This window comes from Neofelis nebulosa, chromosome 3, assembly GCF_028018385.1.
Source record: "Neofelis nebulosa isolate mNeoNeb1 chromosome 3, mNeoNeb1.pri, whole genome shotgun sequence".
NCBI classification, from domain to species: domain Eukaryota; kingdom Metazoa; phylum Chordata; class Mammalia; order Carnivora; family Felidae; genus Neofelis; species Neofelis nebulosa.
The window spans coordinates 26,750,399-26,821,940 of NC_080784.1; the positions used below are offsets into that span (position 1 = coordinate 26,750,399).

Here is a 71,542-nt window from a genome sequence, read left to right on the forward strand (position 1 = left end):
GGAGTCGAGTCTGGATTCTAAGACACTGTTGCGTGGGGAGGTTAAGTGATGCCCACAGGCCCCGGGGCCTAGTGGCCCGCTGCTCTAGCTCACCAGCAGGTCAAGGACACCTCAAGTGGTCTTGGAGCTACTGCTCAGAGGCTTATATTCAATTTAACCACCAAACATATTAACACATGTGAACACTTGGGGATAAAAGAGCTCAACCCCCATTTTTTTTTTTTAAATGAAGGTCTGGGGGCGCCTGGGTGGCTCAGTCGGTTAAGCGGCCGACTTCAGCTCAGGTCACAATCTCGCGGTCCAGGAGTTCGAGCCCCGCGTCGGGCTCTGGGCTGATGGCTCAGAGCCTGGAGCCTGCTTCCGATTCTGTGTCTCCCTCTCTCTCTGCCCCTCCCCCGTTCATGCTCTGTCTCTGTCTCAAAAATAAATAAAATGTTAAAAAATAAAAATAAATAAATAAATAAATAAATGAAGGTCTGTTGGGGGCACCTGGGTGGCTAGGTCAGCAAAGCCTCGACTCTTGGTTTCCCCTCAGGTCATGGTCTCACAGTTCCTGAGTTCAAGCCCCACATCTGCTCTGTGTTCACAGAGTGGAGCCTGCTTGAGATTCTCTCTCTCTCTCTCTCTCTCTCTCTCTCTCTCTCTCTCTCTGTCTCTCTCTCTCTCTCTTCCTCTCTGCCCCTCCCCCGCTCATACTCTCTCTTTCAAAATAAATAAACTTTAAAACCAAAAAATAGTGAGTGAAGGTCTGCTGGATTTTTTTTTTTTTTTTAACAGCCATTTGACAAAGGGGTAAAGTGATCCCATGGTGACGTAGTGAAGTTGGAGTCCAGACTTCACTGCATCCGCAGAACTGTCCCCAGGCGGGGGCGCGGGGCAAGGAGTGTACTGACTGCAGGAAGAAACCTGGAGCACTTGAGGAGGACGGAGAGCGGGGGGGACGGAGTGGGCAATGACAGCCACAGTCTTTCTTATTTAGATATTTTATGTATATATTACATCCAAGTATGACAGTCGTTTGTACCATTTCCCAGGGGAGACAGATGTTCCCAAGGCCAGGCAGGGTGCAAGGGGTGGGGGGGATGGGTGGGAGGCGCGGGCAGGGGAGCGGGCGGCTGAAGGGCGGGGCTGGGGGGCCGCGCTCACAGAAGCTGCAGGAGCTTCAGGGACTGGAGGAGCGCCCCCGGCTCGGCCGCCGCCAGATACTGGCAGCACAGCCAGTCCTCCAGCTCCACCCCGCGCCTGCGGTCCGCCGCCCGCTCGGCAAACTTCATCATCATCAGGGCGCGCTTCATGTCGATCCAGTTGTGCAGCGTGCCGCACAGCACCTCCTCCGACGTGCCCGGCTGCTCCACCAGCTCCCGCCGCGGCCCCCACAGCAGGCACTGCAGCACCCGCTTGGCCTCGCCGATGCGGATGCGCTTGATGGGGTCGGCCTCCAGCAGCAGGTGGGCGAGCTGCTGCAGGCCGGGCGAGTAGAGGGACAGCGCGGGCAGCGGGGGCAGGTCCTCCTGCCGGTAGTCCTGTTCCCGCAGCCGCGCCCGCACCTCGAACGGGTTGGGCTGGTGGAGCAGCTCATAAATGAGGATGCCCGTCTGGAACTCATCGAACTTGCGGTACTGCGAGGCAGACACGATCTCGGGGGCCAGCCGGGCCTGGCTCTTCTTCTGCTGCAGGTTGGTGGTGCCGCCTGGCTTCTGCTTGGCCTTCAGGAAGTTGCTGATGATGAGCCGCGGCAGGTACTTCTCACTGGGCACCCCCTGGCAGGCGGGGGAGGGGGCGGGGGCGGGGGCGGCGGCCGCGAGAGAGGCAGAGGGGCACGCTGCGGGAGCCCCAGGCGGGGAAGGGGATGGGGCGGCGGGGGAGGCGCCGGGGGAGGCCTGGGGGGAGCAGTGCACCAGCAGCAGGTTCTCCAGGCACAGGTCCCGGTGGATGATGCCGTGCTCCTTCAGATGCTCCAGCCCGTTGCAAAGCTGCAGGAGCAGGAAGCACACGCGCCGCTCGTAAACCTCAGGCTCGGACTGATGGCTGGAGGCGGAGTCCCGCACAAAGTCAGAGGCCGTCTGGTGGGGCACCTCGGGGGTGATGACCACCACGCAGTCCTGCTCCTGGGCAGGCGGGTGTGACGCGGGTGCAGGCAGAGGGTCCTTGGGTGCGTCAGGAGAGGTGAGCATGCTGGAGGGCACCGAGGCAACAAAGTGGCCGCAGTCCTGCTGGATGTTGAAGTGCACGGGCACAGAAGGGCTGCAGTAAGGGGCTGCTTTGGGCTCAGGGGTCTTGCAGATCTGCGGGCGAAAGGCAAAGTCAGGTCAACGGTGGAATCCATCATCCTCAACAAACGGTGTTGGGACATTTCGGATAGCCGCTTGCAAAAAGAAGTAAACCCTTACACCAGACACACAAATTGCCTCAACGTGGATCACACTTAGGTGTAAGAGCCCCAAATATACGTTTTAGAAGAAAACCCAGGACAGACTGTTTGAGACTTTGGGCTGGGCAAAGATTTCCCAGATGCCACACCAAAAGCATGGTCCATAAGGGGGAAAAAAAAGTCGGTAATTATCAAAATTCCTAAGATACCATTAAGAAAAGGAAAAGACAAGTCATAGGCTGGAGAAAATATTTACAAAACACCTATCTGATGAGTAATTTTTAAGTAAAATTTAACAAAAAAACTCTTAATGCAATAAGAGAATGATAAACTACCCAATCAAAAGTGGACAAACTATATTAATAGGAATTTTACCAAAGAAATACGTAAATGGCCACCAGCACAATAGTCACTGGGGAGGGGCGCCTGGGTGGCTCATTCGGTTGAGTGTCCGACTTCGGCTCTGGTCATGATCCATCAGTTTGTGAGTTCGAGCCCCGAGTCGGGTTCGCTGCTGTCAGCACAGAGCCCGCCTCAGATCCTCTGTACCCCCCCCACTCTCTGCCCCTCCCCTGCTTGTGTTTTCTCTCTCTCAAAACTAAATTTTTTTTTTTTTTTAAAAAGTAGTCACTGGGGAGATGCAAATCAAAGCCACAGTGAGGTATCGCTTGATGCCCACTCGAATGTCTATAACAAGAATGACAGTAACAAGTGTCCATGAGGATGCAGAGAAATGGGAGCCCTCCTACATTGCTGGTGGCGTATAAAATGGTGCCATCACTTTGGAACACAGTTTGGCAATTTCTTTAAGAGTTAAACATAACATGACGACATGATCCAGCAGGAGTGGGGTTCCCACAGGACAACGTGGCACCCTATCAGTAGGAACACATCTGTCTGCCCCTAGTGTGTGCTAGAGAAATTCTCAGGAAACCAGACAAGCGTTTACACAGGCAGTCAACCTTAATCCGCATTCCTTGAGCCCTACAGCGGCCACCTGACCGCGGACGTGTTTGGCCACTGGGGCGCTTTGCTCCCTTCTTGGGGAATCTCAGGGACAGAAGCGGGTCCTTCTAGGCTGTGGCCAAACTCCCTGAGACTGCCCTAGTTTCCAGATCCAGGTAAAGGTGCAATGTTGGTTGCTGGCACGGCTTGGCGAGCCAGACGTTTTATTGGAGCTGCTACATGGAAGCCACGCACCTCCTTCCGAGGATGAGTCAGAGAGAAAACAGAGGGCTCTCCAGGGTGAGGGATGCCAACCCACGGCACCCTCTGAACACCCTATTATTGTAGGAATAAACAAGCAGGTGAGTTGGAGCTCCTCTGGGGAATCCCCACGACCATCGCTCTCCGGCCTCTTCAACATCTTGTATTAAGACAGCACCAGCCACCGAGGATCTTTAGCCGTGGTAATGCTCTTCTGGCTGCCACGCAGCTGCTCAAGCCAGACTTGTAATGGCCCTCTGTCAGGCCTCATTTTCCCCGTAATTACAAGGAAAGGGACAGAAGATGGTCTGTGGTCTCCCCTCTCAAAAGGATACAGTGCATCCTCAGCCATGCGTTATAGGAAGGTGAGGATCGTTGTGTAATCCTGCAAAGAAAGGCACCTCGCATCTGCCTAGAACATATCATCCCGCGAGCAATCCAAAATAACCCTTCAGGCTGCCGCGGTGCCACACGCGAGTGATTGATTACAGCAGCGTTTACAAAGCGCCACATTGCTAACAGGTGACGTTTTCAGGAGTTCTGCTGCAAGCATCTTTTCACAGGCATTTATTTAGATTGCAGCTATACAAACCTTCTTCTCAGCCTGAAACCTGAAATAAGAGAGTCCACCCTCTGAGGAAACTTTTAAAATGATAATTAGGAGGTGAAGGGAGGCAACACATTAGTAATCTCTCTATTACAGAGGTAAAACAGAAGTAAAACGCAAGTGCATTTTCCCCCAGACATTGCTTCCTAATACACTAACAAAAATGATTCTGGAACACGCATCTAAAGGGCATTGTTGTGGACTCCCCACTGTAGCCCACCCAACTGTATTTGGTTTTTACATGGCAGTCTTCTGAAACACTATTAAACGAAAGGGAATGTGTAGCCTTCAAAATGTAGTCTCGTGTATAGATGCCAGCCACTGTTTATGGCACTGTCTGCTGTGCCCTCTGTGGCTATGTGGGCCACGCATTGCTGAGGTCGGGGTCACTCCCTTCCCCGTGAGAGCTTCTCCACCACAACACACACCTACCAAACTCTTGTACGTGAGACACTGCCTACTAAGCATTTTTCACACAGTGTCTCATTAAATCTCAGACAACCCGATGAGACAGGATGAGGTAGACGCTTCTACAGAAGAGTTGAAACAGAGGCTTCGAGGGGTTAAATTATTTGCCCAAGATTGTACAAGGGAGAAGTCTCCAGGAGTCAAAAGTATGGGCTTGGAAGTGAAAAAGACCCTGGCTTAGATACGAACTCGAACTCGGCAAACCCTGGCAAGTTACAATTGATTCTTGTTATTTTGCAGTAGTTCTGTTAAGTAGCCACAAACACGGAATGAGCGAATACTGAACCACTGCTCCTAGGGGAAATACAGGGCGAAGTTCTTGCAAGCATCTGTTCGTAACATTTTTTACCAACCTGGCAACACCTAACCTTGCTTTGTGTGTGTTTCTGTTTAAAGACGCCTTATTAGTAGATACTGTGGATTCATGAACACAGAACTCCCGCAGACGGCACTGGAACTCACGCCTAAACGAAGCTCACCTAACACTCCCCCAAAGGCACATGACAGCCTTCTTGTGCTCACGACCACTAGGCAGGACTTCAGCGCTCAGCTTGGTCATTTCCAACCGTGAAATCATCAACACAAGGCACAAAAATGTGAAGAACGAGACAACGAAGAGACCACAAAAAGGACACCTGTTGACAGGGGAGAACCGAAACAAGAAGCCAGAGCCTTGCCTTGTTCTACCTTGGCTGGGAATTCGTATGTCTGGTGACCCAAGTTTCCCCCTACTCTGTGCATTTCCAGGGACCACAAAAGGGCCACAAATTATGATTTGGGGTTACAAACGAATTTTAACAAGTGAATTCAAAAATACGGAATCCACAAATAGCGAGGATCCACCTTATTTATCTCAGTCTATTTTCTCCTCTGCAGTCCGGGCAGCGATAGGTCCTTTCTCCCAGGGCCACTGTGAGCAGCCAGGGACACAACACAGGTGTGGCTCTCAACACAGTGACTGGCCCACAGTGAGCCGGAGAAGGTTGCTATGGTGACCGCTCTGCTGGTCTGGCTGTAGCCATGTGGTGAGGCAATCCAGAGCTGGCTTGCCAGTTACTGTACAAACCTGGGGGCTGCAGCTGTCCAGGGCCTGGGAAGGGTTTCCAAGGATTCCTTTTCTCAAGGGTGTCAAAGGCCTAGGCCCAGCAAATACCACCGACAGTTTGCACAGAGATGTAAATGAAGGAGCAGAATAAATGGGGACAGGGCTGGATGCATTTTAAATTCAGCGAGCTAGTCCTCTGTCAGGACCCCCCTGCCCCCGATCTGAGAGTCAGTACAGCGCAAAGGTGGGGGTGCCCCCTGCGGTCGTTTCACAGTGCGGGATGGTGGGTGCGGGTAGAGGAAGGGGGGAGGACAGGGAGGCTTCTCCACCCTCACCCCCTCCATTTCATTTTCAGGGAGTCTGAGCTTGGGATCTGGTGCAAGACCACACAAACCTTTGGTTCAGCTCAAATTTCAAACGTTTTGCTGGGCCAAGTCTCACTTTCAACTTTGGAGCCACAGCCTCGTTCGTGGTTAAAAATCTGGGCTAAGTCACGTTCTTTAAATAAAGAAGGCCCAGCTGGCTTAACACAAGTCCCTAATTACCGAACTGGAGTCCTAGTTGACCGAGGAATAAAGCAGCTTCTAAAACTCACACACAGCTGATGATTTTTCCCCCCCACCACATAGTCACGGAGCAGGGCTACAAGAGCTGGCTTTAATCTCCTGGCTGCTGCAGGGCGCTGAGCCCATAAACGGAGGGCCTGGCATTTAGTGCGAGCAGGTGCGAGCCTGCTTTTGTTAATGGGGACTCGCGAGCAAGGCTCGCGCTTACCAGGCACAGATGACATGAGCTCAGCGCCGGAGCGGTGGCGTGGGCGGGGAGACCGCTCCGTCCCTCAGATTCCAGATGACTGTATTCCGTCTAGACTGCAGCGCTAATGAAGTACAACAGCTGCACGTGGGAAACGATGTTCCGAGAGCCCCCGCCCCACAATTACCGGGGCCAGGCACACTTGCGAATCGGTATTGTTGTTCCCCAGATTCTGAACACTGGATGCTCTTCTCCAGATTTCCTTTTCATATGTTACAGAGATGGTCCTTGGGCTGCCATGTCTCCGGCAGAGTCAAATAGGACACCCGGGACTCTCTTCCTTAGAGGGCTGGGGCCTTGTGTCCCCACTTCCTTATAGCTTACATTTCTAATGAAATGAGGAACAATGCTTGTTTTTAACCTCCTCCAGGAAAGCCAGATTTTCTGCATTGTTCTTCAGAGAATGTGGCTAATTCTTCATTGTTCCAGGAGGTCCTAGATCCAAGCGGCACATGACAAGCACTTAAAAATATAAAAACCACGGGCGCCTGGGTGGCTCAGTCAGTTAGGTATCCACTCTTGGTTTGGGCTCAGGTCATGGTCTCACGGTTTGAGAGTTCGAGCCCCGCAGTGGGCTCTGCGCTGACAGCAGAGAACTCTCTCTCCCTCTGCCCCTCCCCTGCTCTCTCTCATGTGTGCTCTGTTTCTCTCTCTCAAAATAAATAAATAAACTAAAAAATATATGTGAAAACCAGAACCCTTTATCCCGAGGTTCTGATCAGTGGCCACCTAGCTCCTTAGTTCCCAGAGCAGGATAACATCACTTTCCACCCCAAGGCAGGAGGGAGCAAGCTGCTTCCAACAGGTCCTTCCTTCCTCAAAATGGAGAGGCACTGAATGAACCCAGTTCCAGCCCCAGGAGCCAGGTGACAGTGGCTGATGCCCTTGACCTCAGGGAGGGCAAGGGAAGGCTGGCTCACTGATTACCTCCTCAGGTTCCCTGGGGCTAGCAAAAGCAAAGAACCTCTTGTAAGATACCTCCAGCCCTCAGGCTTCAAGGAGCTCACATTTCCATTCCTTTCATTGGTTGGGTCCACACCCTGGATCTGGGCCAACAAAGACGACCAGAAGCCTGGCTTCTCAAGTTCAGCTCACTGGAGAGTGCACTCACTTTCCCTCTACTGGATGGATACAGCACCATCCGAACAGGAAGGGGAACACTGGGATTGTTTCTTTTTTGTTTTTCACTGTGCTTGGGGAGTGGCAGAGCAGGATCACTTACTAAGATGGGTTTTGATAGAAAGAGACAGTGAAGTTCAAGAAATCGAGAGACTCAGTTCAGCATGTTTGTGTTTTCTTCCATCTGGTGCTTGCCATCTTAGCCCCCCCCCCCCCCCCCCCCCCGTCTTTTGGGACCTTGATTCTGGATAATTGATTGTATTCTTATAGCCGTATTGGCCTCTTCACCCCGGTTTTTTCATCGTAAGGCAGCAAATAATTATGTATGGCCCCCTGAACCTATAAATCAGGGGTTACTAATCTATTTTTTATGGTGCTATCACCAAGTTCTTAAAAGAAAAATCTCAAAGTACAAAATTCATTGCAATTTTCCTTGGTTAATAGTCATAATATTAAAAACTTTTTTAAAAATTTGTATTTATTTTTGAGAGACAGAGTGTGAGTGGGGGAGGGGCAGAGAGAGAGAGAGGGAGACACAGAACCTGAAGCAGGCTCCAGGCTCTGAGCCATCAGCGCAGAGCCCGATGCCGGGCCCGAACTCACAAACCATGAGATCATGACCTGAGCTGAAGTTCGATGCTTAACCGACTGAGTCACCCAGGCATCCCTAATTATCATAATATTTTTAAAAACTCCACTGGTAAGCAGGAAACCACCCTGCCTCCCCAGGCCATTTCATGTTAGATCAGTATTTGCATTTTTTTCTGACTGGAAATAAAAGATCTTGGGACAGGTGATGGCACCAAAAAAAAAAAAAAAAAAAAAAAGAGCTCATTGTTCCCCTCCTCACTACCCGCAAAAGCTTGCATTTATAGAAGAGCTACAGGACCGCCAGGTATTCAGGGGACACCAAAAGATGAGAAAAAAGGCCACGTGGAAGGAACAGAATGTGGGTGCAGACGGCTCGGCCAGCTTGCAGGGAGCTGCACCTTGAGAGAGCAGTGGGGGATGGTAGCAACGGCCCTGAGCTGGTGGCAAAAATTAAAGAGCCGTGTTACTTGAACTAGTCACTTCACTTCTCTGAACTCCATTTCCCTTAAGGGACAGGATGGTAGTAGAGGTGTAGCAGGCAAGCCAAAGCAGCGTTCTGATCCATCGCAGCCACCCGCCACCGCCAGCTGTGGGCAGCTAAATCGTTTTGCGCCTCAGATTCCCCATCTGTAAAACCTATCTGCCCTGTGAGGATGTGAGGTCGTGTAGTCAATGCACCCGAGAGTCTTGTTGCATACTGAATGCTTCATCGATGCGGTTACTCTGTGTTCAAGATCACACCTAGGTCCACCTCCCTCTCCAGCTATCTAGCATTTGAAGAACAGTATCTGCATTGTCCGTCCCTCTGACTGGATCATAAGCTCCATGAGGAACCTTATGTCCCGGGCCAGGCTGAGGGTGAAATCGGTGAGCACGGGTGCTCACAGTAAACGCAGGCATCAAGCCTGCGCCTGAAGCCGGGACAGGTGAAAGGACTTGCTCCAAAGGCTGTGCTGCCACAACCAGGACCAGCTGGTTGCACTGCAGAATAGGAGCAGGGGGTGGGGCGACACCTGCGTTCACAGCAGGAGACGGGGCAATACCTACCTTCACAGCAGGGGGCGGGGCGGTTCCTACTTTCACAGCAGGGGGCGGGGCAATACCTACGTTCACAGTAGGAGGCGGGGCAATACCTACGTTCACAGTAGGAGGCGGGGCGATACCTACTTTCACAGCAGGGGGCGGGGCGGTACCTACTTTCACAGCAAGGGGGCGGGGCGGTACCTACTTTCACCGCGTAGGTGCTGCCAGGGTCCTCGGAGCAGGTGGCGCAATAATAGATGGCGTCCCCCGAGTCACAACAGGGCCTGTTACAGGTCAGTTTGAAGAGTGACCAGTTATTCTCGTTGAAGTGCAGCTCCTTTTTCTGGCCGCCCATGAAGAGGTCCTCACACTTGGCTGCGAGGCGCACCAGGGACTGGGCATAGAGGCCCCCCAACTTGGCATAGGTGCCCTCCTTGCTGCTGATGCTGCCCAGGAGGCTGTGGAGCTGCAGCTGGGTGCTGCCGGTGGAGGCCTGGCTGGAAACGCTCAGCTGGGAGGCCGAGGGGACCCCTTTGCACTGGAGGCTGGGGCTCCCAAAGCCGCTCTGGCCGCCCGCCAGCCCTGGTGCCGGCACCCAGTGGCCGTTGCCTTTGAAAGTTTTCTCCAGGGGCTCAGAAGAGGAGAAGATATGATGGTGGCGGCTCCCGGGGCTCGAGGAGTAGCTGAAGTGGGACTCTTCGTGGGCACAGACGTTGGTTTCCGAGTGGCTGAGGTTCAGCTTGGGACTTGCTGTTCTTGGCTTGGGGGAGCCTTGGGTCCAGAAGAAGCCATCAGGCGAAGAGGCCGCTCGGCTCACTAACTTCTTCTGGGGGAGAGGCGGGGGCTGCAGGGGGCCGCTGGGGGACACATCCTCAGTGGAGCCCGAAGGAAATGGAACAGGAGCAAAGAGTTTCTTCCCGCTGCTGGTGGGGGAGTGCGCTGGCTCAGAGGAAGGGCCTGAAATTGAGAAACAGCAACAATCAGGCTAAGAGGCCTATGCCACTCAGTTCCAGGGCCCTGCGGTCACAGAAATTGATTTTACTTGTTATTTATTTCTAAGAGATAACGTGCACAATGAACACAATTCAAAATGCAAAAAAGGTATCCGGCGCCTTTGAAGTCAGCCTCCTACCTTAGCACCCAGTCCCCCTCATCAGAGGAAGCCACGCTGGCAATTTCCAGGGATCCTTCTGAAGATTTGCCAAACAACCCAGACAAATGCACATGCACACGTTTACACAAAGGAGATATTTTACATCAGATGTGCAGATCTATCTAATTCTTTTTAATAGCAATCCCATCATATACCATCATGTGCAAGTATCAGGATTTATTTAACCAGTCCCCTCCTGATGGACACTTAGCTTGTTTCCAATATTTTGCAAACAATGCCTGCAACAACAAACTTGAACACGTATTTTGAATGGATTTTTTAAAAGTCAGGTTTATAGAGAGTACAATTGACCCACAATAAAAACAATAAAAACACCCTGGTTGCCTTGGGGGGCTGGTATGTGATTTTATAAATGAAGAAACAGATCTTAAGGGAAAGCAAGTCTTTCCTAGACACCAGTTCCCAGAGTGGGGCACGTGAATGCTGAACCTGATGGGGGTGAGGGACGGGGATGGCCTCAGCCCCCCACCCCAAACTGCACAGAACATGGGGACATTCAGAAATGTCATAGACAGTGAGCTGAGGGCCAGTCTAGACAGGGCAATGACTGGACTTCACTCTTTGTATCAACGTATGAAATGGAGGTTTCAAACCAATGAAACAAGAGTTTGGTTAAAAATATTCAGGGAAGAAGGCATGGCCACTGGGGACAGAAAACAGCAAACTGAAATAGAACTCATTTCTTTCATTCTGAGAACTGACTGGAGGATGTCCCCACTATTTTGATAAAAGCTTCTAGGGAAATAACAGGAGCGTTAACTGTCTTCACAGGTCCTAAAATGCATCCTAGTATCCCAAGGGTTAAAATGTGAGAAAACTACGGGTCTGACGTTCAAGGACCTAGGCACTAATGACACCTGCCGCTCACTGAGTTCATCGAGCCATGTCATCCTAAGAGCAGGGCATGAAGTGTCCCTCTGTGCCTCTCCCCACCTCAGCAGCATGACTGGAACGCAAGAGCTACAACAAACACATAGGTCCCAGGCAAAGAGCAAAAGGCCCCAAAGGGAAGCAAAGTGTTATTTCTGGCGCGGCTCCTGAATAGTTAACGATTTTCTTTGCCCACACAGAGTTGCCCTCTGCTTTCTCCAACCAAAGTGCGGACTTCTAGAATGGACCCCCAAGGAACAAACACGGGCACCAAGCCCCACAGATCAACACGGGGTCTCCTTACTTTGGGGTATCCCCTAAGGAGGAGGCTCCCTCTCGCGAGCAAGGTGACAGACCACGTCATCAGGGCTCACCTTGCCCACTGACATCCAGGCCCAGCCTCACTGACCAGAGCAGTGTCCGTGAGTGACCGCAGGGGCGTCCTGTCTAGTACACGGCAAGGCAGTGTCCCCCACACCGACACCTTCCTCCCCTGGCTCCGCTATCACTCTCACGGGACCCGGGAGAAAGCACAATGCTGCTCACGCTCCCACATCTGCAGGAGGCAAGCTCTCTTGCTTCCCAGCGGTTTTCCAAGAGCGCAGTTAAGTTTTCCCTCCCACCTCACCCCTGCATTGCTAATGACGGGCGGGGCACCTGCCAGCAAGGCTGAATGAGGGATTTATACCCTTCCAGGCCAGACTGATTATAAACCAAGCAGCAGTGGCACAGTCAGGCCAGGCAACTTTACACACCGGTGTATTTTCCCCTCACGGTCTGAAAGGGGACCGGCGAGAGCCAGCCAGCCGGAGGACAGGAGACCCTGATCGCAGCAGGTTCTGGATCGCTGGGGTCTATGGGTTCCTCCCCACTCTCCCCAAGAGGCTTTTCTGCTCCCAAGGGTGCAGTCAGCAGTGGAGGCGGATGAAGGCTAGGGCTGCACAGCCACTTCGTCTCCATCCTCCCTTTAGCAGAGGCTGAGAGAAGGGGAGCACCGGTGACCAGCTGCTGGACTGCAAAACGGAGGAATAAGACCCCTTGTATACGGGGCTCTCAAAGGACACTAAGCCTCAGCCACCAAGTACCCAGGGGATGAGCAAGAGGGTGACTGAGTGGAAACAGGTCCATTTCCCGACCTTTCTGCATTTTGGACGGCAGAAGTCTGCGACCATCAATCTGATTCTCCATTTGTTATCAACAGGCAGAAGATGGAAGACGAGGGGAGGCAGGGGAGTGTGATCAGAGTCTCTGGTCAATGCTCCTTCTATTTCTAACTTTATTTATTTATTGCATGAGAGAGAATGAGAGAGAGAGAGAGAGAGAGAGAGAGAACACGCAGGGGAGGGGCAGAGAGAGAGAGAAGGCTCCTGTCAGCACAGAGCCCGATGCAGGGCTTGAACTCATAAAACGTGAGATTGTGAGCTGAGCCAAAACAAGAGTTGGACACTCAGCTGACTGAGCCACCCAGGCACCATTCTGGTCAATGCTTTAATCAGTGCCTCCAGTGACAGGGACAGCCTGCCTACAGTGAGGACTCCTTCCAGTCCCCAGTCCCCGGGTAGTTTCTGACAAATCAGTTTTTTGGCTAGTCACCTCTTTAAGCCTTGCACTTACTTCCCCATTCTTATTGGTTTGCCTTCCCTGTATGGCTCTCCATGACGCCTGCAACATGTCCTTTTCTGCCTCTGCCTGTGACCTGGGGGTGGACAGCGGGATGAACCCCTAACTAGCTGTTGCCCTCACCGGGCTGAGTTTCCTCATTTAAAAATTGACCAGATCGCACCACAGTGAAGGTCCCATCCAGCATGAATAGTCTACAATTTCAGCTACTCTCTCCATTTTCAACTTCTTCCAGCAGGCATTTTGTCTCAAAGCTGCCCCTCAAATAAAAATACCTCTAGGCAGATAGCTCTCCTGCTTCTCTCGCTCTAGCTCCCTCAGCTGCCCCTGGTTAACTTTCCAACCTATAAGGGTAGCAGGAATTAAAAAAAAAAAAAAAAATCTGTAACACTTCTTATTCCCTAGATCACCAGAGGGAATCAGGAGGTTCTGCTCTCACACCAAAAATAACTTGTGTGTGTGTTCAGGCAGTTGGAAGGAAGTGATTTTCTCCTTTATCCAATGGATGTTCTCTTGCTTTCCTGTGGGAACTGCGTTAGTCAGCGGCTTTGGTCAGATCTATAGGTAAGTCTGGCAAGGAGTTCTGGGTATTAGGTGGAGTGTGGTTGCTTCTCCTTTATTTCTTAGCTGCTGTGTGTTTGGTCACCCAACAATCACTGCACAAAGCCCGTCCTAATTAGAGGACAGCAGGGCCTGAGAGGGCTCCCCCACCCGACCCCTCCCCAGCAGGAAGGGCTACAGTTACCCAAACCTCACCCAGGGAAGTGAGGCTCACCTCAAATGTGCACTTTACGCATATAATTGGGCCTTATGTACACATATTGTGATTCTGAGGTAAAAAAAAAAAAAAATGCCTAGTTCTGTAACAGGCACACCTCCTTCCGACCTGAGGCGTCCTTTTTAACTTAGTTTCTTAAGATGTTTCTTTCAATTCGGAACCACAGCTGGTGAGGAGACCATACTTCACTCTGATAGCCTCTGGGCACCTCAGGATCACATAACAGCTCAGCCCATCATATTCTTAGGGCTACTCTGAAAGGGGTCAACATGTGGCCCTTGTCAATGAAACTGATTTCTCCACCATGGGACAAGAGGTACCTCCTTTCTATGGGACCAGAGGGCACCCCTAAAGCCCCACTCTGATTCTTTACTCTTACATGGAGCACTTCCTCCGAAACATGGCTGGAGGTAACACAGCAGCTAGATTCTCACTACAGTTGACCCTTGAACATGGGCTCAGAATGTGTAGGTCCGCTTATAGGTGGCTTTTGTGTTTTGGTTTTTTTTCTGGTAAATACAGTACTGTAAGTGTATTTTCTCTTCCTTATGATTTTCTTTTCTCTAGCTCACCTTGTGGTAAGAACGCAGTATATAATACAGAGTACAAAATCAGCCTATGTTATCAGGCTTCTGGTCAACTATTAGCAGTTATGTTTCTTTAACTTTTTTTTTTTTTAACCTTTATTTATTTTTGAGACAGAGAGAGACAGAGCACGAATGGGGGAGGGTCAGAGAGAGGGAGACACAGAATCTGAAACAGGCTCCAGGTTCTGAGCTGTCAGCACAGAGCCCAACGCGGGGCTCAAACTCACGGACCGCGAGATCACCACCTGAGCCGAAGTCGGACGCTTAACCGACTGAGCCACCCAGGCGCCCCATCAGTTACGTTTCTAATAGAAGCTACTAAAGCCGTGGATTGTTGACTGTGCGGAGGGGGCTGGTGACCCAACCCCTCTGTTTTTCCCAGGGTCAACTGTATTTGACCGCTACACTCTGCATTTAGAAGAAGAGCGAGAAAGAAGAGGGAAAAAATATGTCTTGACACCTAAAATAGTTGCAAAATCCACAGGCAAACCACTGGTTCAGAAAAATGTGCCTAAAGAAAATGCTGAAAAACTCTGGCCAACAGCCCATATTCTCAGGACTTAGATTCAACAGCAGTGAGAAGAATTCAAATATATCCTGGTTTTATGCTGGTGTTAGATCACCCTGTTTCCAAATTCTGGCTTACAATTAAGAGTGTAAAAAAGGGTGAGAATGGAAAATACTTTTCTGGGAAGTTTGCCTCCATCGTAGTTACATCATTGGTAGGTTTTTAAGTGACTTTTTGTGCTAATAGGGCCAGAGAGCTCCAAACCCCAGTTCCTAAGTTTTTCTTCCAATTGCCAATTCTGCATATAAAGCCCGGAGCCCATCATAGAGCAGAACACCTCTGTCTCTCTTCAGTGTGTGTTTCAGAGAAGAGAAAGCGTTTCTGGTGGGGAAACTACACATCGCATATGGTACACTGGGTGGGATCTTAAAAAGACCGAGGAGAAAGTATACTAGTTTGCTGCCACTATATTTAGAAAGCAGAGAAGAAATCAGGATTTCAATGGTCAGGATAAACAGCCCAGGCAGAAACGCAGGCCAGAAGTTCAAATGTAGCACTGTGACGTTTTCTTTATTATAGAGTCCTCTCTTTTTGCTGGCTTTTAATAGGCACTTTCACTGTTCTCCAGGGCCAAAATGAGAGGTAAGCTTATGGAGGAAGTGGTCAGTCCAGTTTTGAGCTGTGTGAATGAGGCTGTTTGGCTCCCTTAGTGCACAGCTCTGCCTTCTGACAGCAGCCGGCCAGAGCAAATGTGGCGCGGAGGGCAGAGTCACGGCGAGGGGAATACCCCACCGAGCTCCAAATTCTTAGCTTTTGGGTCTGGCTCTTCTCCCACCGCGGGTAAGGTAAAGCAAATGGAATTTTCTTTTGTTTGAAAAACATGGAGTGTTCTATGGATCTTTTTTTTTTTTTAATGAGGATATAGATTATTGGCTGGAAATGGCTGTACAGAGTTATCCATTCAGTCAGTCAATATTTCCTGAGCACCTACTAACTGCAAGGCATAGGGAACCAAGCAGATGGAAAAAACCTCTCCTACAGCCCGTGGCCTTGTTCAAAGAAAGCCATCTATGTGGACACCTTGCCACTGGTGCCCAGGAAGTGGCACCCTTTCAGGTTTCTGCCAAACCCCCTCTTCTCACCCCAGGAGACATGAGGTGGGTGGCGGAGGGGATGTGCTAGCCTCACATGTAGCTTTTTCCTCCAAAGAAAAACTGTGCAAACTCTTGTTTGATCACACAATCAGACAGGCTCAACATTAATTGTTAAAAAAAAAAAAAAAAAAAAAAAAGGCAGCGAAGTATTCCTTCAGAAGGAACCCTGGCTCTCTCAAGAAGGTAAACGTGGCCTGAAAATGGAAACAGATTCTCAACATTCCACAACTGGAAGGAAAACGTGGCATTGGTGAGGAGCCTCTCTGGAACACTTGATCATCCTGAGAAACAATAATCAAGATGTGAATGCGATTTACATGTAAAACAGGAGAAGCACTGTCTCTCGGCTTGGAAAATGGGCCCATGGAAAACGTTCCGTGCCAACAGCCCAAGCGTGGCTCCAGAACCCTGCCTTCCGGTCTCCTGTGAGAACACAATCATTTGGGGTTGTCTTCCAAATTAACAGTAAAATTAGAAGTTAGTTCAAACCACTTTCATATGCTGTTGATGGAAGCGTAAATTGACATTTTACAGGATAATGTGGGAACATCTATTTAAAATGCATATAGGTTTTGACTTATCAGTTCCACTTCTTTTTTTTTTTTAAAGCTTATTTATTTATTTTGTGTGTGAGAGTGCGCGTGTGCATGCATGTGCAAGTGGGGGAGGGGCATAAAGACGGGGAGAGAGAGAATCCCAAGGAGACTCCACACTCAGCACCGAATCCAGTGTGGGACTCGATCGATCCCATGACCCTGAGATCAAGACCTGAGCTGAAATCAAGAGTCTGACCCTTCACCAACTGAGCCACCCAGATGCCCCTTCTTCTTCTAAGAATTTATCTTTCAGATATGTTCACCAAATTATCTCAAAGTATGTCACGGGATCTTATTGGAGACTGGTAATGAAAATCACCTAAATATGCATTGTTAAGAGAGGGGTTTAATGAATTCACACAAGGACAAAATATACAGCTTTTAAAAAAAAAATGAGGTAAATTTAGAGGTTCTGATTGGAAAGACTTCAAGATACATTAAGTATAACAATGTGTCAAATTGAAGTTTATGATATTTTAAAAATACGGATAAAAATTTGAGAGGACATAGAAAAATATGCTCAAAGCATGTCAAAGGTGGGAGCTGGGACAGGAGGTGTCTGATGACTTTGACTTTGCCTGTCATATCTTTCCCTGGCGTGTGAATTTTTATCATAGACACATACTGACTTTAGTGACATAATAATATATATTTTAAAATTCAGTGTGGGGCACCTGGGTGGCTCAGTCGGTTAAGAGTCCGACTCTTAATTTTGGCTCAGGTCATGATCTCATGATTCACGGGATCAAGCCCCATGTCTGGCTCTGAGCTGACATCGCAGAGCCTGCTTGGGGTTCTCTCTCTCCCTCTCGCTCCCTCTCTCTCAGCCCCTCCTCTACTGACTCTCTAGCTCTCTCTCAAAATAAATAAATAAGCACTAAAAAAAATTTTTTTTTAATTCCGTTTACAAGAAATAGTTTAAACTAAAACAAAGCTTCACTTTCGTGATATTGTATGGGCTCAGGCCACAGACAATCTTAAAAACGGAGGATCTTTTCCTTTGGGATAGCTTCTTCATCCTTCACTAATAAATCTCCCTGAACAGAACCCGGGACTCAGTCTGTCTCCAGGGGCGTGGGGGATGAGGAGGGCCTAACTGTGTGAGGGCAAAACACCAAATGTAATATATTAGACCGAACCCACCAGTTTAGGATCCAGTGTTCTGGCAGCCAGAAACAATAATAGCCAGAAGACACTATTTTCAGCTGGGGAGTTTTAGATGCCTTTTCAGGGCTGCTTTTTTCTTCTTACAGAGACTCAGGTAACAGCCTGAGTAGGAGAGCAAATGCTCAGTGAAGGTCAGGCTGTCACTCCTTCTGACTGATGTCTGATCTTTGTGGACTTACTGCCTCTCCTCCTGACAGATCCACCCTCCCCTCCCCGCCCACCTCCCCGGCTTGATTTTTCCCCACAGCACTTCCTGCCATCTGACACGCCAGCTACTGTAGCCCTTTATCTTCCTCATTGTCCATCTCTCCCCACTGGAATGTGACAGAAAGAACTGGGCAGGTTTGGTGACTGAGGTATGTTCAACATCTAAAGCTGTGCCCAGCAGCACAAGCCTTGGATTTGACAAATATCTACCAAATCAAGGATGCGATTAATGGGTATATTTAAAAAATCCTCTTGGCATCATTACTAAGAAAAACAAGCTGACTACTGTCAAGATTATAGTAAAACCTTGGTTTGCAAGCGTAATTTGTTCGGAAAACGTGCTTACAATCCAAAGCACTCGTATATCAAAGCGGATCTCAAGAACCACTGGCTCCCTTGTGATCATGTGACGTTCGGCATCCCGTACTACTTGTATTGCAAGACATCATTTGTCTATCAAGTTAAAAATTTTTCGAAATGTTTGCTCGTCTTGCAGAACACTCACAGAACAAGTTACCCACAATCCAAGGCTTTCCTGTATTTCGTTAACTTGGCTGTATCTCTGGTTTGCCAGTTATAAAAATACCAACACTGACCTGGCACATATCTTCATGTGAATTTACACCTATATTCGCTGTAGACCTCTTATCTATTGCTTGTGCCAACAGTTTCAATCCAAGAGAGCACTCTCTAATCTCCCATACTGTGGGGACCTGGCCTCCATGATGCCTGTTACACTGTGCAACCGAATTTTAATGTTATCCTAAATCAAAAAGTTAAATAATCTTAATGTGCCATTGGGTTTGTTTATTTAAAAGGAAGCATTTGGGGGCACCTGGGTGGCTCAGTCGGTTAAGCGTCCGACTTCAGCTCAGGTCATGATCTCACGGTTCAGGGGTTCGAGCCCTGCGTTGAGCTCTGTGCTGACAGCTTGGAGCCTGGAGCCTGCTTCAGATTCTGTGTCTCCCTCTCTCTCTGCCCCTCGCCCCCCTCCCCCTCATTTGTGCTCTGTCTGTCTCTCTCAAAACTAAATAAACATTAAAAAAAATTAACAGGAATCATTTAAAGCCCAAGAGTCTTCCGATGACTTTCTTTCTCTCTCTTCCTTTTTCTTTCTTTCTTTCTTTCTTTCTTTCTTTCTTTCTTTCTTTCTTTCTTTCTTTCTTTCTTTCTTTCTTTCTTTCTTTCTTTCACTTTCTGATGACCATTTGTGATGACTGTCTAGCTGAGCATTTTGCCTCCCATCTATTCACTACAGATGACCTCTTGGCAACATCCATGGATCTGTCCTGACACATGCAGTTTGTCCCTCCCAAACTGAGCATAAACCAAACAACTGCTTAGATGGATTTTTCCTGCCACTGAGTTGACTCACTGTTCAACTGAATTGCCCATATGGACAAATGGGATAACAGATGTGCTTTGAGGAGTATGAGATGCCTCAGAAGCATAAAGAGGTAAAATGAATCTTGATATAAAAATATACAATTTAGACAAACTGGTTTCCAAAATGCAACAAAGTTATAGATTCCAGCTATGTTTGCTCTTCTTATAAAATCTATTATTATTATTTGCCACAAAACCCAAATAGTCGAAAACTAACTTTAACCACTAACTCTGATAAGCTTCTGAGAAATTTACATAAACTGTTAGGATACGCTCTGGAATGACTTTGTCCTCAACTCACTTTACTGCAGATATAAATAGCCTGCGGAATGCATCTTTTTCATTAGCAAATTCTTCCTGACAAACCAAATAGTCTAAAGATATCTTTTGACTTCATATATAATATTAGAGAAGTAGACACTACATTCTGGTCTCCAGGAACTTCAGCTTGAATGAACTCTACCTCTCTTATTCAGCTCCCCTCTTTCAGCTGCAATATTAGTCACAAAAGGCGTGATGGGTAAATATTTCAATATTAGTTTTATAAGGTAAAAGTGAGTAAGAATTCATGGGACTGAAAGATGACTGTCCAGGAACAGATCTACAGCAAGCTGCCTTGGTTAACGAGGAGAAGCAGACTGAGAGCTTCTTACATTTCATGACCAGAGAGACAGAGAGACACAGAAAGAAGAGAGAGAGAGAGAAAGAATAGAGAGAGAAGGTGTTGGTCTCTTGCCAGCTGCAAAGCATGGTCTGGGGTACAGAGCCATCCACAGGAGCAGCAAATAGAAATGGTTCACTCTAAGGACCCAGAGTCTGGTAACAAGGTATATACTTTTCGTTGATCTAGGAATCCAAGTTTTGAAGTGCATTTCCATTGCAGAACTGGTTCATGATAAAAGAAGAACCATGAAAATACATTCATTTGGATTAGAAAATGCCCGAGTTAGGTGTCGCCACTGTATTCCTAATCCCCAATGGCTCCGTATTTCCCACTTCTTCCTTAACCTACAAAGCTCTTTCCTCCTTCTCCCTCGTCAGTTCTAATCGCACTTGAGACATGAGCTCAAGTGCCATCTTCTCCAAGCAACTCTCCTGAACGCTTCCTCAACCCTCACTGACTCCTTTCTCTTCTGGAAGCCTTGATAGCATTCATGTTCTGGGAAGCCCAATCTCCTAGCTTAGACAAGCCACCCATGTGTCATGTGTTTTAGTCTTGTCTCCCTAGCTAGACCTTCAGAGTCCTGAGAGCAAGAGTCATGATTTGCTGGTTCTGAGAAGCCACGTACCCAGGTAGTTCGGGAGAGTTCACATCTAGGCGAGCTGGCTGGTGGCCAGCGGGGGGCTCCCACGTACACTGCTCCCTCAGAATCACCCATCGTCCCCCAGAAAGCATGTCAGGGCACAGGGTCCAATGGTTCATGTGCCCCGCCCAGCCCTCTGTGGAATAATCCAGCTCATAGAATTTTTGCACAATGGGATGGGAAAAGGGAAAAGATGAAATCCCAGGAAAATCTGCAGAAAAAGGAAAGCCTCTTTTGCTATGTCCCACCTAATTGAGATTAAGATATTTCCTGTTTTTAAGTCTGAGCTTTCAGAAGTTTCCCATAAGAACACACCACAGGCTGACTTATGACACATGCTTCAGTGTTAGCAGTACTCATCTCTCAGACGGAAAATTGTTAGTGATCGTGAATTCATGACAGAAACCTCGACTCCAAAATTGCCTACTGGGAAGAAATGTGTCCACAGGAGCGAGAAAGGCCGTCGTGTTAGCACATGTCGAAACATCACACGCTAAAGGGAGTTTAAGAGAAATGCAGCAGAGGAGACACACACACACACACAATGTCGAAATAATGAGAGGTTTTACTATTACCTGTCCCAACTACAGAAACACAAGACTTCCTTCTGAGGAATATGCCCAGTCGGGACATACCCACATTACTACGCCTGAGAGCTTTATCCAGGGAGTGGGATGGACAGTAGACTAATGAAGCCTCCGTGCTTTAATACAACAAACATTTATGCAAGCACCTGCTGTGTCCAAGTAAGCGTGTGCATGTGTGTGTGCAATCATGCACGTAAGAGGGCAAACGAGCTGCAGGAGGGGGAGAAAGGACAGAGAGAGAGAGAAGCACAGAGGGTGAAAACTTGTGGTTGGCATGTACCTAATCCCCTGAGAAGCAATCCCGAGGACAGAAATGGAGAGCAGACCTATATATAAATGGCTTATCACCCAAGGAATCAGGAGTCTTTCAATATGTTTTCACCTTGAGCTTCCTCCGCCTCGTTCCACAGGGACGCAATGTATGTAAGTAGAAAGGGCAGCACGGGACGAGGCACCTTGTCCTGTATTCAAGAGAGAATTAATGCCCACTGCTCCTTGGTGGAGTCCACCTCGTGGGGAAAACAGGACCGAGACAGTGGGTCTAGTTCAGCCATTCCAAATCCTGGCAGCAAGCTGAGGGCTAGCCTTCCAGACTTGGGAGAATCTAAGCCTCCCCAGCAAGGTCGAGTCTGTTACCTCCATCGCTGCAGGTCCTGGAGTCGGAGGCCAGGCTGTCAGTGGAACCCGTGGTGAAGCCGACGTGGACGTTTCTGCAGGGAGGGCTGAGGCTCTCTGCGGAGCCCTGGCTCACTTTTTCCAAATCAGAGCTACTCTTGTTCATCTTTAAAAGATGCCTGGAAGAGGCAAGAACACACAGTAAAAGCAATTAGTTTGGTTTCCATTCAAAAACCAGGCCGATGGATCATGAGCCTACTATGCTCCTGAAGCCTGATAATACCAGCAAGCTTTGAAAAAATGATTCTGGGAAGGGAGAACATGGACCCTTTTGGAACTTTATGCACATGAATGGTAGGAGATTTCTCCAGTGTAGTTAGGAGGAGTGAGTCTATGAAATTGAGACAAATGCCAAAACCATGATTTGGGAGGACCTGCCATCGTATTCTTGACCCCGTCTACCAAAACATTTATGTCACCTACTGTACGGTGTATAATATCTCTACAGAGAAAAAAAACCGAACACGATCACACAAATCAATGTCTGGAGATATACTGAGATTGGATAGTTTGTGCAAGATCACAGGATAAGCGAATTGCAAATTGGGATTAACGACGTGGGATTTCTTTCTGCCTGGTGCTCTCCTGACATAGCTTCAAAGGGTCTAGTTTGTTCCTTGGAATCAAGGAAAACTTTATATCAATGTAACCAGACCTCTAGTGTGATCCTCAGAAACATGTTAACATAACCTTTCTTCCTGAAGTGCAGAATCTGCCCTTAGGCTTTCTATGAAATCTTTTGTTGCATCTCTAAAGACACCGTGACCAACAAATCAGGGACAGGAACACCAAGTCCAAGAAAAAAATTACTTGCCTCGGAGAAAACACTGCCATTATCAGATAGAGCGGTGTACCTTATTGATTTCTCCTTCCCCCTTTTCCAAGGACTACATGAATATTCACTCTGACCTGACATTTTCGTCACAAAGTGAGGCAGGCCACAATCAATCCGGCTCTTTCCCTGTAGGTGGTAACCCAGATTTGTCTGAACTGGTATTTCCTGATGACATTCCTGTTCCCACTCGGGCAGATCTATATCTCGATATCTGCTGCAGGAAATATACAATGCAGTATTGATTTGGCATCAGAACCGCCTTATTTCATGCACATGACCTTACAGTCAAGAATTTATCGATTGTTCTTTGTGCTCAACATCGCCAGGCCCTGAATTAGTCTTCACAGTCACTGGGATCCCTTGCTTATTACCAGAAAGTTTAGAGAAAGTCTGTTAGCCACCATGAAAATACTCGCCAGGAACATGTCCTTCTCCACACCTCCAATTCTTAGAGCCACAGTAAAAACCTTTTTAAAGCTGTCAAGTGTAGTTGTTTTGCTTTTGTGGTTTTTTTTTAGTGTTTATTTTTTTGAGATACAGAGAGACAGAGAAACAGAGCATGAGCTGGGGAGGAGAAGAGAGAGAGGGAGACCCAGAATCGGAAGCAGGCCCCAGGCTCCGAGCTGTCAGCACAGAGCCTGACGCGGGGCTCAAACCCACAAACCACGAGATCATGACCTGGGCCGAAGTCAGACGCTTAACCATCTGAGCCACCCAGGCGCCCCTGTCAAGTGTAGTTGTGACAGTGATGGCAAAGGTTGCAACTAATAATATTGCTTACATTTTAATGTCACTGTAGGGATCTGGGAAATATCAGATCTTTAGGAAGTGCTGTGCCAGTAGATTATCTTTATTTTACCCTCTGGCAAAATAAAATCATAGAAAAGTTTTGTAAATTATTTCTATTCTCATCAAATCTCAATAATGACTTTTGCAGATGATGCCTAGATACAAAGTTGTGAGTAATGACAACTCCTCGGTCTAAGAGTGAAGCCAAGTAGGCGGCAACACAACTACCCTGCTCCCCTCCAAAATGGCCTCTGGAGTCCCTCGGTGCTCAGGCCCAGAGAATTGCCAAGGGAGAAATTCCAGCACCAGAGCTGCTGAGCTGGCAAAGCTCCCCATTCTACAAACTTAGAAAAACACTGAATGAAATGTATATAAAGAGATAAAACTAAAAAATACATAAATGTGTGAGTACACACACACACACACACACACACACACACACACACACACACACAGAGTTATTTATAGCAAAGCACCGAGAGGAAGAAAAATGCTGGGGTGCCAGATCAAAGAGGGAACTCAATACCAGAACAGTGCAAGGGACACTTCAACCAAGTGCGTTTGCTGTAGGTTCTGGAAGATGCTCTTTATGAGGTTAAGGAAGTATATTTCTCTTCCAAGTTATCTAAAGTTTTATATTCTAAATCATTTACAGTTATCAGATTTTAGCAAATGCTTTTTCTACATGTATAAAAAAGACATACTGTTTCCCTCCTTTATTCTGTTAATGTGATGATTTACATTAACAGCTCTTCTTAAATGAACCCACGCTTGCACACTTTGTATAAACTTATTTTAGTACACATTGCTGGATTCTTTTTACAAATATTTCACTTAGGATTTTTACACTTACATTCAAATGTGAGGTTAGCTCATAATTTTTCTTTCCTATACTGTTCTTAACTAGTACAAAAGTATAAAGGTTAGCTTAGAATCATAAAATGAATTGGGTAACTGTTTCTTTTTCTCAATCACCTTGCGTAGCTTATAGAAGATAGGGATTGTGTGCTCCTTGAAAGATTACTGAAACTTGCCTGTAAAACCATCTAGACCTGGTTGCACTCTAAGTGGGTCAGTACATATGTGTTTCCGATAAACTTGCAATCATATTTTGAGGACAGAGATCCAAGAAGCAGATCCATGTACAGGAACTTGCTGTGTGCAAATGTAGTGTTGTATCAGTGACTGAAGAACAAACATGTCAGTTCATGGTACTTATACACTAGCTATTTGTAACAGGCCAAAACCCAAGATTTAAAATCTGTTAGAAGAAAAAGTTTATGACCTTGGGATAGGAATGATCTGTTAAATGAAAATTTTTAAAAAGTAGAAACCATAAAGGAAAAGATAGATCAACTTGATTCTTTAAAATGTAAAGCTCCTGGGGCGCCTGGGTGGCGCAGTCGGTTAAGCGTCCGACTTCAGCCAGGTCATGATCTCGCGGTCCGTGAGTTCGAGCCCCGCGTTGGGCTCTGGGCTGATGGCTCGGAGCCTGGAGCCTGTTTCTGATTCTGTGTCTCCCTCTCTCTCTGCCCCTCCCCCGTTCATGCTCTGTCTCTCTCTGTCCCAAAAATAAATAAAAAACGTTGAAAAAAAAATTAAAAAAAAAAAAATGTAAAGCTCCTGGGGCTCCTGGGTGGCTCAGTTGGTTAAGCCGCTGACTTCGGCTCAGGTCAAGATCTTGCACTTGTGAGTTCAAGCCCCGCGTCAGGCTCTGTGGTGACAGCTCGGAGCCTGGAGCCTGCTTCAGATTCTGTGTCTCCTTCTCTCTCTGCCCCTCTGCCTCTCACGCTCTCTCTCTGCCTCTCTCAAAAATAAATAAACATTAAAAAAAAATTTTTTTTAAAAGATTAAAAAAAAAACGTACAGCTCCTGGGGAGCCTGGGTGGCTCAGTAGGGTAAGCGTCCAAATCTTGATTTTGGCTCAGGTCATAATCTCATAGTTGTGGGATCAAGCCCCAGATAGGGCTTTGTGCTGAGCATGGAGGCTGCTTGCGATTCTCTCTCCCTCTCTCGGCCCCTCTCCCCCTCTCTCAAGAGAAATAATTAAATAAAAATAAACATTAAAACGTAAAAATCCTCTCTGATAAAATAAAGACACCATAAAAGGAAAAAAGCCAAACCTGGGACTGGTACCCATTTGTACCCAAATGTACACACATTTGCCATCTATATAACTAATAAAGTATTGGTATTCAGAATGTTAAAAAAAAAAATCAACAGACAAATGATGCTATTAAAAAAAGGGCAATGGGTATGAACAGGTAATTCACAAAAGAAAAAATATGAAAGATCAATTGACATATGAAAAGATGATCAACTGTAATCAGATTATAAATACATAAAATGAGATTCCATTTCACATCTATCAGATCAGTCTGGCAATATCAGGTTTTGTCAAGGATGTGGGAAAATGAGAACTTTCTCGCACTGTGTGGGACTGTAGATTGGTGTGTACACACATACACACACACACACATACACACTTTGGATATATATCTTTGAACAATGTTATTTAAATCACTAGTAGTGAATGAATGGCTAAGTCAATTTAGTGAGTCATGGCACCTTACCAGCAGTTTATTTTAACGAAATATGCTATATGACCAGAAAATATGAGCATGTTATAGTAAGGATTTTTGAAATGGTTTGTGAAACTTTTGTTTCAGGTGTGTGCTTGTTGGATCATGATAAAGGCTAAAAACCATTGCTCCAGAAAAGGAGTCAACAAACATTTCCTTAAAGGGCCAGATGGTAGATATTTTAGGCTTATGGATCATACGATCTCTGTTACAACTACTCAACTCTGCTGTTGAAGCAGGAAGGCAGTCATAGACTTCGTGTAAGTAAATGGGCATGCTTTCCAATAAAACTTTATTCACAGACACAGATGACCACACTGTGGATGGTAGATGCCTAACTCCTGATCTAGACCAGTCTTGTCCAATAAAATTACAACACAAGTCATATATATAATTTTAAACTTTTCAGTAGCCAAATTTAGGTGAAATTATTTTAACGCTATATTTATTTAAGAAGATATATAAAAAATATTGTCATCTTAATATGTAATGGGGATAAAAATCATTAATGAGATATTTTACTTCTTTTTTTTTTCAGTCTAAGTCTTCAAAATCTGGTGTGTATTTTACACTTACAGCACAGTGCAATTTAGACTAGCTGCTTTTTAAGCTGTTGGCTACTGTACTGTACATTGCTGATCTAGAGAAACTCACACACGGACAAGGTTATCCTCGATGTTACTAACAGCAAGAACAGAATCATAAAACAGTCCAGTGTCCATCAATAAAGGAATGGATACATTGTGGTATAGTCTTAAAATGAAAGATGAGAAAGCATTCAAAAATAAATGAACTTGATTTTGAGGTACTGATATTGAAGTGATCCTTAAATGTTAATGTTAAAAGTAGCTTGCTGCAAAGCAAAACCACAATGAGATGGTCATCTCACACCAGTCAGAATGGCTAGCATCAAAAAGACAAGAAATAACTGTCGGCAAGGCTGTGTAGAGAAAGGAACCATCTTGCACTGTTGGTAGGAATGCTAACTGGTGTAGCCACTGTGGAAACCAGTATGGAGGTTCCTCAAAAAATTAAAAATAGGAAAACCATATGACCCAGCAATTTCTGGGTATTTACCTAAAAAAAGAATACTAATTTGAAAAGATACAAGCACCCCTATGTTTACTGCAGCATATTTACAATAGCCAACATATGGAAGCAATCCAAGTGTCCACTGATAGATGAGCAGATAAAGGAATAAGGAACAGGTGTATATACACACCATAGAATATTACTCTGTCATAAAAAAGAATGATAACTTGCCTTCTGTAACAACACGGATGTACCTAGGGGGGTATTATGCTAAGTGAAACTAGAGAAAGACAAATACCATATGAGTCCACTTATATGTGGGATCTAAAAAGCAAAGTAAACAAACAAACAAACAAAAGAAATAGACTCATAAATGCAGAGAACAAAAAAAGTGATTGCCAGAAGGGAAGGAAGTGGTGAGGGGGTGGGGGGTGGACGGTTGAAAGAGGTGAAGGGGATCAAGAGGTTCAAACTTCCAGTTATAAAATAAATACGTCACAGGGATGAAAAGTACAGCATAGGGAATATGGTTGATCATATTGTAATAACTTTGTATGGTGACAGACGGTAACTACACATGGTGAGCGTTTCATAATGTACGTAATTGTTGAATCACTATGTTTATAAACCTAAAACTAATGTAATATTGTATGTCAATTATGCTTCAATGAAAGAAATTTCTGCAAAAAAAAAAAAAAGTAGCTTGCAAAAGGCCTCGGGTACAACGTGATGCCGTTTAAATACATTTTAAAAGTACATAATGATGCTATAATTTTTTTTAATCATATATAGAGAGTAAAATGTAGAGTAATACTCCTCAAGTTCAAGAAAGTGAACACTCTGGGTAACAACGGGAGACTGAAACAAAAACTGGATACAAAGTGATCTTCCGCTGTGCCTGTGATGTTTTATTTTTCTAAAATGGCAAAATGTTAATAATGCTTGAAAAATCTTTGGAGGACACATAGGAAAGTTATTGTTTGAACTTCACTGTGTGCTTGAAATATTCGATAAATTGAAAATGAGCATTTCTAGGAGGAAAGGAAGTCCCTAGGACCTGCATGAGCCCAGGTCAGCTTTCTTGTTCACCTGCTGCTGACTGTCTGAAAAGGCAAGGAACAGGAAGGATGACCCAGCAGGCCCCACAGCGGGACAGGCAGATTCAGTGAAGGTTAGTTGTACCCCAGAATAGCCTTACGGGTGGAAAAAGTTACTTCTCAGACTGAACCATTCTTCTGAGACTTCAGAAATTAGTACTTCCAAATCTAGTCACAGTGAGGGGGAAGTCACAGTCTTGAACTCACCAAGTGAAGGCAGATGAAATAAGATTATTCTTTGGTTGCAGGGTAAACCTTCTGCAGTGTGCACGTGTGTGTGTTGCATGTGCGTGTGTGCGTGCGTGCATGCGTGTGTGTGTGTGTGTGTGTGTGTGTAGAGAAGTGGGGAGCTTCCAAAAGTAGACCTCGGTAAATCTAAATATCTAAGCACAAGTGGGATTTTCAGGTTTCTGGGAATGGCTTCTGGGAATATTACTACTGTTTCTCTACTAAAAAGGCTTAAGAAGTACAGGCTCCCTCCAGGTCACAAAAACTCAGCAGGCATTTGAAATGCTCTGGTGTAAATGGGGAAGGAAAGGGGTAACCCTTTCTCTTACTAGCGAAATCTTGGGACTGATGACTCATTTCTATGAATTGCATCAAAACATCCTGGAAGCCTGTGTCACCTGCCTTCTTAAAAGAATTGCCACTTCAGTGAGGGAATAAGCAAAACTACATCAGATTTCAAAATGAAAGGGAGGCTTGCCATCAAAGCGGAGACTGGCAATCAAGTTGTTTCTGTGTGTCCTATGTATGCAACAGATTTCTCAAGGATCCCTGGAAAAGGCTTAATATTCTGAAGGTGACTATTCTGAGCCCTACTGGATTGCTCTATCAGACATAAGGCCAAATGACCACAGTCAACAACGCACAAGACTCTACTGATTGTTTTTAAAGGCACTTTCCCCTCGTTAATGATAGTTTGTCTTTCAGAAAACGGGTGCAAACCACCTATAAGATGAAATCTGATGTCATGTGATTTAAGGAAGTGGCTTCAACGGGCCCGAAACCACACACTCCAGTCTTTCCTCTCTGGGTGGTAAATAACATTCTTATCAGCTGCAGGGCGAGCGCGGTCCGCACAGATGTCTTTGCTCGTGCAGTGTGATAAACGATTTGTTCTTGCTCAGACTTCCTTTCCTGCCTCCCGTTGATTAGACACAGTCACAGGAGAGTCGGATGAAATAGACGGCCGGTGGCACAGTGTCCTTAGAGAATGAGCCCTGCAGCTGCTGCCCGGTGTTTTTAGAATGGCTTTTCCCCCCATTGTCCTCAGAGAATCCAGCCCTGCCAGGGTTTTCTCCGTACCGTATTGGTAGAAAGCTGGAAAAAAAAATCATCCGGGCGGAAGAGCCATCTGCCAGACTTCCTCATTCATAGGAACCAGTCTCATCTAAAAATACCCCCGAGCTTTTAGGACGTCCGAAATCCTTAACGGATGCCGGGCCCTTTACAACGTAGTAGAGACTGCGTCCCCAACTCTGCATGGCCGCTAGGCTCCTCATAGGACAGCACAGTTCAAAGTGTGACTGCGGCAAAGGCTCGCTGTCACTGCCCTCATTTGTGTTCAGTTCACCTGCATTTGGGGGAAGAGTTCTCTGCCTCTGGGGCAGAAGCTGGGAAAACCCAAGTAACACCAGCGTGCAGTTTTAGACCGGGTCTCCAGACCCTGGTCCACAAGCACCAAGTCCTCGGATGGGTCACATTCACTGCCAAGTCTGGTGATGACTCGGGGAAGACCCGTGAGCTAGCTCTGAAAGCACGAACAGGGTAGAAGATTCGATACACATTTTTTTTTAAATTGCCAAGAAGAAGTGAAAACAGACGAGTTTTAGATGCAAATAAGTCATGCCCAGATAAAAGAATGAGAACCTCTTACCATCCTAGACTCTGGCCTGTGCTGCCGTCCTCATGGGCATGGCCTCCCAGAGCCCGGGGACAGGCTGGGCCAGTGACTGCGGGGTCCCATGGAGCAGCCCTGAGGAGGAGGGCCAGCTTCGGCAGCGGGTGGCAGATCGCCTCGTCAGCCTGCTGTGAATTCACCGCTCAGAGCTCTCCTTTCCCCTCAGTTCCTCTCTGACTTTTCTATAAAATGCACTTCCTGCTAAAGCACAGGAAAGTGGGGACGGCGCTGCCTCTGACCTGAGGCTTTCAATCTCCAATTGTCTTGTTGGGCTCCAAGTTTGAGGCAATTCAAATGCACTCTGAAACACGGCAAGCTTCACCCCACTTATTCTCTACTATTTAGCCACATCCTAAGGTCAAAATCATTGAATGATTCAAGCTGAAACACTGGGTTTGCTCAGTAAATAAGAGCACCTTATTTTACTTCTCTTATGCCTGTATCATCCGCAGTGTGCCCCCCCGTCCTGTCTATCCTGAATACCATTCCCAAGGTTTTCCAGAAATAAATTTTGACTGCCTACTCATGGTGAGCACTGTGTTAGGTGTTAGAGATACAACAGTGAGTAGAGGTGATGCCATCCCTGCTTCAACAAACCTACAACCGGGAGATAAATATTTACCAAGCTCCTCTAAGACAGTATGTAGGGGGTTCAATCCAAACCTTCAGAATAGATCTGCAGCCTTGGGGTTGAGCATCCTGACTCAAAATCTAAAATACTGCTCCCATAATGATGGCTGACCCTGATGAGCCCTACACAGAGCTCTTGTAAGTATTCGTAACCCGGGACACCCCATTAGATCTCGGGTCCTCTGTGGTAACTGAAACACACACCCCAGATATTCTTTGCCAATCTCAATTTCAAATATTCCTCCCCCCCCCCCCCCCACACACACACATACACACACACTGTTTATATATTAGAACATCTGACTGGACTCCTTGTTTGAAAAAAAAAATTACCATTTTGATTAATATACTACTACTTTCCCTCCTAAATCCTTTGCTCTGATTGGGCTAGTCTCCCATTGTCCCCAAAGCACTCTACATTAACTGTCCCCTCCCCACCCTGGCTCTGGGGAAACCACTGTCTCTCCCTTTCAAACCTTTACATTCCTCAAGACCCAGCATCAGTATCACTTACCTACAAATCCCTCCCAAACCACTGCAGCCTTTTCTGGCTCTTCTGCTTCTGCTGGACCTCACACCCAACTGAATCTGATTCACATCACTGGGCATTAGGTTATAATCCTGGTTAGACTATTCTAATTGTTTCATGTGAAATGGGCTTGTTACCACACCCAAATTATAAACTGTTTGAGGAGTTGTATCATAGTCAGAATATACTGGAACCCAGAGGAATTATTAAATAGTTCTTGATTAAGTTTATCTGCCTCTGTTTCAGTAACTCAGTAGCATCCGGGAGGAAAAAAGTTTCCTTTTACAAAAGAATTACACTTGTCCAGCAAAACTTGCAAAAGGCAGGAACACTGTGCGAGCACCCCTCCATAAAGCTGGATTCGACAGCTGAAACTTTCTCATATTTACAAAATACAACAGTCCCCAAATATCCTGAATTTTCACAAATCTTGTGGTTAAAAAATTTTTTTTCTCCAAGAGATGGGATGAGAAAGGCAGATAACTATGCCAGAAAGTTTGTATTGTTTTTATCGTTGATTCTCTTTGATGAAGCTGTGAAGGGGGTTATTTTCCAAGTATCTATGAGCCACCTGCAAGGGCTAATAAGTCCAGTCTCCTCTGGGGGCACGTTTCCCCACAGATTTATTAGTGTGTATAAAGATAGGAAATCAGTTTCATTTTCAGTCAGGTGACCTCAATGTTCCCCATGGTGCAGGCCTGTTCATTTGCATCTACAGTTAATGCACTAGTGACTTCCACAGTCCACAAGCTGAAACACCCTTTGGTTCAGTGGAAAACCATTTAAAAATAGGAATAAAGCCATATTTATCTTTAAAGATAGGGACGTATACACACACACACACAGGAACACACACATTTAGGTCAGTAGTTGGTTTTAGGGAAGGATAAAAATGCTTAAATTGGTCAAACGGAAATTTGCAGGCATTTGTCCTGACTATATGCAGACATACTTTGGCACTGAGAGATACAAATATTTTTAAAAGATGACCTTTCAGGTCTCAGGAAAAAAAAAATTTCCTTAATCTGCAGCCCCCGTCTGCGGGGTAATTTTTGTGTACTTTCCTAGAGAAGCTCTGGGCTGCCAGGTGAAGGAGTGAAGAAGGCAGAGATTTGGAGGTACCTGGCATGGGAAGCTGAGGCTAAGGGCAGACGAGGAGCCGCTAAGGGGCAGACTAGGAGAGACCCCGTCACCAGTGCGCTACACTCTCATCTCCAATATGATCATCTAAGAACAGAGGCCTCACGTCCCGGCCTGGAAAGTCAAGGAGGACGGTCTTCCATCCGTTCACACAGGGCAGAAAGGAAGAGATGAAAAGATGAGTAATGAGTGGACCACCAAGCAGCTGCAATCCACAGAGGGGCACCGCCCGCTACCCGCCCCACCTACAGGCCAGCGCAGGAAGGACCCTCAGGAGCCATTGGGAAGAGCAGCCACGCAGGCATTTGCATAACTTTCCCGATGGGTTTCAGAGTCACCTAGGAAGGCCTCCGATGTGGTGGTTAAGACCGTGAACACACGGGCTCTGCTGCCGGGTTTGGATCCCGGCTCCACTGCTTCCGGGCTGGGTGCCTTGGAAAGGGCACCTGATCTCTCTGTGCTTCAGCCTCTCATCTATCCCATCCATCCTAAAGGGGGTAACAATAATACTTATCTCATGGGGCTGTTAGGAAGTGTCAATGAGTTAATACTTACTAAGTGGTAAAAACAGCACCAGATACACAGAGGGTGTTACTTATACAGAAAGATGAATGGATGGGATGGGGAGACAGACACACAGGGAGACTCCACCGTCTCCAGTAAACTGGGGGGTTCTAACTGGAGAGATGAGGAAAACAGCGATGGGTGGTGGATGTCACTCTCGTTACCTCTACTTTCGTTGTGGTTCCATCAGGATGAGGCTCCGAAGGCATGCATTATTCTAAAATAAGTAGGAAGAACTTCTCTTTCTATCAACCAGACCTCAGTTTGAATGTTGGTATTCATGACCTTGGTAATTTGTAGTGTAGCCCCAGGCTCAGGGGCTGACAAAGCCCACATCTGACCAGGTTGCTGAGCTCCATTATACACAAATTTAGCAATGCAAGAACCTCTTTTGTTACATTAGCCTGCCTCCCACCTGCAAAACAGAACCTCCCAGGATTCCTTCCCTGTTCACAGCCCCTCTCCGTCCCCACTGGCGGACTCTGGTGGTTGAGTAAACCATAGTAGTAGCGAATTCTTACTCACCAACTTGGGAATTACTGTTCTACTCCTGACCTATTCCTGTTGGAATCCAGCCACCAATATGATCTGTGCCTGACCAGAATCTTCCTGTTTGTAGATGACTGGTTTTGGCAACCACGCTTTCAGAATTCTCTTTTTCCTCTTTCTCTTGACTCAGCAAATGCTCCAGATCCACTTGGTCGACCCAGTTTCTGAGCCCAACTATTGGCTTAAGACCACTGTGTGTATTTAAATTAGACTTTGGTCCTACCCTGCTGGCTTGGGAGAGTCAGACTATTTGCAACAAAGCCCCTACATGATCTGCTTCTCCACGCCCCACTCCGGCCCAGTCTGTTGCCCAAAAAGGATGAGGTTCCTTTCCCACTCCCAGGTCACTTCTTCAGCCCCGTTAGCTGCTTCTCAACAGCTCCATCACCCTGGCCTCCGTCCTGGCTGGCACCTCCCCAACCTAAGTGAGGATTGTGGTCACCCAATTCCACCATGGTGGTAGGGTTTCCCTACCCCACTGATTCTCACCAGGTGGGTGTCCTACCATTCAACTCAATTCTGACACGAGCTAACCCGGAGAAAGCATCAGATTCTGCAGGTTAAGGGCTCAGCCCCGCTACACCGCCCAGGAAAATCACAGGTTCACGACGCCACCTGTGCTCCTGACCAACAGGCTGTAGATCAGAGGTTCCAACAATCTCTTCCGAGGGTCCGATTCATTTGCTAGAGCAGCTCACAGAACTCTGAGGAACATTTCACTAACAGAAGGTAACCCGGGAGCAGCCAGACAGAAGAGACGCATAGGACAAGGTATCGAGAACGGGCACGGAGCCTCCGTGACCTCTGCCGGTGCACCGCTCTGCCCACATCTCCACAGGTTCACCAACCTTGTAACTCTCCAAACGCCATCCTTTCGGGGTCTAATGGAAGCCTCGCTACATTGGCACGGTGGATCAAATCACTGGCCACAGAAGACGGAGTCAACCTCCAGCCCCTCACGCCTCCCCAGGGGCTAGGGGGCGGGACTGAAAGTTCTAACCCTGTAATCACCTGGCTGATTTCCTGGCAACCAGCCCCCATCCTTAGGTGGGTCCAAAAGTCACCTCATTAACATAATAAAACACACCTTTATGGCTCCTAGGAAACTCGCGGAGTCGGGCGAGTTTTAGGAGCTCTGTACTAGAAACAGGAACGGAGACCAAAGATTTATTTCTTATTACAAATCAGGACATCACACTAGGTAACGACAATCATCTGCCATCTTCACTCCTGCACCGGTCGGTTGGCCAGTGCTTCTCCAGGAAAGCGCGTAACCGTGCAGCCTGGGGCCACAATTGATTCACGTTCCCTGCCTTCAGCTAGCTCTGGGGGCTTCCTGGGAATCCTTGCACTTGACCTCCCATTCTCCAAAGCAGCTATGACAAGCTTTTCCAAACATTCATTTTTCTTTATATTCTTTGTGGCCATCCTTATCTCTGGCAAATAAGTCCTCTCTCTCTCTCTCTCTCTCTCTCTCATGACTCAGTCTTTCTTATGTTCCTGTTTACTTCAAGTGTAGAGAGGTGAGATCATCGTATGCTTCGATTAATGAAACACCTTCACATTGATCTGTGTTATTTTAGTTTTTCCCTTCATCCCCATCTCTACACTAATTCTCCACTTTCCCAATTTCCCACTTGCAGGTACTCACTGGGTTGCCTTGGATATATACCCTTGGATTTATGTTTTAAAAAGATACGGGGTTACTTTACATGTTTTCCATTTATATTCATTACATTGTGTTACAGATCTTGTTCTGCCTCTCTGTTATTTCACTCGATACTAGTTCAAGGTTCATCCATGTGTCTGATTATACATCCAGCCCACAGCTTCTGACTGCTGTTAAGTATTTCATTTCACAATCATGACATTTTACTCTTCTGTTTTCCTAGAAAGGAATATGTGGGCTTGTACCAACCACCTGCCACTGTGAAGGATGTTGTAATGACCTTCATCATATACGTTCCCTTATTGACCTATGCGTTTCTCTGAGGCCTAACACTGAGGAATGAAGATTGCAGGGGCGGAATGTATACTTAATTTGACTCAATAATTCATATTAGGTCCACCTATACCAAGTCCTCAATATTTAGTGACTAAAAGACTGTCAAGACCAAGAAAACTTCAGACTCTGAACGGTGAGGAGTCTCTTTCATTACATTTCTCTGCTTTTATAAGAAATTTGGACCAGAACTGAAAGTAGAAAAGAAGTAGGGTCAAGGAGCTGGATTTAGGATTCACCGGTAGAGGCGATTTCCGTTTCATGTTTTGGAGAGGACGTGAATATACAAAAGACACTTTGAGAGATTTGATGGGAGGTCACCAAGTAAACGTAACAGATCAGTGAATATTCTTATCCCAGTCCTCTTGTTTTCTTGTACTTCCTCCTCAAGAGACATGCTCTGTCCCCACATTGAACATCTCTATGAAACAGATAATCTAACTCATCACCAGCCAAGAAGACTCAGAAAATTATATGTTCTATGTGTATGAAAACGATGGTTTTGTTGTTTATCTCCCAAATTTAAATTTATATTATAGCACTAAATTTTCATTTTCAAACTATCCCTCTAAAAGATTTGACATACTTCCTGCCCCTACTCCCTCACTAACCTGTTGAGGGCATAGAAAAGAAAACCATTGCTACAAACAAAAGAGGGTAAGGCTAAGTGAACACACATTATTTAATGGGTAAAAGACATAACGCTAACTCTTATTTACTCAAATACAGATCTCCAAAAAGGTTAACATTCATGGAATATTCATAACCACTCATCCAAAGACTACAAAACATTTTGACACTAACAGTGTGAACTTTGAGGCTGTAATCAAAGAGACAACCACCGTCTGCCAACGTCTGCTTAGGACAGCTTGGGTTGTACAGAACACAGATCCTCTCCCAGGTATGGAACTCTTAAATTAGTGTAGGGAGTAGTTATTGACCACCAATGATTTTACATTATAGATTTTAGATTCTAAATCTTAGACTCCAAACCTGGATTGATAAATATCCAGCACAGGCATCTACACCCCCACTGGCATCACCTGCAGACAGTACTAACTGATCAAGGGGAGCCTTCCCACAGGTCACCCTGTTTTCCACGTGGAGCTCCCAGGCTGCTACTCCAATTGATTGGAACTGGTGTGGAGGATGCAACCTAATGGCCCTCATGGTTCAAAAACATTCCTTCGTAAAACCTTCCTTTTGATCTGCACATATTAATAAGAATTATCTTTAAGTGCATCCCCACTGTGACTCGTTTTAAAATTCCAAAGACTTCCTCCCTTTTTTCCAGATCTTCAAGGTCCTTTTACTTACTGATATGTCAATTTATCCCAACTGTTCTTACATTTATCCAAGGTAGCTGTATTTTCTCATTCATTTTGACTGCCATTTGGAGCTCCCTGAAGAGCAAGACCCATTCTGAAGGGCTTTCTGCAACCCAGGAACATACATGGTAACAATGCCAATTAACCTCCTAGGTTGTAGACTTCAGATAAGTTTTTATAGCAGATGCATAAATGGGCATGAAGTGGCTGAAAAACAGCAAACAAGGAAGTCAGCGGATCATCTGACAGTGATGGATACTGGAGAGTAAGATGAGTAAAAAGGGAAGGAGTTTTCAAAGCACTCTAGAATCTGGAAGTTCCCCTTCTGCCCCCTGCCCCCATGGAGAACAGCTGTGTCTGTGAGTCAGCCTGTTCGAGAAGCACAGAGAATAAGCCATCCAAGGCATTAGACAACAGCTACACAAAGCAGGCAGCTTTACAAAGTTGTATGGAAACAGCATGAGCACCTTAACAGCCAGCATCTTTAGGGATGTGTCCCAAAGTCAATATAAAGCAAGAATGAGCAATTCTACTACAGAGGATGAAGCCTAATCTTAAACTCTGAAAGTTATCAGCTGCAGAAAGGGCCACTGAGTATTCTTTGCAGTTGGTTTATCAACGCTGATAAAAGGAAGTCCTTTCGTGAGCAGACCAACGATCTCAAAATAACAACAAATTACTCGCACCACAAATCGTGACCATTTCTCACCAACTGGTGAGTTCTACACCCAAAAAGTAGGCAGGCAAATTTACAAAAAAGTCCCTCTGATCACTTGATGGACAAAGGGGGCTCGATCATATGCCCCACACTTGTGTTTTCCAACCCACCTCAGAAAGCATAAAAAATATATTCCCAAGAGAAGTGAAGCCACACTTAGAATTTCTTGAGACTCACTGCTGGGGAAAAAAGTCCTTAGGTGATTACTACCTGAAAGGAACATTTTTGTGGAAAGAGGAGAGGGCTGGTTCCACACACCTGCTCAGCTTTAAAAAAAAAAAAAAAAAAAAAAAAGGGCAGCAGAGTATGAGTCCAGTTGCAAAACTGAAATGTATAATCATTAGAGGAAATTAATCCATGAAAGGATGCATTGTGCCTATATGGTGTTTGCCCACCTTGAAGCATTAATAATTATTAACTTCAGTTTCTTTTACTCAAGATTACAATGTTCTACTGAGCAAGGCTAGGCACAGAATTCTAGTGGGCTGTCCAGTGAAAAATCAGGCTAAGATCTGTAGTTCGCTCTGGCTTTTTTCCCCCAATTCGATAATCCTTTATTGAATACCTACTATGTCCCAGGCACTGTGCTACAAGGTAGCCTATGGGAAAGTCAAAGAAAAATGTATGAAACATGGTGCTTGCACTCCTAGGAGTTTACAATTTCTTGAGGAGATACAAATATGGATCCAATGTAATGCAGTGCAAGACAATACTGTGTTAATTACCAAAACAGAGGCATGAACAGAGTACTGGGGCAATCCAGAAACCTGGGTTTCAGAAAGATACTGATACAAGTGTTTAAAGCTACTTGTTTATTTCTCAAGCACAGTGCTTTTGGAGAAACTGAAATAAACAGGGCACGGTCTCTGCCTCCAATTTAACCAGTATTTCTTGAGCATCTATTATGTGCCAGGCACCACACAGGATATTGTGTTATTACTGATGGCTAAGCATGCTCATGACCTTCAAGGAGCATCTTCCCCAACCCTGACTTTTCAAAAATATGTGGTTGTCTCTATACCTGTACTAAGCTTGGTCTTGGATCGAGTCAAAAGACACTTAAAGAAAGGACTATTCTTTCATTCCTCTTGGACACCAAGCTGAGCTTACCTCTGTGTTACTCAACAGAATGAGAATGTGCTGAGAATCCAGTTGCTAGGATGACCAGTCTCATCAAAGGAAACCAAAGAAGAGGGAGAACCCTTGGTGGTCATGTTACACACCTACTAATTCGATGTATACCAACTCAACCCTTAGGGGCCTTAAAAAGCAGAACCCCAGTGACTGACTTTTAGCACCTTAGAACATAATAGGAAGTAGGCGGTTAGTAGATATCTGATGAATTAAAGAACCACGAATCCCTAGCCTTAGCCATGAATGTATGCTTAAAACTGGAGAAAACCTCCAAAATATTTGATATAGACTACTGCTCAACTCAGTAATTTTTTTAAATTACAGAAGAGAAATCTAGGAATCAATGTTAATGGTCCCCGGTCCAGACAGCATCATTAGATATCCAGTGATTTTAGGTTCTATCCACAAACTCACGGGAAGAAGCCGACTATTAATTTGCCCCTGGTCGGGAGCAGAATCTAACCTTAACCTTGCATTGTGGATGTGTTTTGTTCTGTTTGCCAAAATTGGTGAGTATATGTGCAGGCAGTTTCTCTCCCTGAAGTATCCCCAGTATTCATTCTTTCCTGGCCCACATTGACCTCCAGCCGACTTATCTCAGCTTTGTCAAAAAGGCTAAACACAGAGAAGATTCTCAAGGCACATACAGTGTTTTCTAATACAAACTGTGATTTTCAAAATGCCACACAGAAAAGCCATCGGGACTATGGGATTTCCTAGTAAATAGTTGCCATCCCACCGTAATCCACTATAGCAGAAAGTATTGCAGGAATAAAGCATCTGGAGCTTTACGCAGATTGTAGATGGAGTCTGGAGATAAATACCAATCCCGGCCATGGTACTCATATACTGAGAGTCCATGTTACCAAGAGACCACACAATGAAGTCATTTTGCTCCCTCTGGTTAGCCAAGTGGCCACTTCTGTGGACAGAAAAGTGCTCCATCCATGACCCCGTCATCACCTGTCTGCTGAGAAGAATGTGGGAGGGAGAGGGGGGAGTCAAGCGTGAACAAAGTCCCGAGGACAGACTCCGTCTCTGCTCTCCGGAACCCCCCCCCCCCCAGAGGAGGGGGAGAATGCAGTTAAGTAGTGGGTTAAAATTACAATCAGCATGAGTGATAACTTCAAAAGTAAACTTCTCTCACTTTTTCGGAGAAATGTTTTACTTTCAATTAGTCTCACCCAGGGCCAGACCTTTGGACACTAAAACCATATAAACCTTGTCTGAGTTCTAATTCCCTTGCTGGGCTCCAACTCCTCCTCTCAGTTCAGGCCTCTCATCCTAATTTGGGGTTTCTCCGTGAAATTCCCGTCTGCCCTAATCAGATGATCCTCCCTCAACTGACCTTGTCACTCAAAAGCCATATGTCATTTAAAAGCAGGTTTGCAACTGCGAAGAAATAAAAGGCAGAAATAAATTTGATTCTTCTGCATCTTAATTATTTCCCCCAGGCACTGCTATTCTCATTAAACTGCCTTAAGTCTTGAACATGACATTTAAACTAAGAAGTTTAATGAGAATAGCTGTAATGTCATGTAGGACAAAGGTTCTCAATGCCCATGTCCTATGGTGGGAGCCCTTTAGAGGTGTTGAAGTGCACCTAGTTTTCCTCCCAGTAGTTGAGGTACAGTCTGGGTCCGTGGGTACCTGCTGTTGCCAAGGCAACCACCTGCACATCTGGGCTCACCTACTTAGACTGACAGACCTCACTGACTCTCTGGAATGATTTAGTGCCCCAGTTGAGGGCAGAGTTCAAAGGTGAAGATTGACAGGTACTTCTGGTTAGGAGACAAACCTGTGGGAAATAAGTCCTACATGACATTACAGCAAGAGTTTTCTCCAGAACCCTAATGGGAGTTTACGGAGGACAATATCTCAGACAGACAGATAAGCTACGGCCAAACATCCAAAATAAGACCACAGGAAAGTCAGGTCATTCTCAACATCTTCTCCCCCACCCCCCCACAAGCCACAATTTTGTAAAATAGGACCACAGACAAACCAGAAAATGATTGTGTTCTTCCAGAATAGTCCAAGAAAGCAGAAGGAACTAAGTAAACGTTAAGTGAAAAGTAACACTGTCCTGCATGAAACAACCCCTTTCTCTAGAGGGTCGAGTGTACTTAATACACCTCATGAGATTCGTTCTCTTTACTTGAAAGTGAGGCTGATTCTTAGAAATAGGACCTATTAGCAAATGGCCCATGGAAAGAAATTAAGTTAACCTTGAAGGTCATTCAAAGACCTTCTAACATCTTCCATCTTGGAAATTGACATCAGCCTAACATAGTTACCACTGTGCTACTGGTATTGGTCCTGCATCAACTGTGGGCTGTATTCTCATTAATGGTCCAATTTGCCATCACCCTGACCTGCTAGATTTGAAGACTGGGGGTTTCTGGCACCCTCCTCAGAAGGATTTGGAAGTACTGAGTTCCAGAATTAAAAATCAGCTTATGGTCCCAAGCCTGTCCTCTTATCTCCTCATGAGGGAGACGTGATGACTCAAGACATGTCAGTAATGATTAAAAAATCTTCCCCAAATGAAAATATATACGAGTTTGTTTTATTTTAAATAGTACCAGATGCTCTTTTCTCTTTTCTGGGCTCCCTTAAGCCAAATTTATTTCCCAGACTTTTTTTTCCTAAAAGCCCTTAAACTAACAACTTTTTTTGTTTGTTTTTTGTTTTTAAGAGCTGGAACCCAGGACCTCTGAGATTCCCACCTGGTTTGAGCTATGTATAATCCAATGGTTTTATCCTATAAACTGGGCCAAAAACCTCAGATCTCAACCCAGATGCTAATGCAAACCCTGAGTTATGTTGCTATGGTGACTGGATGCCTCCAAGCCCTTAATTCTTACATGAGAAAGGTTTACTTTCTTCTCTGAGGAATGAGGGGGTGTTCAGGTGGGTGCCTGGGATTGGGCCAGAAGTTTCCTATAGGGTGTGGGTGTCCCTGCCACAGTCAAGAGCTCCAGGTGGCTTTTGCCTACATAACTATACCCTCTACTGGATTCTGTTCATCTCATTTGCGTCTTTCAGCAACAGGGTGTTATAAAAGTATTGTTATTACTATCCAATTTTAGGGAGGCTCAGTCATGGCAAGTGGCTTGCTCAAGATCACTCAGCCCATAGATAAGACAGATGCATTATAAACTTGATTTTCTGATCAAGTTCAAAGCCCATGCTTCTCACTAACCAACCCAGGCCGGAGGCAGACAGATGTCTTGTTCACTTCCTACACCTGCTAAAGCGCCCTATGTATTTAGGAGCAGGTACAGCTGTGTAATCTTGGCAGGTGACTTCAGCTCCTTCTATCTCTGTTTTGTCATCTGTAAATTGGGGATGGTAATTCCTATCTCCCAGGGCTGTTCTGAGGATCAAATGAGTTAATATGTCTAATTCCCTTACATCCAGGCCTGGTCCATAGTAAGTACCATATAAATGGGAGCTATTCTTAGCTGCTGGATCCCTTATTCACTCAGGAAGTTAAAACTATAGCCAAAGAGAGTCTGCAATCACCTGAGGATGTCTGTACCACTGGCAGGTGGCCAGCGCAATACCAGAACAAAGTAGTGGTCATTGAAAAAGCCCATGTTAGAGAGCATCATAGCCTGAGACGCCTTGATGTTCAAAGTCAAGTATTCACAGCTGCATCTCTCTGTGGTCAGTTTCCCTGCTTCTGACATCAACCCGGAGGCATGTAAGCTGAAAAAGAATCACTGGAAATGACACCGCTAGAGAAAGTCTGTTTGGAAAAGCTGTCATTTTTTAAAAAACAGCAGGCTTCTCCTTTCCCTGATAGGAATCAGTTTTGCTCGAAGAAGGACATTTTTTTTTTCTTCCAGAATTTAAATTCCATGCACAACTCAATACCTTTAAAAAGGCATTTATTTACCTTAGGCCTTTGAAAGGTACTTTAAACTGGCAGGAGATAGCAGCAAAGCGGTGGACAAAGCTGTGAGTTTCAGAACGCTAAAATGAAACTACTTTTTTCCCCCCATAAAAGCCCACATCTAAAGGTTACCAACCGCGCGCAGAGCCTCCTACTATTTGGCTCTTGGCCCCAAGGCCTGTTTCTGGAGCACACATTTGGCATTGCCCATGGGCCTCCCCATCTCTTTGCCTCTCCAAATTCTGCAGCATAGCCTCCTTTGGCATTCTTCTGCATGTTTAAATAAACGGAGAATCTCAGGGTTTTCCCTAGAAAAGTCTGCTAAAGACACTCCAGAGAGATGGGGAGGAAAAGAGTACCAGCTTATAAAACTACAAGCATCAGAAAAGAGGGACAGCTTAGCGGTGCTTCTTGCAAAGATTTATTTCAAATAGCCAGTCCCAGGCAGGGTACAGCCTGTAGGTCTTTTTGCTGAGCACAAACATCAACTTAGAAATTTACATAAAGGCACAAGGCCTTTGGGCAGATACTTGGTGCCCAGAGTGCCAGACCCAGAGCTTGGGCCCGAGGGCTTTTGGTAGGGGCGCAACAGCACAGGTTTCTAGAAGAGCCTCCCCCAGTCCTCTGGAACGAGCCCGACTTACACACAGACAATCATACTCACCTCGATTTTGGAGGCGGTGGAGGAGGTGAGAACACTTCAATCCCACTTCTGTCCTTGGGGAACTCAAAGGCAAAAGAGGCCGATTTGCTCATCCCGGTCCCGACTTTGCTGCTCTGCCCAGAGGAGCCGTCTGTGGGACAGAGACGGTGCCAGGCAGAGGAGTTTGAGGGGTCTGTGGCGCCGTTTTCCATCTCTCGTCCCCAGCTTTGACTCAACAACTCCTGCTCCACCTCCTCCTCTTCCTCTATCCGGCATTGACGACTCCAGGCCCCAGTCTGGTACCGGGGCCGCCGCTGGTCCAAGGCTGAGGCAGTGGCGGCAGGTGGGTGGCACCAGACAGAGTCATTGGTGGCGACGCCATTGGCCCGGCAGGAGGACGCAGAGTCAGTGGGGCCCCCGGATAAAGCCTGGGGTCCAAGACCACCCCCAGCGCTCCCCTCGCTGAGGTCAGAGAGTGGGGAGGCAGATGGCGACACTGGGGACCCACCGGGGCTACTCTTGGACAGCTTGGGGGGAATGGCAGGCTTCCCCTTGGGTATGTTCTCACTCGCGTCGGAGCGGTGGCTTTCTCTGGAGCTCAGCCCCTGGCCAGCTGAAGTCTCCTCTTCACCTGCCTCTGAGTCCTGGCTCAGGGGCCCGCGTGGCCACTGCACCCCCACTGCAGAGTCGGGGCTGCTCAGGTAGATCGTCCGGCGGTCCTCTTCTGGATGGGCTGCCATGACCGTGATGGTGGCTGCCACCTGGGGAACCTTATCTGGGCCTTCCCTGTCCCGGCCCCAGCCAGATGGCGCTTTCGGAGCCCAGGCATTAGCTGTCCGTACCTGGCCCTGGCCCCGAACAGCTGCTGCTGCGTGTTCCGCTGTGGCCTGTGGCTTAGAAGGCGCTGGAACCGCCTTCTTCCTCTTGGTGCTCTCAGCATAGATGGGTTCAGGCTGTACAGCCTCCCTGGGGTGGGCTGGAGGCTGGGGCTCCCCAGTCAGTCCAAGGCACCTGTTCGAGCCAGCGTCCTGCTGCTTCCCTGGCACAGGTTCCTTCATGAGGGAGCAGTAATCACTCTCAAGATGGGGGGCAAAGGGGCTGCTGGCCCCGCTGCTGGGACTCCCACAGGAGAGGCCGTCTGAAGAACCTGTCGCCTCTGAGGGCAGGGACAGCTTCTTGGGACCCAGGCGGGGAGGGTTCTCCGCGGGGCCCTGGCTGCAGCACTCCCTCGGGAAGCTCACAACCCGCTTCTGTTCCTCAGTGGACCCCGCACACACTGCCTGCCCCCAGCACACTGCTGGGCGGTCCCCTCCGCCAGGCCTGCACCGAGAACTCGCAGCCTGTGAGGTGGCCGTGGCCGTGGGGCTCCCGGGGCAACAATCCAGGATGGAGCAGTATTCTCCCCCCTCGCTGTCCCCTGAAGGCGAGCACCTTTGATCGCTGTCATCCTCCGAGGCCAGGGACTCCCGCAGCGGCTGTGGAGAGGGGCAGGGCCCGGCGCCCTTGTGACAGCCAGATGTCATCCCGGCAAAGGCAGCCACTTTCTGGCGGAAGCTCTCCTGAGTGGAGGTCAGCTCCTGGTAGGGAAACATGGGTTTATCTTCTCGCCCCCCCTTCTCATTGGGGAAACTCACTGGGTGGAAGGCAGTGCTCCGCTCCCCCCGGGCCTCGAGGCTGTGCAGACCAACCATGCCAACCATGGCATATGCAGGGGGGCAGCGAGAGTGGCCATCTGTGGAGACGGAGGGCCCGGCAGGCTTCTGGACGCCACGGAAGCTGCCCAGGTAAACTATCGGCACGTCGTCCTGCTTCGGGAGGGGGAGCTTGCCGGGGGCTCGTCTCCAGATGACCTACACAGCCCCAAGGTTAAAAGACTTACATTAGACCTTGTCAGAGAAAAAAGGAAGAGAGAAAAAGTGAGAGGGAAGTGCCATGACATTGTGAACGGTCTTCTGTGCTGCAGCGAGGAAGCTCTCCAGCACGCCTCCCCCTCTGATCGCCCCACAGCCTCTCCTCCTTGTCACACCCACGAAGCCACTGGCCTTCCCAGACACCCAGCTGCGCTTCCCTCCCCGGGGGCTGTCATTCTTTTGGCTTAAGTCTGTGAGGTAGGGGAAGGAAAAACCCTGAAAAGGAATATTCTGCCTTCTCCCTCAAAATTGCCTGATGAGGTAAGTTCTCCTAAGAGCTTTGAAAAGAGAGTTTTGAGTTTAATTTTCGCTCCGTGTTTGTTAGTTTTTTGATAACCATGCCACAGTACATTCCCGAAGAAACCGAAGTCTTAAGGCTTTTTAAAATACCTTGGCTGGGCGGTGGGGCAAGAGAGTGAGGGGTGGTTTCTGAGCTGGGTCCCAGCCCCCTCGCTGCTCTCTGGGCTCTGCCAGTGACCTCGGCCCAAGCCTACGTAAGTGGCCGGACTAGTTGAACTAGGAGACAGAGATGTGGACTGCTCGTTCCCATCCCTGAAGTCACGGTCCCCTCGTCCTTCCCTTCTAAAGTCTCCCCCTGCCCTGGGGTGCCTGGGTGGCTCGGTCGGTTAAGGCTCAGGTCATGATCTCACGTTCGTGAGTTCAAGCCCCACATCGGACTCTGTGCTGACAGTGTGGAGCCTGCTTGGGATCCTGTCTCCTTCTCTCTCTGCCCCTCCCCTGCTTGCTTTCTACCTGTTTCTCAAAAAAATAAATAAAAATAAACTTAAGAAAAAAAAGTCTCCCCCTGCCCCCAAACTTTTAGAAGCAGCCTCAAAGTAGGGCTTGCATTTGCTTCCTTTCCAAGATGATTCTGAACTGAAAGAGTCCTTGGCTTACGTCTGTGAAGGCTGAAGGTAATGAACGTAGCCTGGCGAGTGGGTGTGACTGGCTTACGACAAATAGAGCAGGGACATGGAGCTACGTGCAACCACAGGAAGTGCCTCTCTTCAGTTAAGCCACCTCCGATATAAAACTGATCTCTGATTTTACATAGGCTCGCGCACCCTTCCTGATCCACCCACCATGATGGTTTAGGAAAACTAGACTAGACAGAAAGGTCAAACAAGTCCCAAGCAGTTTGAGAATGTCCTAGACTGACTGACAGCATCTTAGACACGTCTAGAGGCAGCGGGCTCTGCACGGCCTCTAAATAACTACACCTTTGTAAGGGTGACCTGTGGGATGAGCAGAACAGTCTAATCTCTAGGGATGTGACCGTCTTCAGTTATCCCAGATCAAAGTTGCTAAAATCCAACGTTCACAGCTGGAAATTTGAACGCCGGCTGGGAACTGGATATGAAGGAACTACTGCTAATATTTTAAGGGCGATCTTGGTATTGCAGTTCTATTTTTTAAGAAGACTTTACCTTTTAAGACATGTACGGAAATGATGTGATATCTGGGATTTGCTTCAAAATCACAGGGAAGGCAGGGTGGAGGTGGGGGTGGAGAGGAAGCAAGACCAGACCGGGTCATGAGTTGGTCTGTTGACACTCATGGTGAAGGACAGTGGGATGCAGGGCGTTTGTTATACAATTACCGCTACTTGCGTATATATTTTTAATTATCAATTAAAACATTTTTTAACTTAAAAAAAAAAAAGCTTCATTTTGGTGTGTCCCCAGATAAATAATTAACCCAGTCTACATTTAAACTTGAGGGACTGGATTGACAGTTCTTGGCCTAAAGGGACAGCTGGAAAGGAGGGCAGCAGCCAGGACGGGGCAGTCATGGGGTGAGCTGACGGGGAAGCCATCCTGTCCTGCAGAAGTCTTGCTCCAACAGCCCTCCCTGGCTGCCAGCCAGTCACCAAGCGTTACAACAAGAGCGGCCCCTGTAAAAATACCACACGGGTTCGTCAGCCTCACCTGCGAGACTTCGGCGCTCAGGTTCGCCTCTGTCCACACGTCAGAGGCGTCTGAGCTCATCATGGTGGGCTTCACGGCGATGGTGGGCTTGGAGTAGGGGGAGCTGTTCACAGCGTCATCTTCCTGGCGGCAGGTCTCCGCCCTGGGGGGCAGGCGAGGTGGAGGGGGCAGGCTGCCTGCTCGCGGCTGGGGATGGCCGGGTGCCAGCTGGTGGTCACTCCTCAGGCAGAAGCAGTTCTTGCAGGACCCGGGCTTCCAGATGTGCTCCACAAAGTCACTGCACGCAGACATTTTTGGGCTCGCGGGGCTCAGTCGGACGGTCTGGTGCATCTTGAGCAGACAGTGTGCTGGCTCATCTTGTGCCCAGCTCTCTGGCGTGGTCTTATGGGAGGCAGACGCGGGGCACGGAGCGGCTCCCGGGAATGGCAGGGATCTGCCTGATCAGAGATCCACGCGGCCAGAGGATGGCTGCATTACCCTAGAGTCTAATTATTTGAATGGGGAGTAGGAAGGGGAGGGAAGAGGAAAAAGGGAGAGGAAAAGGTCAAGATTAGCATTCCATTTCTTCTGAGACCCTCACCTATTTGTCCTAAGGCTCGTAGTCACTCTGCGGTGGTGCGGCCTTATCGGAAGCTGTAAAAACTAAATGCAACTCTGATACAGGAGTACAGAGCATAGTGGACATTTCAGTCCCCTGAAGTCCCGAGCGCTGAGGTTTGGGGACTGTGGCAGGAAGAAATCACATAGGGTTTTAGATGAGGAACTGCCCTGTCTTCCATGCATTCCCTGCTGCTGGGGTGTCTAGAGCTTGGGACAAGAACTACAAAGTAATTCTGCAAGTAAAAACAGTGGCTTGCGGAGGACAGGCCACAATCTGTAACCAAGGACTGAGCAGGCAGGCAGGCCTGCGCCCGGAGACCAGTGCTCTAATGGTACTTCTGGGCAGGTGGAGACTAAATGCAGGAGAAAGGGGAGAGGTGTGGTGCCGGCCTGCCCCTCGGGGGAACTGTGTCAGGAGGTCTGGCATCTGGGGAATCTGCCCTCCTCTCCTTACTAAATATAAGTTATTCAACCCAGTGCTCAGTGAGGTCAACAGAGCAGGGGCTGCAGGTCAAGGAGGGAAAACAGAAAAAGAAATGCCTGACCACCACAGCCTGTGGTCTAAGGGTGGCTGGTAGAACAGAACAGAGGGAAGAGATTATCACAGTTATTTTTTCCTATGATAGCCCTGGAGGTAAGGCAGTCAGCTTGTTGAGAGAGGTGTCTCTGACAGTCAAACTGAGCACAGAGAGTTTGCCCCTAGCACCTAGCAAATTCGCCCATTCAAGATGAGCTCAGAAGTTTGCAGATATTAACCAATTAGCTTGAATAACACCCCACAGGTAGCTGTTATCCCCATTTACGGATAGAGGGGAGCCTGGCTGGCTCAGCCGGAAGAGCATTCGACTCCTGATCTCAGGGTTGTGAGTTCAAGCCCCACATTGGGTGTAGAGATTACTTAAATAAATAAGTAAAAAAAACCTCACAGATGGAAAAAACAATGGCAATGGCATAAACTAAGACTCATCCATAGACACAGGGGGTTTGGTGGTTTCAGAAAGCGAGGCCAACTGTGTGGGCAACCCCTCACCTCATCATGTCCTTCATCAGACAGAGTTGCTGGCCATTATCTGTTTGCTGCTCATTGCTCTTCTCTGCTCACTTAAATGAACTGAGCTCCTCATAAGGAGGGTGCTCATGAGAAAATAATCCTCATAAATCGAAGGTGAACAGATTCTCATCCAATAGGGAGTTTTGCCCTAGGGTTTGCTCTCCACTGTCCTTCAGTGAGAACTTGCTTTGAGGCTGATACCTTCTAAACTACCAGGACAGGGGTGCCTGAGTGGCTCAGTTAGGTGTCTGACTTCGGCTCAGGTCATGATCCCGTGGTTTGTGGATTCAAGCCCTGCGTCGGGCTCTGTGCTGACAGTTCAGAGCCTGGAGCCTACTTCAGATTCTGTGTCTCCCTCTCTCTCTGCCCCTCCCCTGCTCACCCTCTGTCTCTCTTACTCAAAAATAAATAAACATTAAAAACAACAAAAACATTCTTTTTAATAAAAAAAGCTTTAGGGGCACCTGGGTGGCTCAGTTGATTAAGCATCCGACTCTTGATTTCGCCTCAGGTCATGATCTCATGCTTTGTGAGTCTGAGCCCTGCGTCAGGCTCTGGGCTGATGGCTCAGAGCCTAGAGCCGGCTTCAGATTCTGTCTCCCTCTCCCTCTGCCTCTTCCCTGCTTGTGTGCTCTCTCGCATGCTCTCTCTCTCTCTCTCTCAAAAATGAACAAACAAACAAACAAACAAACAAACTTAAACTACCAACAGGACTAACCAGGTAGACTGAGCCAGGAGCCCACTCCTGAATCGTTTTGGAAAGTGCTCTCTTTCTGTTGTCCCACAGGCACTCACAGACAGGGGTGCTTATTCAGCAAGCACTGGCACTAAATTCACCTCCTTTCCCTCCAAAGTTCCCCGCAAAGCCACTGCCTCACTAAGCTAAATGAACACTCTGAAATACACAAGTATTTGTCTTTCAGCAACTGTTGGTGGGTCCTATGCATCCCTCTCTTTAAGATGATTGTGGTTAGGTTCTTCTCCTCCCCTAAATACACCCCAGTAGCAGGTTCATTCCTCACCAAGTTCCCCAGAAGAGGTCACTAAGCTTCAACAAGCAGAGGAGGATAGCAAGGATTTTTCTCCCTCCCATAATTTTGAGCCACCGAGAGCTTTAGGCTCAGCTGCTAAATCTTGCAAGGAGGAAAAAGGGGAGGAAGCACAGTGGTGTTCGGAGAGCAAGTCTCCAGATCCCTGCCCCAAGGTGAGGAGCTGGTCCTTTCTTAGGGAGCCAACAGGCTTCCTGGCCACAGAGAAAAACAGTCTCCCCTTTACTGCAGTCAGAGGCTCCCGAGCCCCGCCCCCCCCCCCCCCCCACACCCTGATGACAGTAGGGAAGAAAGCTTAAAGACCAGTTCTCTGTGGTCCCTTCTGCGTTCCTGCAGCTCCTTATAAGGCTGAGCTAACTGTGGAGGTGGGTGTCCAACCACTTCCTCGGGGCTACCACAGATTCACAAAGAGGCAGTCCGGGGAGGTCACATATCATTTCCTCCCCAGCAGGCAACTGGGAGCACAAACTTGTCATGTCTGCTTGGTGCCAGAGGTCCCCACTCCTTGTCGCCGATGGCCCACCACCGCCCTGGGACTTCGGGTAGGCTCTGGATTACTGATGAGTGGGAAGCTTCCCTCAGAACCCTGGCCACAGCCTATGCACCCTCTCTTCGCTCCCAGGCCCAGCTCTGAAATTCTCTGATGTGGGCACAACTCTCACCAACACGACTGCTCAGAGATGCAAAGGTTTTTAGGGGCAGTCTTTGAAGAAGAAAACAGAATGAAGTGCTAGCCTTCCACCATCACTGACTCACTGCATCCTGTTAAAACTGGTTTCTCAGTCACAGCAAACAGAATTTACCATCCTGTCAAGCCAGAAAAGATGCTTTCCCAGTTCTGTCTGGGGAGCTCCATGCCTGGAATTATCCCCCCCCCCATTTGTTTTCTGTGAAAGATGGTGAAAAACTCAAGTGGCGCTCACAAACCAGGAACGTCGCTTCGCCTCCCAGTGCCAACTCTCCACAGCCTGGGAATGGTACCTTCCTGCCCACGTTCCTTACCTCCGAAGGGAGGCGGCCCCCAGAATTATGCAAATTCCCCCAGTTCAGTGGGAGGTAGCAGGGCAAGATTAGAAAAAGATCCCAGCATTCTTTCTGATCCAAGTCGTGATAAAACATCTTTGCCTCTGCAAACTTCTGCACTAGATTTGTGGCTGCAATTTGCAAGACTGAAGTTGTCAGACACACTCCCATCCCATTTCCAAAAGAATCTGAAGAATGACGGCCAGATCTGTAAAATTAAACCTTTTGGCTCCAAATACCCCTTCACGCTTGCATCAAAGGCTGTTCATGCCTCACCCTGAAGTGACAGAATTCCAAAAAACACTTACCTGATAAATGTATACATACCGTTAAATTAATGCAACACTGGAAAAGAAAAGTAGGTACGGAAAGTGTCTGGTTTTCAATACTCCACTGGCAAGGGTTGCCCAGGCAGAAAGAACAAAGTGACAATCTTAACACACCTCCTTCCCCCACCCCTCAGAGGGTAAGTCGTGATATTCACCCAACTTTTCATTTTATTTTTTCCGTCTCCAATGCTATGTATGCAATCTCATCTCAGCAGTAGGAATGTGATTTTCATGGGTTAGACCTACTACAGTCGAAACCAGTAAGGAGGATGGCCGAATTCCACAGGACAACGCGATGGCAAAGTCACCGCACAATTCCCCAGGGCTTCCTGTCAAATGTCCCTCTCAAAACGGGAAAAGGTTGCTACCACGGATCAGGCCAGTGATCAGTAAGGTCCGTGGAACCTGACTCTGCACTGATGGCATTGCAAAATTCCTGGCCCCGAGACCTTTGGGCTTTCCTATCCAGTTCTGCAAAGCCATGTCCTTGCTGGCTGAGCTTTACCTGAGAAAAATAAACACAGCGGGCCCTGCCTCCATTCCCATTTACAGGACCTGAAAGCGGAGAGGTGGAGAGGTTCTATTTTCTCCTGGTGTGCTTGCGTGTGTGTGTGTGTGTGTGTCCGGCTGGGAACACGAGCAGCACACGCAAAGGTTAAGAACGTGCCCACGGTACGCCCTCTTTCAGAAGGCTCGGGAGAGAGGCATCATCTCGTTCCCTCCGGAGACTCGGAGGCTGGCATCTAACCCGGGGCAGCGCCAGCGGCCGCTACCCTGCGGCCCCAAACCATCACCCCCGGGATCCCTGAACGGCCTCTCCCTCTGCTCCTTTGACAATACGGCTGCCGCGGAAATGAAGTGTCCCCACTAGCAACTCGCAAAGCGCTCGGGTCCCCTGCCCCAGACAGAACAGCAAGACCAGCACAACAGTCGGTGTCCCCTCCCCGAACTCGAAGGAAAGTTTCCCCGTTTTAAAAAGCGTGATGCTCGAATGAATCGAAAACAGCCCTCCGGCTCCCGTGTGCTCCGGGCTCCGTGCCTGCACCTGGAGCACAAGCTCGGGCGCACGCGGTCCGGACGCTCCACCCTCCCCGAGCGGCCGCCTGTCACCCCGGGGGACGCCGACAGGGGATCGCCCTCTCGGCGACCGCAGCGCTCCCCCGGAGCTCCCCTCTACGGCCACGTTTGCCAGACAAAAAGAGGCCGGATTTGGAGAAAGCGTCGCGGACTCACCTCGGGGCCGCGCTCCCCCGGCCTCGCCGTCGGTCGCCGAGAAGCCAGCCGCCCGGCCGGGCGCCTCGGAGCATTGTTTGGAGAGTGAGCGCGCGCAGTGCGTGCCCGGCCGCGGGCGGGTGTCCTCTGCCTGGGCCCGGAGGCCGGGTGGCAGCTGCGAGCGCGGCTCCGCCCCCTCCGCCTCCGGTTACGCCGCCCGCCCAGGCTCCCGCCGCACCTCCGCAGTCCCCGCCGCCTCCCCGAGCCCCCACCCCCTACCCGGGCCCGCGCGCCTCCGGCTCCCCGCCGGCGGGCTGAGGCTCTCAGCCCCGAGTCGTCCAAACTCTCCCCGCCCCGCCCCTCCCACCCGCGCCCACCCGCCCGCCCGCTCCCGACCGCGAGGCCCCGCCCCTGGCCCGGGACTGGGCGCCGTCCGACCCGCGAGCGGGGCCCCGGCTTGCCCCCTCCCCGGAGACCGCGGTGCGCGCCTCTGCCACGGCGACTCTCGGTGCCGGCAGCCTGGCTCTTACTACAATGTCTGTAGAGGTATCATAGGTGTCCGGCATCCCTTCATCCAGCCGGCTCTGCGAGAGTCGGGGGGCGGGGAAGGCACGAGAGCCGGCGTGGGGGAGACGAGAAAGCCAGGGGTCAGGAGGGGAATAATGAGGTCGGGATGGATCCCAGACCGGTCCTGAAAGTGCGTGGGCACCGGGATTGTCCATCGCTGTAGCCGGCGGTTGGAGGGTGGGGCGCGAGGGAGCCGGGCTGGGAATCCCGACCTCGGATTCCAGATCCCCTCAGTCCCTGGACTGAGCCTCACTCAGGCCAATGGCTTAACCTCTAGGAACTTCGGTGTTCTGGATATAGAATGAACGGTTGGACTGGACAGAGCTGGTCTTCCACCTCCCTCGGACATCCAGGTCTTACGCAGGCCAATATTACACCTGTGTTTACAGTTTCCAGTAAGTGACTCACTCACTGAGATAGACCGAGTTCGAGATAGTCCTCCGGCTAAATAAATATCTTTTAACAAAGAGTACCACACAGCCCACACCTAGTCAGTCCCTTCCCCCACCTGCCTCTGACAGGCTCTGCACCTTGACCTGGGTGGTTCCTCAAGACGTTAGCGCCCGGGTCACCACCTTGAGAATGCCTGGGTGGGGGCAATGTGGTGAAATGGAATAGGGAGAAGACCCGGGAAAAACACCTGTGGGCTCCTCTCTCTGCCCCTCCTGCTCTCCAGAGAGGTAATAATGTATCGTAACTCCAGTTGGGTCCTCTGCCCTCAGCCCACAGGGATGAGCCTGTGAGCCTCCACCGGCTGAGAGGAGGAAGACTGGTTCCCCTGGAGATTCCTGGGCTTTCTTGAGATCTAGCCCTGAGAGGGTGAGGAGGTTGGCAGAAAGGAGAGAGGGAGAAGACACGTTTGTGAGGCTTGGCTCGGGGGTGAGGAAAGGAGAAAGGTAGAGGGATATAGGGAACGCTTCCTCGTGCTCAAATGTCTGGATTTCTCCTGAGTGTGAATAGCATTTGGGGGAAGGTGTAGTGGGATGGAACCAACACTGGTTAAGTACCTACCCTGCGCCATGCCACCCCAGGACGGGGACATCACTGCTATTTCATAGAGAAGAAAACCGACCCACGAAGTACCACATAACTTGCCTGGGGCCCATTTGCTGAAAAGTGGTAATGCTGGGAGCCGAAGCAAAGGCTGTCTGGCCCCGCTGATGGACGATTCCATGCTGCCATGCTACCTCCTTGTCCCCAAGTACAGGTAGTCCAGCCCTATTTTTCTTTCTTCCCAAAGTGAGGGGAAACCACTGGAACAGACAGGGAAGGAAAACTCTGGTTAGCCTCCAGCAGCAGTCAACAAAACGGAAGGGTCCAGGCCTCTCTTGACTAAGACGTGGGCGGGGTGTTGATAAGCAGACAGGTACAAAGTGGTCTACACTGGAGAAATACAAAAATAGCACAAGGCCGTCCAAGCAATTCAGTTACAGAGGGAGATGGCACACCCCTGGGGTTTGAGAAGCTTCTGGATCCCATGATTCAGGCTAGATATTTCCCTTCTTCCTCTGTAAGGCCTGGGTGGGGACACCCACCTCACAGGCTTGAGTGCACATAGAAGCCACTTGCTTTCCCACTTTATTTTCTTCTGTTTACTTAATTTATCCTTAGTACATAAACAGGCGGAAGAACATAATGATAAGCAAACGCAACGACGTGAGACGGGATTGGCGGTTCTGTGGCATGGGACAGCAGTTGAAGGGTTAATTCAGTCTTTCTGCAAAATAAACTGTGTTCCAAAGTGTTTTCGCTGTGCTCACACAAAATGAATGCATTACACTGTAGTTGCTGACATATAATGTGCATCTTTTAATGCCAGCGACACGGCCTTAAAGATGGCTTCATCCTGCCTAATGAAAAGAATCAAAAAATACTTCAAAAGACTCACTTAGATCCACATAAAATTCCTATTCTCTGATGCAGTGCTCTACCAGTGACTGTTAAGTATGTTATCTCCTCGGTAAAGCTGCGGTAAGCTCATGCATTTTAATAAACAATCCTTGCTCGAACTTCCAAACTGCATCCTGCAATGCAGGGCCATTTGTGTATACACAGCATTCTGCTTCTGGCTACTTATCAGTCCATTTCATGACATTTTTAACTGCAGGGCTTGCTTGTGTGCCCTGAGACACATCAGACCTTGAAGAAGAGCAATTCCCTTCAAGGTTTTAGTCCAGGAGCACCGTTCTGTACAAGAGAGCAGTTAAATTTGGGGAAATGACAAAGGCGGGGACAAAGGCGGGGACAAAGGCGGGGACAAATTTGGGGTAGGTAAGCGAAAGTCGCTTGGAATTAGAGAAGGAAAAAGGCAGTATGAGGAAGAGCACACCATCAAATTATACTGAGAAGATGCTAGCTGGGGAATTTAAGGGGTGAGACAGTATGAAGATTGGACCAAAGTAATCCTGTGCCTGATCTCTCCCCTGCCAGAGAATAGGCCCCACACAACAGAGAGGTGTCTCTCCCCTTAACGGGACAAAGGTGTTCAGAAAGGTGTTTAACAAACATTTATTGAGTGCCCTCTACTTAGCACCGGATGAGGTCCTATGAGGAAAATACAAGGTCTATGAGAGGGAGATAATACAGGGGGCTCAAAGAAGGAAAAGACAGAAACAAAAAAAGTGGCTTCAGGGAAGAAGGGGGCTTAGGAGGACGAGCAGGATTTCCATGTGTGGCCAGTGGGGACTTCCCAGACTGAGAGAATGGTATCCACAAAGGGATGGTCATGGGAGAGGCGGGAGACTTTGCAGAGATCTCCTATCCAGTCTGGCTGGAGCACGGTTACGGTTATGGGAGACAAGGCTGGAAACGCAGGGTGGGGCCGGCAGGAAGGCTTGGCCTGCAAGCCAGCCGGGAGGAGAGCATTGACTTTTCTGAGGAACCGAATGATATCATCCAAGTTAGCTTTTCGTTAGCTCTACCTGGATCTTCTATCCCAGATAAATTAGGAAGTGGGACTAGAGGCTGGAGACGAGGAGACTGGCTTGGAGTTTCCATCTCTGGTCCAGATGGGAGGTAAGGGGCCTGGATAAGGGAGGCAGCAGTGAGAATGGAAAGCAGGGATGTGGGGTGGACAGTTCTGAAAGACATGAAGAGGGAGATACAGGAGCTGGTTACTTATTGATTCACTGTGAATAATAAGATATTAACTGATAATAATAGCCTACACTGTGGAGTACACATTCTATGTCAGGCGCTGGGTGCTAAATGGTTTACATGCCTTCTCTTGTGTAAACCTCACAGAAACTCCCAGGTAGGAGTTGCTATAAGGGAGAGGAAGGAATCAAAGATAAGCAGCAGAACTGTAGCCTCCAGAGACTGGTAGACCAATGGTAGCGCTAGGACAGCTAGGGAAGTCAGGACATTGAGTTTGCGGTCTCTTGACCCTGGCACGTGTGGCAGCCATCCAGTGAAAGAAGGTATCCTGCCAGCTGTGGTGTTTGGAGCCATAGGAGAATTGAAGGAGGTTGGAGGAATATGAAGAGATGATCTGAAAAGGTGAAGGGCTGGGGCGCCTGGGTGGCTCGGTCGGTTAAGCGTCTGACTTTGGCTCAGGTCACGATCTCTCAGTTGGTGAGTTCAAGCCCCGCGTCGGGCTCTGTGCTGACAGCTCGGAGCCTGGCGCCTGCTTCGGAATCTGTGTCTCCCTCTCTCTCTGCCCCTCCCCCTGCTCGTGCTCTGTCTCTCTCTGTCTCTCAAAAAATGAATAAATGTTAAAAAGAAAAAAAAAAAGAAAAAGAAAAGAAAAGGTGAAGGGTGGGCAAACACAGCAATCTAGAAGAGGCTGTGGAGAAAAGGAGTAAGGACCCTCTCTTTGAGACTTTCTTAAACCTAGGGCAGTGTGAAGAGATGTCTCCTGGAGAGAACAGCCAGGGAGATGACATGAAAGGAATTCAGGTTGCGGGAAATTGTGTGAGCTGGAGAGTGTCTGAGACCAGCTTAAACTCTTAGTCACTCTGTTCACAACAGCAGGAGTTTCCAGTGGACCCCATGGAAGGAGAAAATTGGGTGTGAGGAAAATGAGATGGGAAAGGTGGGCTTGAGAGGGCTGTGAGTAGGGAAAAGGGCATTGGACTGGGGGGAAGAAGGTGGCCGCAGATGAGGTAGGGTGGAATCCCTGGGAACCATGGGCACGTGCTGGGCCTGCCTCGGTGGCATCTGGGGTCCCAAAACCACCACGGAGGAGACTGGGAAGGTAAGGAGGCAAGGAAAAGGTCTTCTGGAAATTTGCTGTGAGGAGCTCATCTGAGTTCTCTCCATCCTGCTGGAAAATGATATTCTCAGCAAGCCAGTCAAAGGTTGGTTTAGCAAGCATACACAACCCCATTCCACCCCTTGGTTCTCCCTGACTTACAATTAGCTCTTTGGGTTGCCATCCCAACTTAACCTCTTTCTTCTCTGAAGTGCGGAAATCCAAGTAATCTTACCAGTTAACCCCTGTCCTGTGATTATGGCATCACATCCTTGTGTCCCAGCTTTTTCAAAAAACCTTTTCCAACATCCCATTCTCCCCCGACTAATGTCCTAGGCAACTCTTCACAGGATAAAACATTCTAAATAATTTACAGTATCATATTCCAAGCACTGAATAGATTCCCCCCACCAAATTGAAAGCTATTATTTAAATAACTGCAGGATGTCAGAATCTCAAACCACATGGGACTGGAAGCCAAGGGTGCAAGATTGTTATGATCTTCCTTTGTGCCCAAGTGCCACAGAGCTCAGATGTCAGGTGTTGAAGTAGGAAAACACTTTATTGTTTGCCTTTTTAAACATAAATACAGTTAGATGTGCATCCATTGACGGATACCTTATTGCAAGCCTCAGTTTTTCAAAATGTCACTTACAGATTGAACTGTGTTCCCCCACACCTCCCAAAAAGATGTATTGAAGTCCTAACCCCAGTTTCTCAGAATGTGACCTTATTTGGAAGTAGGGTCCGTAAAGAGGTAACCAAGTCAAAGTGAGGTCATTAGGGTGGTTCCCAACCCAAAGTAACTGATGTCCTTACAAAAAGGAGGAAAGAGACAGGCTCCCAAAAAAGGAATATAGTGTGAAAACACAATGGGAGAAGAGACCATGTGACCACGTTGATGAATCTGGAAGCTGAGGGAGGCCAAGAACCGGCAGCATACAACAGAAGCTAAAAGAGACAAGGGAAGGTTTTTCCCCAGAGCCGTCAGAGAGAGACTGGCTCTTGCCTCCACCTTGATCTCAGACTTCTAGCCTCTAGGCAATAAACTTGCGTTGTTTTAAGCCTCCAGGTTTTTGGTACTTTGTTACAACAGCCTGAGGAAAATAATACGGTTACCAAAATGAAAACGTTCCCCTGAACGAATGATAGACACTACTGCTTCCAGACGGAAGAGAAAGATTTTTCAAAAATCAGCTCCAGAGAGCATGACACACAGGAGACATGGTAATTAATGCCCCCTACATATGTAATGCCAGACAGTTCTCTGTATTAAGGTCAGTGTCCTTTCGTTCAACCTGCCCTGTGAAGAGAATGGTCATTCTTTCATTGATGGCTCCCTCTTTCTCCGGTTTCAGGTTCTATGGTTAGGAGAAAGTCCTGGTTCCTTACCCGAGCTGGCATTTGCATGGTTAAGAAACTCGTTACCTCTGCACCCAGGGAGTGTGAATGAAGATGTACCTCAAAGCCCATCAGGGGGGTGTTCTGGGTCCACATACACTTCCAGAGATGTCATTAATGGACAGGAGAGATAATCCATGTCTAATCCTTCAAGGATAAATGGAGGCACAGAGGTCCTAAATAACTAACATGACTTGCCCAAGGTCTCCTAAGACATTTCAAAATACTGTTCTAAGCTTTCAAGGTTGTTTGGTTTAAAAAAATTTTTTTTTAACTTTTATTTATTTTTGAGACAGAGAGAGAGAGAACATGAACAGGAAGGGTCAGAGAAAGAGGGAGACACAGAATCCGAAACAGGCTCCAGGATCTGAGCTGTCACCACAGAGCCCGACGTGGGGCTGGAACCCACAGACTGCGAGATCATGACCTGAGCCGAAGTCGGACGCTTAACCAACTGAGCCACCCAGGCGCCCCTAGGTTGTTTGGTTTTAATGTGGATTGTGAGTTAAGGATGTGAAAATGAGAACTATTTGAGGAATTAATTCATAACTCCCACTGCTTCTCTTTCTGACTGAGCTGGAGCCAGGGTTAGAAAGAAGCAGAATATTCTACATTAGGAAGGGTCACAAAGAAAAAAACAAGCCCATTTGAAAGACCTGCTTAGTTAAAACCTCCTAATGATACAGCTACTATGGAAAACAGGTTAACGGTTTCCTACAAAGTTAACCATAAATTTGTCACGTGGCCCAGGAATTCCACTCTTAGATATCTACCTCAAAGTAGAACTAGGTACACACGAAAACTGGTGCACAAATGTTCACACTGCATAACAGCTAAAGAGTAGAAACAACCCAGATGTCCATCAACTGGTGAATGAATAAATATGCAGTCTGTCCATATGCTGAAATACTATTCAGTAATAAAAAGATTAAATGCTGATACATGTGGCAACACGGATGGAGCTCAGAAAGGTTATGCTAACTGAAAGAAGCCAGACAAAAGATTACTTACTGTGTGATTCCATTTATATGAAATATCCAGAAGAAATAACTTGATAGAGACAGAAAGTAGACTAGCGGCTGCCTGGGGTGGGGGGTGGGAATGGGGTATGGGAGCGAGGGATCACTGTCAATGGGTATGGGGGGATCTTACTCCAATGATGGAAGTGTTCTGAAACTAAACTGTAAATCATGATTGCACAACTTGAAACACTGAGTAAAAATTGTTGAATTACATGCTTAAAATGATTGAACTTTATGGTATGTAAACTATACCTCAATGAAGCTGTTCATGAAAAGAGAAAGAACGGAGTATCATTGAGCCTTAAAAGTGATGGCAAGTCTAACACCTGCTACACCACGGATGAACCTTCAGGACTTTATGCCAAGTGGAATAAGCCAGTCACAAAAGGAAAATTGCTGGATTCCACTTTAGCTGAGGTCCCTAGAGTAGTCAAATCCATAGAGACAGCAAGCAGAATGGTGGTTGCTGAGGAGGGGAGTGGTGCGAGTGGGGAAGTATTGTTTAGAGGGTGCAGTTTCCCTTTGGGAAGATGAAAAAGTTCTGGAAATGGATGGTGTGATGGATTCATAATGTGAATGTGCTTAGTGCCAGGGAACTGCACATTTTAAAAAAGTTAAAATGGCACCTTTTATGTTGTGTTTATTTTATACAATTGAGAGAGAGATTGAGAGAAACGCCTATGTCTCTGTAAGCAAACTGCCTGTTTCTGAAAGATGAAACAGGTCTGAAACATCTCATGTTATCTTTAAGTCACTGAGCCTTAGTCATTCAGAAGACCATCAGTTTTTAAACTCCTGTAGGAAAGAGATCGATTCATAATTCTATGAAGTCACAGAAACTCCAGGCCTATTGCTGCCTGATAAATCATGGATGAGAAAACATCACATGCTTTCCTGTTCAACCATCTCACCGTTGGACATCCTTCTCCCCTTGCTTCGCCCAAGGCAGCTTCGGGTTTGCCTTTTACTAGGTCAGTAGGCTTGTGAATGTCCTGACCTCTGCGTTGTTTTTGTGACATTACCTCTGGGACCCAGTAATCATTCTCCAAACCCAGCCATGTGAATGTCATTACACGGTCATATCTTAGGGGCTGTCACTTGCAAAGGTAAGCCAGTGCTCTGAATCAAATTTGCCTGAGGAATGTTCAATGGAAGGAAAAAAAAAAAGCCTTCTATTTATCTAAAAAGGATGCGTCATTTGCCACCTGCTGTAAAGTTTTATAAGCATGTTGAAAAACAAAATGTTTCCTTTGCCTATTCCCCTTAAAGTGGTCTTTTCTCTCCCCCCCCCCTTTTTTTATGGTTCTCATAGGAAACATACCCTAAGAGGATTGAAAGCCAATTTTTTGGACTCTTACAGCATTTTACTAATAACCAGCATTGGCCCTTTCTAGGAGTAAAATCCCATTTGGATACAGCACAACTGTATAAGATGTAACTCTGAGGACATCTTATTTCTCTCCATGTTCTACCATGTTGTGAGACCAAAAATACTTTTACCCACTTCCTCCTTTCATGTTTCTGAGAGTATGAATTGAGTGACAGGACAGATGGTGCGTGATTTCTGTGCTGGGTGGGGTGGGACGGGATGACAAGGGGGAGCAAATAAACCTTCTCATCTAGGACCTGTAGATACGTGCCCCCTTCCTTCAATTTCAGGCCCGCGATATGTAATTGATGTGGATTATCTATAACTTAACTATCCAACCCCAGGGCGTCCTACAAACACTGGCTCTTATTAGCAAATTACTTCTCCCCAAGTCATAATGTCCTAGAATTAGCATTTTCACATGGGGAAGACTTGCATAGTCAGAACAGTCAATAATCAAGTATAGAAGACTGGGGGTGGGGGGCAGGGAGTGGCTTATTTATTTTTCGGATGCCCTGTTTAAACTCCCAGACAGCATTGCCCACAATATCGCCCTTGCTGTACTTTGTGGAGTCAGGGTAACCTGCTTGTGGATTTACAGCCCTAACTGGTTTCTGACATCTAGAAATGGTGGCTGAGAGGCTCCCAGAAGGATGCTTGGTAGAATGTCCTGTGGTCACAGAAGGTAGCAGAGTCACCAAGTTTTGCAGTGACCAATGAATGGGGGAAGGGGACCACCGACCATCCCGTGTCTAGAAAGGGGGAGGGGAGAAAACCTCCAACTAATTTACTGGAAAGCCCCAGGCCTTGTTAAGGAGGCTTTAGGATAATAGCTCTTTTGACTGTTCAGTTTTTTCCCCTTTTAGAAGTGGCAGTGGTGGTTGGCAGAGAGAGCCATGGAGAGAGCAGGGCAGGAAAGGGGTCAAAAGACACGTGATGGGGCTGATTAACAAGTAGGCTTTTTAAGCAGTGGCCAGGGGACACCTGCAGCTCTTCTAGACTTGCTTGCCCAGTAGGGGTTGTTTGAATGAGAAAACAGCTTCCAAAAAGATGTAACACAAGAGCATAAAAGGAAAAAGAAAAAATGTGCATTTGTGAGATGAGGGAATTGTAGAGTTTTATCCCTGATTCTTCTCTAAAGAAACCTTTTATTATCTAATATTCTCATCAGTAGGTCAAGGCTCACAAGATGAGGAGAAAGGGCTCATCACCAGGGCACTGTGATGGTGTTTTCCTCAAAAAGGAATTTGCTTTCAAACAGACATGCATTCACTAATCTCTTTTCTTAAAAAAGAGAGAGAGAGAGAGAGAGAGAGAGAGAGAGAGAGAGACAAGAAAGAAAGAAAGAAAACCACAAACACAAAATCTCTTCCAACTCAGCTGACTGAGTCCGAGTGGGGATGACAGCAGCATTCACTTGCATGATCCCACAGAGCTAGTGTCCAGAATGAAAATAAATGTGACTTTTCAAATCAGGGCATAGTGTTGCTTTGTTTGTAATTCAATTAAAGAACAGGCATTACAATGTTACTGTATGACAGGGGAGATAATGAAGACATCCACATCTTTTGGGTTGCAATAAAGCAACACCTGTGCTTGACAGATTGGCATCAGTATCTTAAGAAAGCCAGAAGGGGACAGTTCCTGATTTCCAAGGGGCTGTTCTGAGTGTGGTGGGGGTGGAGGAGCAAAGGGACAAAATCCCCATACCTTCCAGAGTCAACCAGCTTAGCCCAGCTCTATACCAGATGGTTATGTTTCATATCTACTGATATTTCCTATAATTAATAAAGCCTTCCTTGATAAAAACCAATTGTGTGATTAGACAGACAGATAGATATGATCCATAGATCTATCTATCTGATATCTAACTCTCCCTATTGAGATACTAACTTGCCCAAGAAGGTCAGCCATTTAAATTTGGTTTTAGCCAGACTTGAAAGGAATTAAATGGAGTATCATCATTGCCACCTTTGGAAAGTCATCATTGCCACCATGATTCTGGAAGCAGGGTTGGATGTTCCTACTTAGCGCTTTCACTGGCCTCAATTTCCTTGTCTGTAAAACACAGTTAGTGATACCTTCCTCAAGCGGTTGCTTTAAAAATTAAGCAAGCTAAGTTATGTAAACGCCTAGTTCAGAACCTGGTGTCTTCGGTCTTACTACATTTGGGCTATTATAACAGAGTGCCATAAACAACAGACATTTATTTCTCACAGTTCTGGAGGCTGGGAAGTCTATGATCAAGGCACCAGCAGACTCAGTGTCTGGTGAGAGCCCACTTCCTGGTTCACAGAAGACTGTCTTTTTGCTGTGTCTTCATATGGTGGAAGGGGTGAAGGAGCTCTCTGGGGTCTATTTTATAAAGACACTCATCCCATTCAGGAGTGTTCCACTCTTAGGACCTAATCAGCTTCCAAAGATCCCACCTCCTAATACCATCACCTTGGGGGGAGGTTTCAATATATAAACTTTGGGGTGACCCAAACCATTAGTCTATAGTACCTGGAATACATTACACTCAATAAAGGATGGATGTTGTTAGAGCATTCATCAGAAAGTTAAATCTATTCATTCACTCATTCAGCACATTTTTATTGAGGACACACCCTGTGCCAAGCTCTAAGCAAGGCCTAGTGATACAGTGATGAGCTAAACAGATATGCTTCCTGACTTTCTGAACTGGGCAGGATAGTGGGAGTGGCTGGGAGGCAACGACACAGCCAAACAGAACCATGCATTTTTTTAATATTATATACCCTTCTTTAAAAAATTTTATTTACTTTCGAGAGAGAGAGAGAGAGAGAGAGAGAGAGCACGAGCGTGGGAGGGGCAGAGAGAGAAGGAGACACAGAATCTGAAGCATAGGCTCCAGGCTCTGAGCTGTCAGCACAGAGCCCAACATAGGGCTTGAACCCATAAACTGTGAGATCATGACCTGAGCCGACGTCGGATGCTTAACCGACTGAATCACCCAGGCGCCCCTAAATTTTGTTTTTATTGAAGTATAAATAACATACAGTATTTATTAGTTTCAGGTATAGGGACCATGCATTCTTTTTTTTTTTTTTTTTAAGTTTTATTTATTTATTTTGAGAAAGACAGAGGCAGTATGAGCAGGGGAGGGGCAGAGACAGAGGAAGAGAGAAAGAATCCCAGGCAGGCTCTACACTGTCAATGCAGAGCCAGACGTGGGGCTCGGACTCATGAAACTGCAAGCTCATGACCTGAGCAGAAATCAAGAGTTGGATGCTTAACTGACTGAGCCACCGAGGCGCCCCTAGGGACCATGCGTTCTTGATGGCAAATTGTGACAGGTGTTCTGAAGGGCAATACTTTATTAGGTCACAGAGCAGGGGACTCCACTTCCCAGAGAGTTAACGAGGTCTTCCTGATGACTCATATTGTGGCTGAGGTTGCAAGGATGGCGGGTGACCACTTGGAGAGTGAAGCATGACATGGAAGCGGGATGTGGGAAAGGGTATCTGTTCTGTTGTGTTTCATTTCATGCTCTTGCAGGATCAGGATATTTATTAGTGTGAATTTGGAAGAACTAAATTCCAGCGCTTTTTCTGGCATCTGAGTTGTTACTCTCTGGCATCACAGGGGATGCAGACAATGCAAAGGAGGGAGATTAAGGGGTTTTCAGGAAAGACACCTGGGTGAGGATAATGGAGGCAAATAGGAAGGCACCAATAGGATCCTGGGGTAAAGCCACGAAGCACTGAGCTGCGAGTCAGCAGAGCTGAATTCTGTTCCTGGCTAGGAGTTCTAGTTTACAGATGAGAAAACTGGGGTTCAAAAAGATTATGTATTCACCCAGGATATACCCCTAGTAGGTGGTGGAACTTAGACTACAATCCAGGCCTTTTTACCCCAGGTCTTTTGACTACAGCACAAATGGAAGATTTGAGAAAATAACTCCTAAGTTTCTTTAATAAAGTTCAATGTTATGAAAGATCCCTATAGTGTTTCCTTAACAGCATAACAGAAGAAGAAGATGAAGGAGAAGAAGGACAAGGAGGAGGAGGAGAGGAGGGAGAGGAAGAAAAAGAGGAAGGAGAAGAAGGAGAAAGAGAAGAAGTGTAAAGTAAGGTAAGCAAGGAGAGGAAAGAGAGACAGAAAGAAAAAGAGAAAGAAAAGAGAAAAGAAAAGAAGGGGAAAAAATCTTAAATTCTATTTATGACTTTTCAACTTTGGAATTTGTCCAATTTAATTATTTATAGATGCATTAAAATCCACATCAGAGCGTTCACCAGTCGAAGGTTTTGTCTCCATTTCACCGTAAGGGCAAACACTAGAAAGACATGGGACTTCTCCACCATATTATCATAATGGTTATTTCAGCCAATGCTTGGTTATTATCTGTGCCAAATGCAGGGCAAACTGTGGAGGCATGAACCCCACAGAGAGTTCCAAACCGTTCTGAGTCATTAGCTCCAATATCCTCACAGCTCCGAAAGCAGCCAAGCTGGAGGTCTTTGCTAAGCTTCGTTCCCTTAACCTCTTTCCACGCTATTGTTTTAAGCCTATAGGTTAAGAAATCAAAGACAGTGCAAAGAAAGTTTACTTTGCCCTCAGGGTAGACAGCAAGTTAAATCACCAAGTTGACATTAACATCTCAGTCTAGGCATTCCTTGTCCTTTTGTTACTGGCACCAAACCTATTTTTTTAAATGTTTGTTTATTTTGAGAGAGAGAGAGAGAGAGAGAGGGGGGGGGGGGTGGGCAGAGGGAAAGGGAGAGACAGAATCCCAAGCAGGCTCCTCGCTGATAATGTGATGAGGAGGGGCTTGGTGTCACAAACTATAGATCATGACCTGAGCCAAAATCGAGGGTCAGACGCTTAGCCGACTGAACCGCTCAGGCGCCCCACTTGCAACAAACCTTCCTTTGGTTTCTCCAAGTGTGAGCCAAATATGCTTCTCCTTTGGCATTTCCTTATTCCCTAAACCACAGTGACTGAAGACACTGTTCTTCGTGCCCATGTCTGCTTCGGCTGCCCCGCCCCCCCCCCCCCCCCCCCCCCCCCGCCGGCTGCCAGACACACTGTTTTTCTCTTTACATTTTTGTAAGAAATCTAAATGTCTTGTCATTTAAACATAATATCAAAGTCTCCAAGGTGTTTATTTCTGTTTCTCTATTAGAAGAAAGGGAGCATGATAAAAATCGTGCGCTGTCGTTCTCATAGAATTTCAATATTTTAAAACTAAAATGTTGCTAAGAGGTGCATCTCTCCCCCTCACCAAAAAACCTTAATTTAATAAAAAAAATGTTTATAAAATTAGAATCTGGGGTGCCTGGTGGCTCAGTTGGTAGAGCATGTGACTCTTGTTCTTGGAGTTGTCATTTTTTTTAATGTCTATTTTTGAGAGAGAGACACACACACACACAGAGCACAAGTGGGTGAGGGGCAGAGAGAGAGGGAGGCACAGAATCCAAAGCAGGCTCCAGGATCTGAGCTGTCAGCACAGAGCCCGATGCGGGGCTCAAACTCACAGACTGCAAGATCATGACCTGAGCCGAAGTCGGACTCTTTACTGACTGAGCCACTTAGGCGTCTGTTGAGGCCCATATTAAATGAGCTTTAAAAAAAATAAAAAAGCAGAATCTCCTTTTTTTTTTTTTTTTTTTTTTTTTTTTTTTTGTGGAATAGACTCAGGACTGACTTTGGAACTTGTTATTAGTATTATGTAGAAATAGCTCCTGGGCTCTTTATGGAATAGAAAGTGACTAGAATTGAGATACTCTGAGGTGATTGATACACATACAAAAATAAACATCTATGAAAACAGCATGTTAATAGTAGACTTATTTTTATCCAATGTTATAGTAAAACAGAAAGATCTTCTCAACACTGGTCCCAAATTCCATTATTTAAGACTTTTCAAGAGGCATATCTAGGAATGTACAGACCAGAAAGTGCAGTGGCTTTCCAAGACCATAGAAAAAGAAAATAAGGGCAGTTCCTGTTAGCATACAAACTATTTCAAAGAAAACCAGATCCTTTTTTAAGCAGGAAATGACCCTATTTGGGGGATGAGGCCATTAGAAAACGTTTGTGTTCAGAAATGTATGTCATCTGCGTGTCATGAGATCCCCAGTCTAAGATATAACTCAAGACTGGCTACATTGGGTCCTATCATGGGAGAGTGATCTTTTTTACTTAAGAAAAGAAAAGATATTGTTGCCCTTTGGGATGCTAATACTAGATCACCATACAGACACTTCCCTCATTTCTCTTAACAACCTATCAAGTGTGTATAAACTATGAGGTTATATAAAGTCTATATAGTTCCATAAGGTTTCCAACTACCTTGCAAAGTAATACTTAATTTACTTCTTCCAAATTCTGTCATTTTTCTACCTTCAAAGGATAATTTGACTTCCTCTTTGGGCTCTGGGGAAGCAGTTCATACTCTCTCACCACTCTGATTTCCTCAAATCTCTCTGGGTCTTTCCCTAAGCTTCCATAGACCAGTGCACTGTAGACATGCCTCTTTAAATCTGTCCTCAGTTGACAGATGCATTCACCCTACGGATGAGTTTTTCCTTCCATATTTTTTATTTTAATCAGTTCCACCTATAAAGCTCTTTACTCACCCCGCTGCCTCCATCTAAATTCTATTCATCTTGCAAAGTTCATTTTGAGGTCATTGCCCCCACACCTCGTTCTTCTTGTTCTCCACCTGTGACCTCCTATATCATTTATATTGGTCCCCCTTCATTACTTCCACACCTTGTTTCATTGTTCTTCCCCATTTTACAGTTTTCTTTCTTGCTCTTGCCTTGTCAGTCAGCCCAAAGGTCAGAAACCCCGATTTACACTCATTTTACATCCCTCTTAACCTGTAGGAGTGAGCTTTCCATGTAAGAGGAGCCATATGTGTGTTTTAGAGTCTTTGATGGTTTCCCTGCCAATCTTTGCCAAGAATATAATCAGTCTAAGTCTGTCCTCTTGAGTTTATTCTCTACCTGGATTGTTCTGTTGCTGTCTATGCACACAGGATGCCTGAGAGAACAGCAGAAGCTTGTGATTTTAATATAAAGAAGCAGAAAAGGGATTCAGTGGATTAGCATGCTGGTAGATGAATACTGTGCAGTGGACAGATTTCATGGAGACATCTAAGAATTCCATGATATCTTTGTGTGAAAGAAGGAAAAATAAATTGTGTTGAATCCAAGTCATTTCTGGGTCCTGAAACAATTATTACTCGTTCTAAGTTAATCCACTGGCCTTCTGGATTTTATATACTGTATCAATCTCATAGGCTTGTCCTGCCACCATGGCCGATGTTCAGGGTGCTGATAACAGCCCAGGTTCTCTGCCCTGGCCAAGCCCACCACACACACCTGGTTCACATCACCACTTTTCTGAGCCAGGGGCCTCATCTGTCCCTTACACAGTCTCTAACATTACAAGCTCAGTGCTAAGCCGACAGCAAAGTGATGGGTTGCCAAAAAAAGTCGGTATAATCTTAGCACCATTGCAGTGTTGGGTGATGGGCTACTGGGCAGAGCTAAGGCCTAGCAGAGCCAAAGAGTCTGGACACTGCTGATGAGAAACAGTAAGAGCCTGGAAGCTGTATCACCCAGAAAAGAAGGTTTCATGGAAAGGGGGAAGCAGCAGGATTAAATTCCACCTATATGTGATAGAGGGTAATATGGAAGTAGGCCTTTGTGTAGACAAAAGCTAGGACTCGTGAGGGTAAATTATAAGGAGGCTCAGTAAGTTTATGGATGCGGACAGCAAGCTCCCAACACTGGTAAAATGTATGGACTTGAGTTCAGATAATTAACCAAGATTTTATGGAAGAGGGGCACCTGGGTGGCTCAGTCGGTTGGGCGTCCGACTTCGGCCCAGGTCATGATCTCACGGCCCGTGAGTTCGAGCCCTGCGTCGGGCTCTGTGCTGACTGCTCGGAGCCTGGAGCCTGCTTCGGAGTCAGTGTCTCCCTCTCTCTCTGACCCTCCCTCGTTCATGCTCTGTCTCTCTCTGTCTCAAAAATAAATAAATGTTTTTTTAAAAAAAAAGATTTTATGGAAGAGCTTCCTGCATTGCATGGGGCTAAAAAGTAGGCGCTTCCTAATGCTGTATACAAATTACTCTAACTCTGAGATCCTTTGAGTGTTATTACAATTTTCAATTAACTTATGTCTTTTCATGGGATGTAGTCACTGTAAACAAATAAGATTCCAGCTTCTGATATGAAGATAAATCAAGATTTCATGCAAGGGCAGGACTTAGAAGGTGGGGGTGGTGCATGGGAAGGTTTGCCCAATATCGGTCTTGATATCTTCCTTGGAGTAGTTTTTCTTGAGAACATGGTGGTTATGCAGAAGGCAATACTGACTTTCTTCCCTCCTTCCCAGTATACCACTCGATACATTAACCAGATTTAAGGTATTTGAAAACCTCCAAAAGTTTGAAAAACACCGATCAGTTGCTTTAAATGTGTCCAGCCTTCTTTTCATGTCAACTTACAACAGATAGGAGTGGCAAATAATTAAACTTTTGGGGGGAATTGTTCTTTGGAGAAAAAGTGCCATTTGTTATTTTTATACATACTATCACATTTATTCTCTAAATTAATTCCATCAGAGAAGCATCAGTATTCCAATTTTACAGTGGACAGAGTTGGGGAAAGCAAGATGCTTACACAAGTTCACACACCCATCAAGTTGTGGAGCTTGTCTCTGAATCTAGGCCAGCGCCAGCCATATATCCTGCATATTCTGGGAAGACAGAAGGCAACGTTTAGAGATGCCCCTTACTTCCGAAAAGAATGGCTCGGCTTTAGAAGGATACAGCAGTATTTGCTTAGCAGACAAGAACTCCTGCTTTGGCACTGGTGTGAGGTTGACTATCACCCCTGGTCTCTAGAGTGCCCTTCAGCAAGTTCATTCATTTCTCTAGGTCTCTGTATCCTTGTTTGACAAATGGGAGTGCTGATAGTACCTTCCTTGTGGGATGTGATTAATAGTAAATGAAAGAACACGTAGAAAGCACCTAGCATAGCATGAACATAGAAAGTTAAGTTCCAGACATTATGAAGAACATATTCTTTTTCACCTTATAGCTCTCTACTCAGAAGGTTGCTGGTGAGGGTCAGAAGACATTAGTGTAGAGCTAAGTTATAGGGAAACAGCAGAGGAGAGAGAGACAGGACAAGCAGATTGTGCCTTGGAAGTTAGGTTTATCTGGTAACAGTAGCACTCTTACTGGCTGTAATGGATTCCTCTGTAAAAGGAATCCTCTCCCTACCTCTCCCTCAGTGCCTCACACAGTGCTCACATGCTCACTGTCCCATTCACTCAGGTAGATGGTCTCATTTGGAGGAAGAAAAGAGCACACCGCTTAGAAAAGGCAGTAATTCACCACTTACACAAAGTACAGACTGGGGTGATAAACAGTTTGGTGATCATGATGAATGGTATTGTTCCCAGGACCTCAAAGCAAAGTACAGACTACACTCACGATGAAGGCAACAGTAGGTCAGAGCTGCACGAATGACTTAGACACATTCCCCTGTGGGAAGACCCCATTTTGCAGAGAAAAAAGCAGATGCAAAACTCCGAGCCAATGAGGGGCATGCTTGGCACCGGGAAAGGAAATGTTTAAATTATATTCCGGAGGTAATTCAGTAGCTCAAGCTACCGGTGATGCAATTTAAGGTGTTCCCTTCCATCGGAAAGACCTAGATGCTCTTATATTTCTTTCGACGCCCCCTTCCCACTGGTCAAACCTCTTATTTCACTCCCCTTCACCTTCTTACAGTAACTGGGATTTAACCATACTGTTTCTGCTAACAGTGCCTGCCTTGTAATCCAATTGTAACTTGGGCTGGCACTTAAAGTGACACATCGCTGTCCCCGAAGCTCCTTTGCTAACTTAGGAGCAGCGCCCCTGACTTTTGTAGCTTTTCAAGGCAAATGAGAAACATGCCTTATTTATTTTATTCATTCATTCATTCATTCATTCATTCATTCATTCATTTTATTTAATTTATTATTTGCCTCTCCACTCTACCTTCTTGAGTTGCAGTCCAGGCATAGAAAGAGGGCAACCAAACTCACTCGGATGACGTGCTTTTAGTGCCCTTCTGAAGCCAGAATGAGAATGAGGCTCCTCTTCCTGGGGGACCATGCCTGCAGCATCTTCGTGCAGCAAGGTTAACACTGACTTGATGTTTTCAACCTTCAAATAGATAGGGAGAAGGTTTGATAAATAAACCCAGGCACTGGCAAACTCGGCAGAAGTATTGAGAATTGGGTGGAGAACAGGGCTTGCCCTCTGCTGCTTCCCTTCCTTCTCCTTTCTGCTCACCTGAGGTCTGGGAGAGCATGCAGGGTCAGTAAGGCTTTCAGAATTGCCCTTCTTCATTTTCCAGGAATCGTGGTCTTTCTCTCCCTCTGGACACTTGCACGATCATACACCTCTTTCTCAGAAGTCACATTTAGTGAGGCGTAATTTCTATATAGTAAATTCATCCTTTTTAGGTATTGCAGATCTACGAATCTTGGCAAACACCTGCAGTCTTGTGACCACCACCACAATCAGGATACAGAATACTTTCATCACCCCAAAAAGTTTCTTCATACCCCTTTGGAGTCAACCCCTTCCTGCCATCTCTAGCCCCTGGCAATCGCTCATCTGT

The 71,542-nt window shown here is 46.9% G+C and overlaps 1 protein-coding gene across 4 annotated transcripts; it reads right to left on the reverse strand.

The window, feature by feature from the left end:
• Positions 1-967: 967 nt before the first annotated feature.
• Positions 968-52,588, reverse strand: PRAG1 (PEAK1 related, kinase-activating pseudokinase 1). 4 transcript variants are annotated; one of them, XM_058720146.1, is made up of 7 exons: positions 52,356-52,587; positions 47,071-47,555; positions 44,930-45,082; positions 43,254-44,809; positions 21,818-21,975; positions 9,449-10,200; positions 968-2,285 (listed from the first exon to the last, which is right to left on the reverse strand). In XM_058720146.1, the coding sequence occupies exons 2-7, from the start codon at positions 47,398-47,400 to the stop codon at positions 1,143-1,145; spliced, it is 4,092 nt and encodes a 1,363-aa protein (XP_058576129.1). In that variant the 5' UTR covers positions 47,401-47,555; positions 52,356-52,587; the 3' UTR covers positions 968-1,142. The 4 variants fall into 4 exon arrangements, with proteins under 4 accessions (XP_058576129.1, XP_058576128.1, XP_058576130.1 ...); XM_058720145.1 differs by having other exon boundaries at positions 43,254-45,082; positions 52,356-52,588; XM_058720147.1 differs by lacking the exon at positions 44,930-45,082.
• Positions 52,589-71,542: the final 18,954 nt, after the last annotated feature.

Bases quoted from the DNA above. Each gene is read 5' to 3' on its own strand.
- PRAG1 (XM_058720145.1), bottom strand. From the start codon at position 47,400: ATGCACCAGACCGTCCGACTGAGCCCCGCGAGCCCAAAAATGTCTGCG. The intron at 45,083-47,070 runs GTGAGGCTGACG...GGGGCTGTGTAG, and splicing joins TGAGCGCCGAAGTCTCGCAG to GTCATCTGGAGACGAGCCCC. The intron at 10,201-21,817 runs GTAACAGACTCG...TCTCAATTTCAG, and splicing joins CAGGACCTGCAGCGATGGAG to GCCCTTCCTCTGAGCCAGCG.